Source organism: Nannobrachium achirus, assembly GCF_963921795.1.
Source record: "Nannobrachium achirus genome assembly, chromosome: 17".
NCBI classification, from domain to species: Eukaryota; Metazoa; Chordata; class Actinopteri; order Myctophiformes; family Myctophidae; genus Nannobrachium; species Nannobrachium achirus.
The window spans coordinates 34,658,636-34,718,635 of record NC_137824.1 but is presented as its reverse complement, the minus strand read 5'-3'; the positions used below and the strand labels follow the sequence as shown (position 1 = coordinate 34,718,635).

At 43.9% G+C, this 60,000-nt stretch overlaps 2 protein-coding genes across 2 annotated transcripts; one reads left to right on the top strand and one right to left on the bottom strand.

Moving 5' to 3' along the window:
- Positions 1–21,231: 21,231 nt before the first annotated feature.
- On the bottom strand, positions 21,232–25,120 carry hmgn6 (high mobility group nucleosome binding domain 6). Its single transcript, XM_080745883.1, has 6 exons — positions 24,986–25,120; positions 23,975–24,001; positions 23,769–23,798; positions 22,681–22,728; positions 22,462–22,581; positions 21,232–22,238 (listed from the first exon to the last, which is right to left on the bottom strand). The coding sequence occupies exons 1-6, from the start codon at positions 24,998–25,000 to the stop codon at positions 22,191–22,193; spliced, it is 288 nt and encodes a 95-aa protein (XP_080602009.1). The 5' UTR covers positions 25,001–25,120; the 3' UTR covers positions 21,232–22,190.
- A 2,183-nt stretch (positions 25,121–27,303) lies between these two features.
- sh3bgrl (SH3 domain binding glutamate-rich protein like) lies at positions 27,304–51,763 on the top strand. Its single transcript, XM_080745787.1, has 4 exons — positions 27,304–27,574; positions 45,805–45,990; positions 48,650–48,730; positions 50,391–51,763. The coding sequence occupies exons 1-4, from the start codon at positions 27,530–27,532 to the stop codon at positions 50,424–50,426; spliced, it is 348 nt and encodes a 115-aa protein (XP_080601913.1). The 5' UTR covers positions 27,304–27,529; the 3' UTR covers positions 50,427–51,763.
- The last annotated feature ends 8,237 nt before the right edge of the window (positions 51,764–60,000 follow it).

Sequence of the window (60,000 nt, the reverse complement as noted above, 5' to 3'; positions counted from 1 at the left end):
CGTCTGCACGCGCACAGATTGACAAACGTCAACATTTAGCGACTGAGACAAACGCAGAAACAGCCTCAGGGCAGCGGACAGAAGTGATGAGTGAAAATGACGCAGAGCATGTTTCGGAGACAGAAGAAATTGACAGGGACGAGAAGCTGGCCACAGACGATAGCGGCTCCGCCACATCCTTATCTATCTCTCCCATCACGCTGTGTGAGCTGGAGGCACAGAGCTCGCTGCAGTCAGACGACACAGAACACACGCCTGAGGCCCCGGAGACAATGACACCCCCAGAAGCCCAGCATCTGACACCGCAGTTGGACGTCACACAAGACACGCATAACACCCCGGAGACAGGCCCCGAAACACAGCATATGACACCCACACGGTCCAATCTAAGTGTGGATAAAAAGGCATCCTCTCTCATGACTGCCAAAGTTGCCAATAGACTTTCTCAGATGGTCGTTCTTAAACATTCCTCTCCCAAACCACCCAGGAGGATGTGTAGAAAGGGCCCTGTGGCTCCTCTGAACCCCAATCCAGTCTCTGAGTTTGACCCTGTGGTTGCGGCTACTAGTCCAGATCCGACACCAGAACCAAGTCCTGAGCTGGAGACGGCCTCTGATCCAGAGGTGAGCATCCTGTCTACTGCTAGCACAACTTCCATCACGTACTCCGCTATTAGCACTATGTCAGTTTGCACCGCCAAAATAAACCCTGGTCCTTTACCTGGCTCAAACCAGACCCTAAACCAAAACCCTACCTCAGTCCCCGATCTGAGCCCTGATCCCAGCCCCGTCGCTTCCACAGAGCCCGGCCCTGTACCAGCACAGGACCCGCCAGCCTTTCAGCCAAGCACAGAGGTGCTATCAGAGGCTGACCCCACTCAGGGCCTGACAGAGATTGTACCTACACAACTGGCTTGTGATGAAGAATGTCATTTAGAGTCTTCCCCTGCTGCCTCTGCCCCAGGTGAACCCGCCTCCCAGCTTGAACTACCGGAGCCTTCCGATTCACCGGCTACGCCAGCGCCACAGGACAACGCGTGTCACACGGACGACCGCGATCACACTCGCTCTTCCGAGGGAGAGCTCAGCGATGAGGAGGAGGAGGAAGAGGAGGGGGAGGAGGAGGAGGAGGTCAGAGGCCAGAGTGTGACAGAGGCGGCCCCCCTCTCTGCGCGGCAGGAGAGCCACAGGTCCACGCCGCCGCTCCACTCCGTGACCCCGCCCATCCCCGGCCTCTCCCCCCATCCCCCCTGCTTCACCCCGTCCTCCCCGAGCCTCAGCCCTCCCCAGTGCCTGACGCCCCCGTCGCGCTGCCTCACCCCTCCCGTGCTGAGTGTCAGCCCCCCGCCCAGCTTCAGCTCGCCCCTCCTCAGCTTCAGCCCCACGTCGTCCTGCCTCAGCTCCCCCCCCTACCTGACCCCCCCCATGCTCAGCCCCCCTCCCTCCTGCCTCAGCCCCCCTCTCCTCTGCCTCACCCCGCCCGTGGGGACGGAGGAGGACCTCGTGCCTCAGGCGTCTTCTGAAACGTCTTCTGAAACGGGGCCTTTGATGCGGGATGCCGAGGGCGAGGGACGGGCCACGCCGTCTTCCTCTCTGTCGGCGGTCTCCCTCTGTCCGTCACGAGCGGACGCGGAGAAACCAGATGTCGTCTCCTTGTTGCCTCAGGTCCCCGAGGCCGTCCCCTTTACTCCCACGGCTTCAAGCCCCACTGCGCCCGCTACGCCTCGCTCTCAGCTATCAGAGACAAATGACTCATCCCCTAACGCGGCACCAGCGGTGCCAATTTCCGTGCCTGAGATCAAAGAGGCTGCCAAGGCCCCCGCGAACACGCCCGAACAGAAGAATCCCCTCCGGGGTCCCCGCTCCGTCCCGGCGGTCGAGGTCCTGGCCGAGAGCATGTACGGCGACTTCGAGGCGGCGATGGACCACCTGCGCTACCGCCTGATCGCCACGCGGAACCCTGAGGAGATCCGTGGCGGCGGCCTGCTGAAGTACAGCAACCTGCTGGTGCGGGACTACCGGCCTGCCAGCGAGACGCAGATCAAGACGCTGGAGCGCTACATGTGCTCGCGCTTCTTCATCGACTTCCCCGACGTGCACGAGCAGCAGCGCAAGATCCTGTCCTACCTGAAGAACCACTTCATCGGCGAGGAGCGGAGCAAGTACCAGTACCTGATGACGCTGCGCCGCGTGGTGGACGACAGCACCGTGTGCCTGATGGGCCACGAGCGGCGGCAGACGCTCAACATGATCACAGTGCTGGCGCTGCGGGTGCTGGGCGAGCAGAACATCATCCCCAACACGGACCACGTCACCTGCTTCTACCAGCCCGCGCCCTACCTGGCCGAGCACACTGCCCCCTACCTGGCCGAGCCCAGCTACTGCAGCTACTACGTGCCCCAGGGCGGGTCGACGCTGCTCTACCAGCCTTACCCCTTACACCTGCACACGCAGACCGGGCTGGTCTGAAAACGCGCAACGGGACGGACGTCATTACACACACACACACACACACACACACACACACACACACACTCACACACATGCACACAAGCATACATATACGTAAAAAACACAATGAGCACGGGGAAGGTGGTGCTTGTCATTGAGAAAGAACTGGCAAAATGGAAGCCTAATCCATGGATAAACTGATGGCTTGTGTGGGAGGAAAAGCATTGGGTTTTTTTACTATCCACTCTCCAGCTGATCTGTAGGGGGGGGGGGGGTTCTGACGAGATTATATGTAATTATCTTGGCTTTGTGGGGAAATAATCATTTTCCTCATATTGTTCAAACTGCAGGAAATGCTACATGCATTGTATGAGTCACCGCCCTCTGGTCTCCCTGGGATACCAGCTGTGGTGATGACATTCAAGCAAAAACACACACACACACACACACACACACACACACACACACACACGCACACACGCACACACACACACACACACACACACACACACACACACACACACACACACACACACACACATTTTGCACACTTTCAGGTCCTTGCATTCCTGTCCACCATGTCCTATGTTCTTACTGTGTTCTGTTGTGTTGCCCAGTGGGTTTGTTCAGAGTGTGGACCTTGCCTGTGGTTGATATTGTGCATGGATCAATTAGGACTGTTCTCTCACTGCCCAATAACACCGTGTGTGAGTCCTATATGCTTCTGGAACAGTTCAATGTAACTTTGTAAACTCTTTTTTTTTTCTGGAGGGATGTTTTCTGAAGTCTTACCAGTGTGTGTAGTACCTTTGTCAACGCACACGCACGCACACATCACGCGCACACACACAGACACATACACACGCACACGCACACACACACGCACACGCACGCGCACACGCACACACACACGCACACACACACACAGAGGCTTACACATATGCATACAGAGAGAGTGATTGCATGGTTAACTTCATATATCTAACTATATATATCATATCCCCGACTACCCGAGACAGAAAAAAAGCAAAGGCTTTTCATATCTTAGTAACAGATGAGAAGAAATTTGATCTATTTTTGCAGACAATTTCAAAGACATTACTCACTATAGTACACAGCCTGGCAGGAACCTGCAGGAAAAAAAACAAGAAAAAGCCAATAACATTGCCTTTGTAATAGACTGTACAGCCTCTTACTGTACATACAGTACGTTGTGTACAGATACATTAATGGTATCGTTTTCAGGTAAACTTGTGTGAGAATGTAGTGCTGGAGTCTGTTCTCTCTTGTGGAGTCCTTTCTGTAAAACCAATGTGACGTACTGTATGACGTACCAGCTATAGTGTTATTGCGTTTCTTGACTGTATGCTAAAGTTTACCAAGGTGGAGGTGGTCGGCTGTCGGGTCGTCTCCAGGGCTGTCGCGATTAAGACATTTTACGTGACGATTAATTGTCATGCAAACAGTTGCGGTGAACGATTTAATCGTGGTTATTGTCGTTGAACACTGGAGTATTCTGTTTGGCTTTTTAGACTTTGAAGTTGCTCAGGGCAGATATGACAAATAACCGAAACATACAAAGAAATTACATGACATATTCAACGATGTAATACTTAAAAATAAACATTAATAGTACGAGCCACAATCTCACAATGCGCGGCAATGCGATTATGACGATTATGCCAAAATAGTTGCGGTTGTCAAAAATAATTGCGATCAGGCGATTATGTAATAATTGTGACAGGCCTAGTCGTCTCCGTGTGAAAGGAAAATGTTGCGTCAAAGAGCGACAACAGAGTTATGCTGCCAGGCACACTGGGTGCATCGACGGAAAACACACACAATGCGGCCGTGCGGTGCATGATGGATACGACATAGCGATGCGGGGTATCGTACATTACAGGGCCGCCATGACAGTTACAGTAAATCCAAACCAAGCGCTGCCTAATGGCACTAGTGGTGGACGGTACCTTTACTTGAGTAGGCCTATTGTACTTTTAGATTTTTTTTTGGTTTCAAGCCGATAACTTTCACTCTTTAACTTTTGACTCCATAGGAAGGGACAAAAGGTACAAACAGATTATCATGAATTAACGACTCGACCACTCAAGTGCAGTGAAAATATCTTACGTACAAGGTTAAAGCCGTAGAGCTGCATATTTTAAAAAACTATTAAAAAAAAGAAATTCTTGTATGTGATTTGTACTTTTGAATACTTGAGTATATACTTTGTCCACCATGGAGCGGCACATACTCTTAACTCTGCCCTCAGTGTGGGGGTCTTGTTGTGCGTATAGATGCCTTGTCGCAGCATTTGTGCGTCTGTACCTCTATGCATGATTAATATTCCGCCGTACGACGAAGTATAAATCAGGCTTAATTAACAACAGAGAGAGCGCACCACTGGTGGTGACTCATCCCGACATGATTCAGCAGATCCGGCAGCCAGAATCCAGTTGGGGATGAACAAACAGAGCTTACATGTCCACTTTTAAAAGGAGTTTTGTTTTTCCGAATTCACGTTGGAAAGGAGGACGCCGTCTTGGCGACTTGTGACCAAAGACGGTTCATGGTTAGGGATAATCCAAGTGCCTCAATGTTAGACATGGTTAGGCATGTCTTTATATATCACTGCACTGTGGGGTGTTATTACGGGGTGGGGTGGTGGGGTGGTGGGGTGGGGGGTAGAGGAGGGGACCGTGTTCAGTTGTTGACCCCTGTTTATTGCTGCCTGTTTTGATGTCTTAATTAATGTAATGTCTTTTGTTGTAGTTTGTTCATGTACATTTTTTTTTATAATAAAGAGGAAACTCAACAAACGAGCAGATGAGAGGAGTGTGGCATTCTTCCATATAGGGAATCCAGACCCCTTTGCTGTAAAAGGACAGACACATACCAGTCTCAACCAACCCCCCCTCCCACACAGGGGCGTCACAAGGGGGGAGTGGGACTGAGTTACTATAAGGACCAAGCTGGAGGGGATCGTTATTTTATATTTCAGCTATTGAAAAATAGCAGATATACATGCGCGAGCTTGTAGATCTGCTATTTTTGAAAAGTCGTGAAAATGTGTGCAAATCTTTGAATATTGAATGTATTTTTTAAGCGAACATTTGTAACTCAAATTTTGCTTCTGGGGGGTCACTGGAACTAAATATCTTGAGATTGGGGTCTGTGGCCAAATACATATCATTTTGGGGGTCCTTCACATGAAAACGTTTGAGCACCACTGACATAGAAACATAGGTTTTTCAAAAAAACCTCGAGCTTGTATATCTGCTATTTTTCAATAGTTAAAGCACAAATGCGTAATAATGCACACCAGTCTCCCCCACCCCTCCCCTCTCCTCCCATGGCAGCGGAGCGAGGAGAGGAGAGGAACCCGGGGCTGTGAAACGGCTGCATGAGTGCGGCCCTCTTATCATGAATCACCTGCCCTTCACACATGCATCTGGGCCCGAGTGACGCATGCATCTACGCAAAACGGCGGGGCCACGAACAACGTGTGAACTTGTGTGTGTGGAGAGAGAAACACAGGGCGAGCGCGTGAGGTGCGAGACACGAGAGATGGACAGAGAGCGAGAGACATGGCGAGAGGGGGGTGGGGTGGGGGGGGGGGGATGGGGGGGGGGGGGCAGAGAGACAGAAAGACAGACTAGAGAGACAAAGAGAGAGCAAAATTCGTATGTGTCTCCTTCTCCGGTCTCCACGTCACAACGTAGAAATGTGCATGTGTGAACATGCATACATGTGCGTGCCGTGCACGTGTGTGTTTCTCGCACACGTGCACGGGAGACAGGGGGAGCATGATGGGAGAAGAGGTGTGCGTGTGTGTGTGTGTGTGTGTGTGTGTGTGTGTGTGTGTGTGTGTGTGTGTGTGTGTGTGTGTGTGTGTGTGCTTACGTATACGATGGCATCAGCATGGAGGAGGAGGATGTGACTGCGTGTGTGCTTGCGTGTCTCTGGGAGAGGAAGAGAGAGAGAGAGAGAGAGAGAGAGATAGAGAGAGAGAGAGAAAGAGAGAGTGATCTAATAGGGCATGTATCAGCATCTGACAGACCCCCGTGCTGCTGCTGCGGTCCACTCCCTGGTTGCCATAGCGACGCGGCAGTGCATGACAGTAGACAGGGGAAAGACCCACACGACCAACGAGGGGGCGGGAGGACGAACGGGGAGGGAGAGACGGATCGAGAGAGAGAGAGAGAGAGAGAGAGAGAGAGAGAGAGAGAGAGAGAGAGAGAGAGAGAGAGAGAGAGAGAGAAGGAGAAGATATATGGGAGGTGAGGGGGGGGGGGGGGGTTGTCAGTAGCCACAGTCACAGGGCACTTATCTGGCTGTCATGACGACAGCAGTGATGTCAGAGCAAAAGATAGGAGTCAGGACACATAAACACACACGTATGAACACAGGCACACACACACACACACCCACACATCCACACACACACACACACACTCACACACACGCACATGCACACACGTCATCATAGTCAATTTCCTTGAACCCCAGCATGCCTATTCTTGGGGGGGAGGGGGGGGACAATCACCAGAAATAGTAGATATACAATCTCACAACACGTTGCAACCAGTGATGTATTGGTCCGTCTTTTTTTACCTGGATCACGCCTCTCACGTGCAGTCACTTTGTGAGCCAAGTACCCTGGGCTGGCTAAAGAACTGTGGCTACTTACTTAGCATACTTACTTACTTACTTACTTACTTACAGTATATAAATGGGGCATCTTGGCAACAGACAGTACTGCTACAGTATCCTACTTCTTATAAAAGTTGTCAAAGACGTTTACTTTTCTTGCAGTCGCGTTGCGCAAGAACATGTCAACGCATGTCATGATGATGCGCCGTGATCTTGTAGATATGTTTTTTTGGGGGGCCGGGAAAAAGCTAATAGTTAAACTCACCCAGCCAAAACATTTTCAAACTCAGAGATATCAAAAGAATATCCCACATAATTTTCTCTCTCTTTCAGTTAATTTCATTAGATCCTTTCTAATGAAATGAAATTCATTTCAGTATCTTCAATACAGTGTTTCTACTCTTTATTCCTCTTTTTGCTTTTGTCTGACAGAGATCGATGACATAACAGTAACTAGAGTTCTCAAAAGGCTTGAAAATGAAGGCCCGGCCCTAACTAGGCCATAACTGGGCCGACCCGAGTCCCGGCCCAACTAATTAGCATACTTTTTAGGCCCTACCCAGCCCGAAAACATCGGTCGGTCGGTTGGGTTTGGGAAGAATTTGAGAACTCTAACAGTAACACCACTTTGGGGTACACCAAACGTTCATACCAGAAAATATTTTTCAAACACTTTCACAGCTCTACAAGCTCACAGCACACTACAATGTAATGCATTGTGAATGTTTAGATTTTCTATTTTCACTCTGTGACACCATCATGCAACAAAGTATGATAGGGCTTAAAGTGTTAGTTCACCTATTTTTTACATAAAGCTGTGTGAAACACTTGCCATTAAAACAGTGGTTAAAAATGTATTAATTGATTACCAGAGTCCCGTGGCAAGAGTTCTGGTCAGTTTCTAATGAATATTAAGTAGTTCCAATGGGGTGGGGGCCATTTGGCGTGGCCCAATCATTGAATATTGGTTAGTCCACAAAACTAGCATTATTTGTATTGTTGGCCTATTTCTACCATATAGAGCGAGGTTTCGTTCTGATCAGCTGACTGCAAAGCACCTTTTTTGAGGAAATATGTTGCAGCGGTGTAGTGATACTGGACACAAAAAATAGTACCATGTGACAGAGGGGTCAAAGTTTTGTGGATTCATCTATTTTTAATGATTGGGCCATGAGCCCCTGCCAAATCACGGGAACTGCTTTATATTCATCTAAAACTGACCAGAACTCTGACCACGGGACTCTGGTAATGAATTAATACATTTGTAACCACTATTTTAATGGCAAGTATTTCACACAGCTTTATGTCAAAAATAGGTGAACTAACACTTTAAATGGTTAAAAGCAGACAGAGTAACAGACAGACACACAGACACAAACGCACGCCACACACACACACACACACACACACACACACACGCACGCGCACGCACACGCACACGCACACGCACACACACACACACACACACGCACACGCACACACACATGCACACGCACACGCACACATACATGCACATGCACACACAAACACACGCACACAAACGCCCACAAACACACACAAACACGCACACACATGCACAGTGGCGTCAGTTCAGCAAAATCTAAGGTATGGAAACATGATTGGTGTCATGTTGCCATACCATTTTGTGAAGATAGTGGGGGATACAAGTGTACTAAGTGTAAATATAATACCTTGTGAAAGCCATCATTTTGTTCTAATTTGCATTTTAGTTAGTTTAAAGTAATTTAATAACAGAATAATCAACGCATTCACATTCGTGAATTTATTTTAAGAAGAGTACTACATTTATCATTTTCCCCCCTGAAGCCAAGGTATGTCAGCTGCCCATGCCATACCCAATTGACGACTCTGCACACGCACACCCACACGCACGGGCACACACACAGGCACGAACAATATCTCCTGACCAGAGATAACAAGAATACTGCATCGCCGCAGGAAGGAGCTAGTTCGCTGTGGCAGTGACCGTTTAGCCAGCACTGATTGGTCGTCAACAGTGGTATATCTGCCCTATGGCCTGGCGCTGATAATAGCTGCATCCCTCTCTGTCCTCTCATCACCCCTCGCCCCCATGGCAACTAAAGGCTGGCTGAACCACCAAAGTTATTATCACCCTCATAAATCCCATAATCTCTCTCAATCCCAAAGTAACCTCCAACTGGGAGGATGTGCGAGGGACACAGACAACATCGGAAAAAAATAATCTGCCCAAAAAATAAACTCAAAATCCAGCTCGTGTGTGTGTGTGTGTGTGTGTGTGTGTGTGTGTGTGTGTGTGTGTGTGTGTGTGTGTGTGTGTGTGTGTGTGTGTGTGTGTGTGTTTTGTCCCTGCCAAACCTTGACATTTTCCAACATTCAAATATGAAAAGGAAATTACATATTTTAGTAGTAGTACATTTTTTGATGGAAACAAAAGGCTTTTTGTTAAAAGGTTAGATCACTATTTTCCGATAGTAATCTTGTAGAATAGAGTGTTTGTTCTGTAACAGGCGTCTCCCGGTCTCTCCCTCCAGCTCTTTGATCAGTTGGCTTGCACATTTTCAGCCAATCAAGAGAGCGTACCCATTTATCAGCTTCAATTTCATAGTGTTCCAGTTCTAATTTATATGTGTTCTACTTCCAACTTCACTTAAAGTTGAGGTGCCATGATCCCCCCTCCTAAAACATGATGATCAGGTATTATGATTATACTAGGCGGAAGATTTCTTCCAAAAAAGTGAACAGAAAGAGTTAATGATGTTTTTATGTGGCCACACTCACCTGTTCATTAGGTAAGCCTGGTTGTCAGGTGGGTGACCCAGCTCAGGTTAGCCACACCCTCAGTGTTGGGTGTGTGGTAAAGGGAGAGGGGATGATTATATGATGTCATTAACTCTGTGTTTTTCGATCAGGCCTTTTGACTCAGAGGCTTTCAGCATTCAGGAAGAAACCAAAAATAGACAGGGAAGGCAAATTTGTACAATATAACCACCACACCCAGTGGTCTATTATAATGTTAATTCCATAGACACAAAACAGAAAAAGTACAAAACTATGGCACCACCTCTTTAGACCGTAACATATAGATGAAACAAACAATCTGTATGTTACAGGTCCATTTGCTTCCGTTTGTACACTCAGAGTTATGGTGGTCCGTGGTCTATTGCAGGGGTTCTCAAAATGGGGTCTGGGGACACAAATCTTGTATGGGGTCCTTATGAAGCCACGGTTTGGGGACCACTGATTTATCCATCCATCCATCTTCAACCGCTTATCTGGAGTTGGGTCACGGGGGCAGCAGTACCAGCAGAGAGCTCCAAACTTCCCTCTCCTCAGCAACATTAGCAAATTCTTCCTGTGGGATCCCGAGGTGTTCCCAGGCCAGTGTGGAGATGCAGGGCCCTATTTTCGTCCATGCCTTATTTTTTAATACTTCAAGGGAGAAGCCAGCCACCCGTCTCATTTCGGCCACTCTCTATCCGCGACCTTATTCTTTCGGTCATGACCCACACTGACCATAGGTGAGAGTAGGAACTAAGATTGCTCGGTAGACCGAGAGCTTGTTTTCATCACAACAGTGCGGTACAGCAAATGTAATACAGCTCCTGCCGCTCAGATTCTCCTGACAAAGGGTGAGAATTTGCAACCTGTTGCTCCAACTACTGCATGAATCCAGATAATGATGACTGTCAGCCCTCAGCTGTTCTTCATCCATCCTTGTTTCAGCCAAAAAAAAGGCTGAACATGTCACATTGTTACACATTGTGAGCTTGTATATCAGCTGCTTTTCCAAAATGTTCGCCTATGACATGACCAGAATGGGTACGCTAAGGTTCGTGTGGTTAAATTTTTAGGATATCTTTCGTATTTGTAACACTCTTACAGGCTGACGATTCTATTTCAGTAGTTCTCAAAATGGGTTCCATGGCCCCTGAGGGTTCCTTTAGGTGTTTCCAAATGGACCCTTACAGGTCGTTAACTCAGAGTGTGTGCAAACGTAACCAAACAGACCCTTGCGGGTTCATTTGGTTACATTTGTAGGCACTCAGAGTTATGGGGGTCCTTGAAATTGAAAGCTTTGAGAATCACTGTTCCATATTTCTTGGGTCCTTAATGAGCCTCACTCAGTCTTTCATGTAGAAGTGGATTCATTATGTAAGTGCTTTATTGCACAGCAGCACCCAGCCTCGCCTGCATGGTGGCTCTATGTCTCTGACTGCTGTGAGTGTGTGACTCAGCCCAAAGAAAGAAAAAAAAACCTTTATGAGAACTCAGCCAAGAAAAACATTTTTACCCCCCAAAAAACAGAGAAAAGGATTCAGCAATTAGCGAGGCCACGACTGCCACCCACCCATTCACCCACCCATTCACTCACCCACCCACCCACACACACACACTCACCACACACACTCGTGCGCACACATAAATGTGTGTACGCACGCTTTTTTGCATTTGCATATAAGGTGCGTAGCATTGTTCCGATGTGTCATCGGACTTTTTTCATATCGCGTCATATAAGAACTGTGTTCCAAACATAAACGCAGTTTGACTCATATGGATATGAAGAATCAACTGATGGTGAGAAAAGGCTAAAGTTACTGTTGCCGAATTAGTTACATTTTCACCAGAAACAGACTGTATCAAATATAAGTGAATGACCATCATAAACGATACAAAGACACCTCCCCGACAATATCACGGAGACAGTTTGTTTATTTTTGGACGACAATGCTTATATGAGACAATTTTAAGATGACCCAGTGTTATTCTCCATATAGAAATGACTTTGAACCGTGAGTGAGTGACGTCATGACTTCGTTACTCTATCCACAACTTTCCAACATCCCATCGTGCATGGCGCCGAGTGTGATCTACAAGCTCACAACGGTTGCATCTGCGTAGCGACGTGAGCTTGTATGTCTGCTGTTAACCGAAAGTGTGGTGCAAAAGATTCTCCAGTAAATTCCCGCGGAAAGAGGTAAATAGAGTGTAGCAATTGTAGTCCTACAGCGGCCATGTTTTGGGTCAAACACAGGTGTTTCAATTGTTTGATTGGCATATAACTAGTGTTCTACTCCAATCAGAACACCTGTGTTTGACCCAAAACATGGCCGCTGTAGGACTACAATTGCTACACTCGATCCACCTGTTTCCGCAAGAATTTACTGTAGAATTATCTGTGGGACACATCCGGTTAACAGCAGACATACAAGCTCGCGTTGTGTCGCAGTTGCAACCGCTGTGAGCTTGTAGATCACACTCAGCTGCGACACCGGAAATGCCAGACACCTTTTGCGCAATGCACGATGGGACGTTGGAAACTCGGTGGATAGAGACCATTCTCAAGTAGTTATGCACCAGCTGAGGTGCACGGTAATCAATAGATTAGAACAGGTGTGCTGCCTCAACTTTCCAGATCTACAGACCCAAATCTGTCCATTTTGTGTGCATCTATCGGACTAAGTGAGTATTCAGAGTTGTGTTACTAATGGTCAGCAGAGCTGTGCTTTATGTTAAAGTCAAGTCATGAGTCATGTTGTGTTGAGGCTAATTGTTTGGTTAATGGAAAGCAGACCATGTGCTACTGTATTTATTTCTGTCATAAGTTTGTGTTATGTATGTTTCCTTCCATTTTGTTTTATACTACTAGTGTACATTTTCTGTAGTTAGATAAGAGCAGTTAACAGGGCACAGGATGTTATTTGATGCCTATTAGTGCATGTATTATGTTCATTATGGTATGGTACTGACACAATCCACCGCGAATGCCAACAAAACAAAAGTATTAAGTATCGACAGTTAACACAGAGGACAAAACCATTGCCACTGCCGATAGGACAGTGCTCGAGGCGGTTAAGTATTTAAAATATCTCTGGGCCTGGACTGCTTCAATGGAACAGGACCTGAAGGTCCATAGAGCACTTGCCTGGAAAGCCTTGCGTGGTATGAGGATAGTGTGGAAATCAGACATGGGTGAAGACCCCAAGACACAATGGTGTCAGTAGGCCTACTGCTGTATGGAGCTGAGATATGGACCCTCACAGCACGACAGGAAAGGGCCCTGGATGGAGTATACACAAGAATACAAATGGCAGGTGTCAAATGGTCAGACCACATCAGAAATATGGTCCTCTGCGGGGACCTTCCATGGGTCACAGACAAAGTCACACAACACACAACTATAACTGTCATGTGCCTAACTACTGTGCTGCTGCATACCCTAAGTAAAAGTTTAAACTAAAGGAAGCATCCAAGTGTTTTGTGTGTCCACACCAAGGCCACACAAAACTGTTCCTATTTTACAGGATAGTTTCTTAAAAGGCAAGGTGTTCTAATCCCAGAGCGCAATGGGAGAACCTGGACTAGTACTGCTGAGCTACGACTGCTTATTTGGGTTGCATGTCTCCATTTCGACATGTCTCCATTCCGACACTAAACCTATACCTAACCCTAACCCTAAACCTAACCTCTATGGAAGTGTTGCCACTCCGACAATAAGAAGTCAATGTCGGAGTGGCGACATGTCGGAATGGAGAGGTCCCCCCGCTTATTTGTACCTGTACTTTTAACTTGTGAATAAATTTCGCTGAGCAACCTTTTCTTGTAATTGAGTAATATTTGAGCATATACTTTAACTCAAGTACTGGGGGTTGGTTGAGTACTTTGTCATGATCATTGCCTGGAGATCTTCATCAGGACTGTGCTATTTAGGCAGCACAGCCGAGGCTTAAATCGTCGGGTGGAAACCTTGTATGTCCAAAACCGTTTTTTCACACTTGTGTCTTGTGTGTTGCTTTACTTTACAAGAAAACTTACAAATGTGTAACTTGGAGATACAAGGTTTCTGCCTGACAGTATGTAGCGGTTCCATTATCATTTCTATTCATCGCAGCACAATTAAAAATCTGATTCAATGAATCAGATTTTGTCCGGGCAAAAGAGGACGTATGGTCACCCATTCATACCATTGTGAAAGATTATGTTTCATAAATAAAGAGACGTCTGTCTGTCTGCTGTCTGTCTGTCTGTCTCACTGCTGGTGAGTCTCTGTTTGTCTCCTAGGTAGAGCCTATTCATAACATCACAACAGCTAAAGCCCTGTTCAGTGAGACATGGGTCATCATGACCTTGGATTTTATTTTATCTTTTTCCGGAAGTTCCTCTCTGGTCTGCCTGCGCATACATGGATGAAATTAATGGTTGACATCAGCGGTCAGGTCAACCCAAAAACGCACTGCAGCATGTCTGGTGTGCGTGCGTGCAGCGTGCGTGCGTGCGTGCGAGAGAGATGAAAAGTGTTTATGTGATCCAAAGATGTGCTGCTGTTGGCAGTGGAGCGTGTATCAGCAGGGAGCTGGGAGAGGACTGTGTGCGTGCGTGCGTGCGCGCGTGCGTGCGTGCGTGCGTGCGCGCATGTGTGTTTGTCTACACTGATTGACGTCACAAACACCCACTCATTTCCATCCCTCGTCTGTGTGATGGAGACAATTATAGCTCCACCTCCTCCCTCCATTCATCCCTCCATTCATCCCTCCCTTCTCCTCTCTCCTCCCCTCCACCCCAACCTCCCATCACTTTCTCCTCCTTTCCTACCCCGCCCCCCTGCAGAGCGTAGTGGAGCAGATAAACAGGAGAGTGGAGGACAAAGAGCAGACCGCTGCAGGCAGCCTCCTGACATCTGCTGTCATCAAGCCCATCCGAGGTCATGTCAGGTGCAGCGCTATTATTGCATGACCATTCACAGGGGCGTCACTAGGGGTAGGAAAGTGGGACTGAGTTACCAGGGCCCAAGGTGGTGGAGGGGCCTTAATTATTTTATACTTTAGCTATTGAAAAATAGCAGATATACAAGCTCACAGGTGCCGCGCTGCGAGCTTGTAGATCTGCTATTTTTGAAAAGTCGTGAAAATGTGTGCAAATCTTTGAATATATGTATTTTTTAAGCGAACATTTGTAACTCAAATTTTGCTTCTGGGTGGGTCCCTGGAACTCAATATTTTGAGATGGGGTTCCGTGCCAAATTCATACCATTTTGGGGGTCCTTTACATGAAAAGGTTTGAGCTCTACTGACATAGAAACACAGTTTTTTTTTTTTTACTCAGAAGGATTTGAAATATTCAAAGATTTTCACGATTTTTCAAAAATAGCAGATCTACAAGCTCGCAGCGCGGCACTCGGTGCCGCGCTGTGAGCTTGTATATCTGCTATTTTTCAATAGTTAAAGCACAGGGGCCCGCAGTGAATCCTTGTACCCAGGGCCCAGAATTTGGTGCAACACCCCTGACCATTCATACCAAACATTGTGCGTATCTGCATCAGGGTTGTTTCAATATACAAAACAATTGCCTGGAATATTAGTTTAAGGGACAACTTTGTTTTTTAACGAGGGTTAATATTTTACATTGTAATAAGAGAAAAGAAAAGACAAGTATTCAAATGTTTTAATGTACTGCTTTCTATCGTTTTAGCTATTTTAAAGATTTTGATTTCAGTTGTTGAGGGCATGCATACAAGTGTCTCAATATGTATTTTGAGACAAATAAGCCCATTCTCAAGATAAACCACAATCTTTCATGGGCAGATGTGACTTGGGGGGCTAGTGTTACTGTAAGAAATCAACAGCTTATTGTGTCTAAAAAGACATTTAGCCACTTGCACACGTCCCCACCCAATCAAAATTGATAAAATCGCTAAAACAATAGAAAGCAGTAAATGAAAACATTTTAACATTCATCTTTTATTTTCTCTAATTACAATCTAAAAAATATGAACCATTGTTGTCCTTTAAGCCATTTAGTTATACCTTTTTATACGTTTAATATACCTTTCAATCCGGGAGACACCTCTGTGTCTCATAGTTGTTGCCATAGGCTATGTAGCAACATGATTTATTTGAAATTCTTTGAAATAAGAATTTGAAGGTTTTCAGAAATGTTTTTACAAGGCGTTTTTAGAATCGGCCTCAGGTCTAAATGTGTTTTAAAAAGGATGAAACAAGACAGTGTTTATGGCGTGGCTTTCATGTAGCCAGTCACATGCTGATCAGTCATAGTCGGTGGCATAGCTCAGGGGTAGAGAAACCGACAATAGAGCACGAAGAGTTACCGAAAGGTTCCCAGTTCGAATTCCGGGTTCCCCCTGAGTTAATGTCGAAGAGTCCTTGAGCAAGACTCTGAACCCCTAGTTGCTCCTGGTGAGCAGGAGTGTGCCTTGCATGGTTTCCTCTGCCATCGGTGTATGAATGTGTGAGTGAATGTAAAGTGCCTTGGATAAAAGTGCTATATAAATGCATCATTAGCCATTTATAGCCTATGAGGTATCTGTGACGTACTGTATGACTTTGAATTTGCCCACGGTTTCAGCACAATCTGAGGCTCTGGGCCCCATTGATTTCCATTATAAAATGAAAGTTAAATAGTTCAAAAAGTATAAAACATTAGGCCTATGTAAAATATTACACCCAGTGTGAAGTGAGCTGTGCTTTTTGTGAGGTCATTTTATTAAGCGTCCCGCCAAGCTTGGCCAGTGAGCCAAGTGTTGGACATACTGTAGGTATAGATACAAACAGACAAAGCCAGATGAAGGCGCGGTTGGCACCACTAAAAAGTGCATGGTAGCCTTATGGCTTACAGTGTGCAGTGATTGGCATTTCTGGACACCAAGATGGACAGACCATCTTATAGATGGCTATAGCCTCCTACACGGACAGAGAGATATTTATATAGTCTATGATTTAGAGTATCAAATGAATCTTTGAAACACAGATGTATTGGAAATAAAATACCTACTCACCCACACTGGCCCGTCCCCACATGACCAGAGTTATGAGGGCAGTTGGGGGGGGGAGGGGTCATGCGTGGGATGACAAAATACATATCCAAAACAGGAAAGCAGACATCAGAACGTTTCTGAAGATCAGAGTGAAGCCTGGCCATGCAGGCTTTTGTGCAGTGGTGCAGTTCTGATTCTTGTCGCCATCGGATTAGTCACACTTGACTAGATATTATGAAACTGAGGGTTTAAGATGTAGTTTATGCATCCCTGTTTTGGGAATTTCATATATTCCTCATTATTTATTGTATTTTCTTTCCTCTACCCCCCCCCCCCCCCCCCCAAGCTTCATGTGATGCTTAATGAACTGAAAGCACCACTCACTTCACACAGGGTGTGATTTTTTAAAACCTTGTTAAACACAAAAAGAAGCTCTACAAGCACACAATGCATCGCGTCAACAAGCTTTTCCGCACGTCGGCGCTTGTAGATCGACTATTTTCATTATAGTGCTTAAAGTAGGCTAACCTAGTTAAGGGCCCTTGAATTCAGACAGACACGCAGACAATTAAGCAGAAAGAGGGGCAGACAGTCTGTCAGTCTGTCTGACGGACAAGGCAAATGACCAGACAGGCTCAGGGGTGTCACACGGGGGGGAAAGTGGGCTCTACAAGCTCTGGGCACTACAAGCTCACAGTGTGGCACAGAGTGCCGCGCTGCGAGCTTGTAGATATACTATTTTTGAAAAGTTGTGAAAATGTGTGAAAATCTTTGAATATACAGGTACATGTATTTTTTAAGCGAACATTTTGCTTCTGGGGGGTCCCTGGAACTAGATATTTTGATATGGGGGTCTGTGGCCAATTACATATCATTTTGGGGGTCCTTCACAACATGAAAAAGTTTGAGCACCACTGACCCAAAAAAAATCTAGATTTTTCAAAAATAGCACATCTACAAGCTTGCAGCGCGGCACTCGGTGCCGCGCTGTGAGCTTGTATATCTGCTATTTTTCAATAGTTAAAGCACAAAATAATGGGTAACAATGCGTTCCAAGTCTAAATGGGTTAAACCCACCTCCCCCAATGAAGAATATTCATGGGGGGCCCGGGCCCCGCAGTGAATCCTTGTACCCAGGGCCCAGAATTTGGTGCGATGCCCCTGGACAGGCTAAACAAGGAGATGGAGGCACATTTACTAAGATTAGAGTAATGAGCTGTTTGATGTCTGAGAGGAGAAGCCATGGAGGAGGAAACGGTAGTCTATCAAAGCAGTTCAGAGACAGAGAAGCAAGGATGAATGAAGGGACGGATCGATGGAGGCGAAGAAACAGAAGAAATGGAGACATGAAAGAGATATAAGACCACCCTGTCAGAGATGATCAACTTAGTCTCTGATCATCCATGATGTCCTCGCATCACTTCAAGTTCACCAGCATCAATATTGTAGCTACACACACACTGACAGGCTGTTTGTGGTTATAGCCTATAACCCTTTTTCTTTGTTCCCTTTTCTTTCTTTTTTTTAACAAGAAAAACATCATATTAAACATTTTGACTAGACACTGTTGACACAGGATTAAAGGAGATGGGAGAAAATAACATGAGGGGATTTGGAGGAGGGTGACAGGCAACAACATGGTGTGTGTGTGTGTGTGTGTGTGTGTGTGTGTGTGTGTGTGTGTGTGTGTGTGTGTGTGTGTGCAGTGTGCGTATGCGTGTGTGCGTGCGCGTGTGTGTGGGAGGGGAGGGCAGGGAAGACTAACAAAACATATTTTAAAGTAGCTATTGGTTCTCAAAGTGGGGTCCTGGGGCCCTATACAGGGGTCCTTGAGGGAGTTCCAGGGGGACCCCCAGCTAAATGATAGTTTAATAGGAACCAATTAAATGGACCCTAATATGGATCTGTAACTCTGAGTGTACAAATCGATCCTAACGGGTCCATATGGTTCCATTAGAAATACCATTAAATGGGGGTCCGTAGTCAAACTGGGCGTCCTTGAAATTAAAATAATAAAGTGTCGACTTGGGGGTCCTTGACATGACATGAAAAGGTTTGAGAACCAACGAACAGAACAAAAGATGTGTGTGTGTGTGTGTGTGTGTGTGTGTGTGTGTGTGAGAGAGAGAGAGAGAGAGAGAGAGAGAGAGAGAGAGAGAGAGAGAGAGAGAGAGAGAGAGAGAGAGAGAGAGAGATGAACACAGCCTCAGAGGACAGTCTGCTGGCCGCAGCAGCAAATGTAAGACGTTGCTGACATCTAGTGGCGTTACAGAGTATTGACGTGCCCCCCAACGCAAGACAACATCAACAAAATGGAGCCCGTGGCTCGGCCATGACAATGCAGGTCAGATTATGAGGATGAAACGCTGCACAAAAGTCCAGACTTTATCCAGACGAATATTCAAATAATCAGCAAACAACGTCATACACGTCATATTGTTTGCAGGCCAGTTTCCATTTAGGAGCACAGATAATTTACATCATAGTGCAACTAACTAATAATAAATAGCCTATTGGCCTTTAAATAGATTGCTTCCTGTTTTTACACACACACACACACACACACACACACACACACACACACACACACACACACACACAGCTGATGGAGGCTAGTGCACAAACACAAAGCTCTTGGGAGGTAATGGCCTATTCAAAGGGTGCTTTTTTATTATCATGTACAGTAGCACTTTACAGTAGGCCTATCGTATCGCACATTGATGCATTCAAGTGTCTATCTACTTGTACACACTACCTACACACATCACATTAATTACGCACCAATGGGCTCACACACTAGTGTCGCCTATATACCAGCTGTGTATCACTGCACAAAACCTCTGTCTGGTGGTGATATGTCTGAACATTATGTCACCTCCTTGTCACTCTGTGAGTCTGTGTAAAATATGGGTCATGTCCCTCACACTTCATTTCCTGCATAGTCTAAGCGTGTGTGTGTGTGTGTGTGTGTGTGTGTGTGTGTGTGTGTGTGTGTGTGGGAGGGTGCACGTTAGTTACTGTGCAGAGATTCTGACAAGATGTGAGTCCTATTTCAGACTGTTTCCGGATGTTGCAGAGTCACCTCACAGGCTCAGGGCCCTCGAAGAGAGGCCACGCCATTACAAGCCATGCCTTCAGACACACAGACTGAAATAACGCCCAAATACTCTCCCCTCTCTTGTTCTGTAATGGAAACATGACTCAAACAGCAAAATCCTCAGTGAATGTACCCTTTTTACACTGGGCCTGGGACCAGTTGTCAGAAGACACCGTGATGTTCTTCAAATAAGTGTAGGATGGAAGGAGGGAAGAGAGACACAATGGTTTAAGAGCAGTGGGTAACAGCAATGAGGTACATTTACTTGAGCACTGCACCAAAGTAAAACATGTTTGCATCTGTACTTTACTTGAGTATTGGTTTGTTATAGTTATTATGACTTTCACGCCACTACATTTCAAAGTCAAAATTTCTACTTATGACTCCACTACATTTCTAGGAAGGGAAAACACACATTGAATCGAATTAACCACTCAAGCCTTGTTTCAAATATAGAGAAAATAGCCAACCTACAAGCTCACAATAACTTTTAATACTTGAACTTTTTTTTTTTTTTTTTTAACTCAAGTGCAAATTTGACAGAGCATCTTTCACTTCTAGTCAAGTAATATTTGTATACTTTGACAGTACTGGAGTTTTAGTACTTTGCCCATCACAGGTTCAGAGCAGGAAAAGCTCTAGATTCAACCCACAACTACATCAACAGTGTCTGTCTGAGTAGATGGCGCCTTTGAACGAGACGCCAACTCCTCACTGTGCATAAATATAAAATGTGTATGCATGACAACAAAAAAGATCAAAGATAACTGCGTTCGACTGCCTTTTACCCCAATATGAAGGTTTACAAACAGCCGACTCAGAATGCAAGATGTTTGGAGGTTCTATTGGACTCCTAGACAGGACTTGTCTTTATCTTGGGAGCAAATATCTCAAAGTCAATATTAGATGGATCTAATTGAATCAGTGATGACAGAACAGCTATTCACACTTGGGTCTTGAACCCATCCCCCCTATGAAGAAATTCAATGGCAAAGGTGATGTTTAACACGTTTTAACTAGTTGTGTTTAACTACTCACAGGGGGATTATTACAAACGTCTTAAAGCTGAACACTGCAAAGACCTTTGTTCTTGGTGAAGCATAAAGACTGACTAAGTGCTAGGTTGGTCTAACCTGATGTCAAGACTGCGTTGTGTTAAGACAAGTTCTGTTGAAAAACTCACACAGGTAAGTAATAGAAAAAACAAGTCAACATCTGGCATAGCATGCTTGTAAAGAAAAAACGACTGGAGACGGCACTTTCGAGGAAAATTCCCAGGACTTATTTTTATTAAGAGAATTATAGAACATAAGAGTGGGAGCAGACACCTGCATTTGTCAGAGAAGAAGGATCCAAATTCACCGTTTTCTTTATAAGAAAAAAAAAGTGTGTTTTTAGAAAAGCTGACGGCGACAGCAACGGGATGGAGAACGGGAGCTATGTCACACGCAGGGTCGTCTAGGAGACAGGTCAGAGGGTCGCCCTCACTGTTCCCGGAATGTTTCACATGTTCGTCTTCCTCTTTCTTATGGACAACGCTCTTTTTTTTTCAACACGCTTTTTTTTTGTTGCTTTTCTGTTTGTTTTTTCTTCCTACTCTTTTTTAAAACACGATTCAATGATAAAAACAGGAACATGAGACAGAAGCAGGGAACTCACTGCACATTTAGAGGTCTAGAAGAATCACCCATATAGCATGGTAGAACCGTTAATAAAACGTGAATAAAAGGTTGAGCCGTAGCAAGAGCAGGGTGGGGGACGGGCGGGGGGAAATGGGGAGGAGAGGGTCTAATCGGCGAAGGATATAGGGGTGTTAAAAGGGGGGTGGGGGGGAGAGAAAACACAGGAATACACAACTCACAACATAGCCAATCCGGCAGGGACGCACTTTCTACACCAAACAAGCCTTCAACAATCATGAAATGCCATTTAAAAAAGATTTTAGTGTGTTCATCTTGCTTGCAGACACTTGATATGACCACTGCAAATCTGCAAGGCGCTCCATATTTCAGCTTTTGCTTTTTTGTGCTAAAAATCTGTACGGATACTTATAAAATCATTGATAAAAATATTCCTCTGTTAACAATACGCCTTGGAGGGAAACCATGTGAGAGACTTGAGGGGAAGGGGACAGGGGGGAGTGGGGGCTGGCTGGCTTGGGGGGGGACTGGGGGGTCGGAGAGAGGAAGAGGAGGAAGACGAAGGTTCGGCAGTGTTGCTACTCAGACTTGGCCTCCTCTTTCGCCTCCTCCGGAGCAGCCTCCTCCTGCGGGGTGAAGAGGAGAGGACAAGGTCACGAAAGAAACAGAAGCAACTCCGGTTTGTGTAACCTGTCCAACTTGTCATCAAACTCATTTCTGTACAGAAGTTAGAAAATCAGTGTATATGTACATATAGATCATATATAAAAGCATGTTATATCTATGTGCCGTTTTATGTGCTCAGGATTTGCCAGCGTGGGTGTGTGTGTGTGTGTGTGTTGCATTCACCTCATTGGTCTTGGCCTCCCCGTTCTCAGAGTGGTTCTCCTCGTTGGCCTCTGCCTCGGCGTTCTCCTTCGCCTTCTTGGTTTTCTTGTCTTCTTTCTTGTCGTTCACTACCTTCTCTTTCTGCAAGGAAAAGGGCCAGAGAGAGGGGTCTGTCAGAGGAGAGTTCCAGTGCCCCGGACAGGGACTGGAACCCGGGACCTGCTGCGTACGCAGTCTTACCTTTGCTGCCTTCTTAACCTTTGGTTCCGCCTTGGCTGCCACGGGTTTCTGTGTAAACAAAAGAAGAAAATGGAGATTTTAAGCATGTTTTTATTTATCTATTCATATACCCTTTCAAAGCCTACATAGTTTGTAGTTGTATCCTTTGTTTTGCACCGATATACAGTAATATGAACAAGTACAATAATGTCTACATGTCTAATAACAAATTTTACTATATATGAACTTTATTGGTATGCTTTATTTTGCATATATATGTAAATACAGTAATATAAACAAGTGCAATAATGTCTATATATCTAATAACTCATCTCCATATATATTCATTTTATTGGTTCCATAGTTTGTATCTTTTGTATAAAACTGTATAAACTGCTAATAGATTCATGTGTAAATATATATAATATTTGCTACTGTACATTGGAATGCACTGACCTCACCTCAAGACAAATTCCTAATCAGGGGAAACTTATTCTGGGAATAAGTTTATAGAGATATCACAGACAGCTACAGGGCGACAATAATGTATCTCTAATCTTAGTTTAATGATCTTAGCTCCTTACAAATGGATATTTTGAATCTCTTCATTTTGCCACCAATCTGGTATTAAATATGAATATATAAACGTGCTATAATTGTGTATTTATTAATGACCGGTCCAGCAGATCTTAGTTGCTCTGATTTCATGTAAAATTGATGTTTATTGTGTTACAATGCATTTTTTTAGTTTTAAAAGACATTATATGCTCTTGTAATGTTATGTTCTATTATTTAGCATAACCTAGAGCTATTATTTGAGTTTTAAAGTAATAGCAATCAATTTTGAGGTCTAATATGTGAAACTAAGACGTTTTATACATTTTGATTAGTGTAAATGACATATTACCTTACAATTTCTTTGAAAATGGCAAAAACTAGTTCTTTACTTGTTTTAATGCATCAAAAAGCTGTTTAATCCTTTAATCATTGATAATATGTCTTTTAATTTACTTTAGAGCCTTTTTACTAGTCTATACGTGGTTACTGGTTGTATTTAATCATGTAAATAAGTAAAATGTTGCATTGTGTCCCTGAGACGTGGTCCTTACCGCTGATAACCGAGCTGATCTCCTCTGGGGCTGAAAAGGGAAAAAATACATTTCATTTGGGCTTTGATTCACACACAACTACACACTGAACACTTCACATGCAAATGTGACTCATTATCTTAAATGAGTGGAAAATCTCATTGATATTTGTTAAAAGTTGATTATAGCGGATGTATTGGGTGTAGTGTGGCACGGTGGTCTCCTACCTCCTCCTTGGCCTCTCCATCTCCTCCCTGTTGATAGAAAACACAAATGTGACAAATTTAGACAAAATTCACTAAAATGTTGCATCACTAATGCTTTCCCTGTCCGTTAAAACGACAGGAAACCCTTGCTTAACGCTTTGGCCGTGTTTTATGAGCGGCCGAGAGGCGGCGAAGAAAACTTTCTCTTTTCATGTGAAAACTCTAATTTATTTTCAATAGGTGTAGTTTTAAATGTGTGGAGGCATGCAATAGTGGACTATTGCACAATTTCAGAAATAGACTTTGAGGTATTAACTCTAAGAAGCCATGGACCCCTACACTGAGGCCCCGGGCCCTGCACTTCTCTTTCCCCCCCTCTGTTCTTTCTCTCATTCAATTCATGGAGCTCAGATTTGAAAGCTGGCGCGGGAGCTTTATTATAAGGGGGAGGGACCAACCGGGAGACTCTAGGGCTCCTCCAAGCGGCAGCGGGACGCCATCGCAGCCATTTGGGACTACGAACAAAGAAAGAAAATATATAATTTTATCGAAATGCGACGGCGAATGTCCACTTTTAACATCAAAATGCAAACTAGGGGCACTAGTGCATTTTCTGGCGACACTTTCGGGCGGTTTTAGGGGCCGATGTGCGATAAGTCGAGCGTTTGCTCTCGGCAAGTCGGCGAGGAAAAGGTAACGGTAGACAAGAGCTGCAAAGCATGGCTGCTGCTTGTGCTTTAACTGCATGGAGACCAGAAGACTTCTGACTCCCCCAAAGGACAGCGGCTCGCAAGGAGAAAAACACGATTTATAAGGCGCACACGATCGGGAAAATAACCACTCAAACACACAAAAAATACAGATTATATCTAGAACAAAGGCAAAAATCCCCGACGACGGAGACGGTTCATAATTCAGGTTATAATTAAGTAATGCCTCGGAACAGGGGGGATGTCTTCTTCATAATATTTTTTGCATTGCATTCATAGTCGAGATTCCGATCTAAAGTAAATTTTCGTCAGAATTACGTACCTTTCTCTTGGGCATGTTGGATCTGGGGGGTTTTGTTTCGCACAAACACAAAGTTAAAAAAAAGGTGTTATTTTCTTGTGTTGGACGCGGGGGTTTTTCAGTGCATGTGAAGACGCTGGGTGTCTTGTGCTGGGGCAGTGTAGTAAACACACAGAGAAACACAGCAGACACCACACTGGTTGAATGGGGGGAGGGGTGCGGCCAAACCGCCCGATTGACGGCTCCCCGGGCCAATGGCGTGGCGCCATTCGGAGCCTGCTGCAGAACGCTTGGGAGTTCTTTTTTGTTTTTTCTCCCCCCCTGGCCCGAAACCAGCCGAAGAGAGCCGATCCGGGGAAACAGCCGATCTGCAAGCTCACCGCGCGTCGCCGCCGCGGTGCGCGGTGAGCTTGCAGATCGGCCGTTTTCTTTCGGGCGCGCGACGCCGCCGTACGACCGGAGCACAAATCTAGGCTTTTTGGAGGAGCCGGTTTTTTTTAGGGGGACTACCTCTTTCCCGGGTGTTTTGACCAGATGGGCGTGGTTTTGAGGTTAGGTTTTGGGCATAACTTCTTTTAGGGTTAAGGTTAAGGCTAGGCATAGTGTTTGTGAGCTTAGGGTTAGGTTTAAGCGTAGTTTTACTGAGGTTAAGGTTAGGGCTACGGTTAGGTTTAGGCATATAACCACGCCCACCTGGTCGAAACACCAGGGAAGAGGGCGTCCTGAGTTTTTAGCGCTGAATGCCCCCCTTGCAGAGACGAGCTACAAGAGAAGGAAACCCCATAAAGAAAGAAAGAATTAAAGTATTGCATATTTTGAAGGCCTCCTTAGATGCTATTTGAGCCCCATGTTACGCTATTTATGTGTGTTTGTATACATATACGCGCGTCCCTCTTTATATTTACAAGCCAGAACTCACAGTCACAGGCTGAGCTCGGTCGGTGCATTTCTTGCAGCCGACCTTGCTTTAGTTTTGTACCAACGACTTCGTGTCGTGCACAAAGGACCGCACGACGAGACGCCAAAAATGACGACGAATTTTTCACTCGCTGTTGTGAGTCCAATATGGCGCCCAGTTCCTCTACCGACACGTTTTTTTGTTTGTCAGTCGAGTCGGCTTTCCCTAAATTCATTTGAAGAAAAGGCTGAGGGTGACGGCTGCGCCACGCGCCCGTAGGTGGCAGTGTTGGCCCACAGAGGCCGTCGAGTAAAATGTGTTATACAGGGTTATACCCTTATTATAACTCTATGGTTGTACCTCCCAGTGGTGGAAAAAGTACTCATATAAGTATGAATACTGCAATGTAGAAGTACTCTGTTACAAGTAAAGGTAATAATTCAAAATGTTCTTGCGTTAAAGTACAAAAATAGAAAGTATTCATTATGCAGAATGTCCACACAATGTCTACACATTGTTTGAAAATAGCAGATCTACAAGCTCACAATGCATTGCATTGCATCGCATTTTGAGCTATTAGATGGGCTATTTTCAAATGGCCAAAATGTAAGTGGTAACTGAAGTGGTTAATGCATTCTTTTAAATATAATAATACAAATCTACAAACTAACTAATAGGCCTATAAAGTTTTCAAATAAATGCAGTGGAGTAAAAGTACAATATTTGGATCCGAGATAGTGTAGTGTAGTGGAGTAGAAGTAGGCCCTACAAGTAGGCCTATTGAAAATTGGGAAATACTCAAGTGAGTACAAATATCTCAAAATCATACTTATTCACAGTAGTTGAGTAAATGCTCTTAGCTACTTTACACCACCACTAGGGGGGTGTCGCGTTGGCCGAAAATAATAGAGCTACAAGCTGAGAACACCGCTTGATCTACAGCTTGCTAAGCTTGTATATCAGTTGTCTTTTGGCAAGCGACAGTCACCCTCGTAGACTGGACAATAAAGGAGCCCAACCTACTGGCAGCAGGGGCGCACAAAGAGCACACAACTGTTGGAAATCACAGCGGGGCCCTTCTTCCCCTCTGTCGCCTCAATCATTGTACAAACTGTAAAACTGTACATTGTGCGGAAGAGCAAGTTCATGAACACACCACAGCCATGCATATGATATGCATTTATCCTATGTCTAGTTACTACTAATACTTATAATAGACAATGGCTAGCTAGCTATAACATGAAGCTCTGAAAAGGGATTATTTTCTGCTGCCATTATTATTTTATGATATAATAATATAGCCTATATATTACAAATAATTACAATACTGGCTGTGAGTCTGTGACAGAGAAAGCAAGTGAGAGAGAGAGAGAGAGAGAGAGAGAGAGAGAGAGAGAGAGAGAGAGAGAGAGGCGGGGAAGGAGTTGAGGGGGATGGATGAGGAATGCGAGGTCCGTTCATCCAGTGCTGAGAACAGAACAGAAGAGAACAGACATCAGATCCGCGCTCCGCTGCCCAGCCACAACAGACAGACGGGATCAGGGTTAGGGAAGTTTCCCTTCGCCAGTCGACTCGCCGGGGGAGTGTAATTCACATTACTGTTGCTGTTCTTATTGTTGTTATCACAGCCCCAGTGGACCTGCAAGCGTTGACGTCGGGGATCGAACATGGTGATCAAAGTGTACATAGCAACGTCCTCTGGCTCCACTTCGGTAAGGAACAAAAAAACGAAGAATCTCGTAAATGTCTACATGTTATTGTTGTTATTATAAGATGTGGTGTTGTATTAGTAGACCTGCGATGCAAAGTATGCTAACTGTAGTCTGTAATGATTTGAAGTTTTCCATTTCGCTGAGTGATGGACACATCAGATGGTCCTCTGACTCAGTGTGGTGGTCTGCCTTTTGTAACACTTACAGACAGGGAGTGGTGGTCCCCCCCTCCTCTCTCTCTCTCTCTCTCTCTCTCTCTCTCTCTCTCTCTCTCTCTCTCTCGCTCTCTCTCTCTCTCTCTCTCTCTCTCTTTCTCTTTCTGCCCATCTTTGCTCTTAAAATGTGAAAGGGAGGAAAAAATAGACTTCCTCTCAGTCGCAAGGAGGAAGTCAGTTCTGTTCTGTGGTATACAGCTAGTTGACAGTTACTCTGAAGGAACTCTAAATAAGGCAGTAACGTGTTTTCTCTGTTCCTTCGCACTTTGGTCTGTCTGTGAGTTTCCTGGTGTGACAGTTTAGTCATTTTCACCCCAATCCCGCCCAGGCGCCCAGTGACAGCCAGGAGGACACTCAGGACAGACAGAGAGAGAGAGAGAGAGAGAGAGTGAGAGTAAGAGTGAGATAACCAAATATCCTCCTGTAGCCAGATGTCCATCATCCATCAGGCTAGAGTGGACAGCAGTGAACATCATGCAGCTGAATGTGGAAAACTGTCTGCAACCAATGTTTACATCTGTTGAACAAAGGAAGTGCAGAGAGGGAGAGAAACAGAGAGAGAGAGAGAGAGAGAGAGAGTAGGTGAAAGCCAGATGTAGACCCTTGTGATAGAGAGAAAGAAAGAGAAGCAGAGAGAGAGGGTAGGTGAAAGTCAGACATACTGTATGCCTAGAGCCTGATGATATGACCTAAAATGTTTATGGGACAGGAAGAGAGAGAGAGAGAGAGAGGCAGAGAGGCAGAGAGAGTAGGTGAAAGTCAGATCAGATGCATTCTCTCGAGACAGAGTCTGAAAGCTTATGCTTCTTCAAAGGAAGAGGGACAAACCGAGTGGGCGTTCCCTTTGGATCAGATGGATCAGCCTGGTTATATGACCTAATATAAACTCTTATGGATCAAAGATCGATAGGCTTATTTGATATGTCTCCCAGCTGGCCGTCCACCATTCAACAACTTTGTCTTTATTTACTGAACTCAAACTTCTGAATAACACAGAATTCCTGTCCATAAGGGGAATTAACAGAGAGATACAGAGGATATGACTAGTGAATTAGTTCCCTTACTCATACTGTCAAAAGATACAATTAAAATAAGAATTGTGATTTCAGTTTTCACCATATTGTTAACTGAACTCCCTCTCTCTCTTTCTCTTCGACCCGTTGTGCTTTCAGAGATGCTGTTCTGCATATTATAGCAAGTGGTTATTAGTGTGGTTGCCATTGGGAACACACTATTGTATTTGGTCAGAGAATTCTTTCCCAGCAAAGTGAACCAGTGTTGGCTGCACAACAGAAAAGTGAAGCTATTGGCCATGCTTCACTTGACATCAAAATATATAATATATAAGTGGTAAGACGGAATCCATTTCCCAGGGGATTCCTCGTGACTCGCGTCATGGCAACCACACTTTCTAGTGTGGTTGCCTGAAGGGCAATACACTATTAGTTTATGGAGTAACATTTAGCCAATGAGAAACCAGCATTCTTGTGACGTCACCATTGTGCAGCTTCCTCATTGGCTAAAAGCAGTTTTGGCTGCTTCCTCATTGGCTAAATGTTACTCCATAAACTCGGTGACGTATGCCCACATGCAAAAACGCCAACTACACTCGTAATTTCCCAGAATTGCACCTTTCTAGCTTGAGTTACTGTTTCCTTTCTATCAGCTTGAACCAGTATGGCCATTCTCCTCTGACCTCTGGCATCAACGAGGCATTTTTGCCCACAGAACTGCTGCTCACTGGAATTCTTTTTCTTTTTCAGACCATTGTCTGTAAACCCCAGAGGTGGTTGTGTGTGTAAGTCCCAGTAGATCACCAGTTTCTGAAATACTCAGACCAGCCCGTTTGGCATCACCAAACATGCCACATTCAGAGTCCCTTAAATCAGCTTTCTTCCTCATTCTTAACCATGTCTACAGGCCTAAAGGAATTGTGTTACCATTATGATTGGCTGACTAGAAGTGTGCGTTGGAGAGGTGTGTCTAATGAAGTGGCCGGTGGGAGTGTATTTGATTGTAGTTTCAAACATTTTTATTTTGCAAACCCCCATATTGATTTTCACCTCCCAATGGAATTATTCTATCCTCTGAAGCCAGGACCCTGATAATAAAATATGATTTGTTTTCATTTAAATTCCCTATACGCTGCTCCCTTATTGGCTGTGGCCACTGTGGCTGGCTCTGCACTTGGACCACACAGAGATGTCTACACATCTCTTCGCCAAAAGGCTCTCAACGTGAGCTTGTAGATCTACTTTTTTTCGTTCCCCCCAGAATACTGGATGTGGTTTAAAAGTCTTGCATTTGTTGTTAAACCTTGCACACACGCAGAACGTTGGTAATGGCATACATATTACACACACACACCCCACTCCTGTGTGTGTGTCTTACTCAGTGCTCACTCAGCTGTACCACTACCACAGCCCCACAGACCCTGGCCTGAGCTGCAGATTTCTCTGGTTCCACCCAGAAAGGAGAGGAATGGCAGTGATGCAATCCTCCAGACCTTCACACATTAATGCAGTCGCGGTCAGGAGCAGTCTCTCTCAGACCTGTTGATGCAATTGCATAATGGCAAAGTCGGCACACACATGTTTCCAATTGTAAGAATGCGATAAGGCATATCATTTCGATACGTTTAGAATCATTATTCTACATTATATCCTTGCTGTATGCTCTAGAAAGCCGCTGCAGTGCCGTTACCTTTTTAAATAAGGCCTTCCATAGCCCCTTGCTTGTTCCTCTCAGTCTGGGCGGTTGCCAAACTGTACATTCACCAACATTATGAGCGGGGTCCACTGCAGTGCAGACAGACTCTTAATAAAGATAATAAATATATATAGACTTTGTATGTTTGGCCCCAGATACATAGATACATAATCTAGATACAAGTCAGTACAGTAATGAGAACAATTGAGAATACAAAAAATCAGTTGTGGTCGATAACAAATTAGTAGTTTTACAGCAGCTCATATGAGCAATGCTATTAAAACTGCAATCTGGAATTTGTTTGAATGAATAATAGATTATTTAAATCTGAGTACCGGTATATGTTAATACAGTAAAACTAGCACATCTGCAGTGGTTGGAGGTGGTCTCCCGTCCCTACTCTTCCTTTGATAAATGTAGACGCTGGTGTCGGGTAAAGACACCTATTGGCTGGCAAGTAGTACTGCCTGAAGCCCATATATGTGCAATACATCCCCTGGCCAAGAGGGATTTTGTCTTGGCTATTTCATGTCTCACACAACTACTTGTGTGAGAGCAGTTTGGTGCCTGCCTGGCATGGTGTCCTCCACCGTTGGTGTCTGGATGCGTCTGAATGGGTGAAAGAATAATGCACTTTGTAAAGCACTTTTGATAAAGACGTTATATAAATGCACCTTTTACCACTTGATGAAAACTAGCATTCTGTAGACATCAGTTCACACACGGGAGAGGAGGACTTCGCATGGGTCAGCATGATCAAACTAAGACTGTATCCAGTTGGACAGAGTTGAGAAACTTTATTGACCTTACTCTAACTGACATTTGCAGAGGCTGAGCGGCAGCCTCATGAGACAGGACGGACCGCTTAACCACTTCAAACCCCAGTATCCGTATTCTGCGTCGTGAGCTTGTCGAATTTCAGCGAAAATATTAAACGTAGAGCAAAAAAACAGAGAAGGTACTACTATAAAGCTCTGAGGGACTCCTCTCAACAGCGAGCTCTGCCCTAAATAACATCTAGGCTCATTTCCCTACTTATATTGATTTACTGTCCATTGGGTCTATTAGGCAGCCCTAGCTTATAAGCCTATTGCTTTTACGCGATTTGTTGTTGTTAAAAGTGTTTTTTTCTTTTATCAATCTCTTATTAGTTGTTATTACACCTGCACACGAGCCACCACATTCTGCTAAACAGATGTTATGCTGTTGTGTGTTTTGCCAAGTCCCGGAAAAGACTCACCGTGATTGGCCAGTACAGTAACTTTGATGGGCAGTTGTGCCAAATGCTCACCACAAAACATGATTTATGAGACTGTGGCAGCTTGTGTGGGACAACCAAGGCATGGATGTGTTTGTAATAACAACTAGTAACACATTCATGAAAAGAATAATCACTTTTGAACAAATAGTGTAAAAGCGATAGGCTTATAGGCTCCACTCTAAGCTATGAGGGCTGCTGGGTTATGCTGGGTAAACTGGACAACAGGGGCATTTCTGCCTAATAGACCCCATGGACAGTAATGTGGGATCAATATAAGTAGGACAATGAGCCTAGATGTTATTTAGGGCGGTGTTGTCCTTTAAGGGAACAGAACATCATGTCAGTGCTGTGTGCAGGAGCAGTAATGCTCATCAATTTGTTTGTAGCAGTGAGTGGCTCTCTGTCTTCCTGGTAAACCATGCATGCATGCATGCATGCATGCACAACATGCCTTATTCACTTTAACTCTAGTGTCCCTATTCTGGACATCAGTTATCAGAGGAGAACATTATACCTATACCACACACACATGTACATGCACATGCACATGATGTATGCACTCACACATGCACAGGCAGACCCACACCACACTTGGCACAAACACAATCGCACACAAAGTAAGGTGTATGCATGCAGCATGCTGTCATTATTATACACACAACACACACCAATTAAGCCACGTAAGAGACCATATACCTTTACCTTTGTCGGCAGGACTGTGGTCAAGGAAGAGAGCTAGGAAAACAATCAGAGGCAGGCCGCAGGCCACACACACATGCACTCACACGCTCATGCCCTCACGCACACACGTTACAGTACTGCATAATTCCTATGTCTGTCAGATAAGAATTATGCAGGCGTGCCACCTCCCTGACAAGTAAACAAAAGTGCGGCTGTTTACACAGCATGTCAATTCATCACATTTAATCCACTCCGAGACAGGCTAATCTCTTCTCTCTACGCTGACTCCAACTCACCAGAGACACGTTAGTGGGTGATTGCCACACAGCCTCCCGTATCCGGGATTCAGATATCAATTACGATGACATCTATTTGGGGGAAAAGTCAAGCTGAAGATGTCTTCATTTATACCCCATCGCATGCCAGTGTCGATGGATAAAAAACTAAGGACAGATTTCCAAGGCAAGCTTCCAGGGAGCAGCTGTCTTCATTTCAATTACATTTTATTAAAGTGCCAAATCACAACAAGTTGTCTCGAGACACTTTAGATATAAAGCAGAGATCCGACATTGTCCCATCCTGTCGTTTTTGTGACAGAGGAATCTGAGGTTTCCCGACGCCTCCTGGCCTCCTTTCTAAGTGTCCTTAAGCAAGACACTGACCCCTAACTGCTTTCAATGAGCAGGCTGGCATCTTGCATGGTTTCCTCTGCGAACGGTGTATGACTTGCGTGTGTGAATCAGTGAATGCATATTGTGAAGCACTTTGGAGAAAGGTGCCATATAAATTCACTGTTTAGTTTACCATTTTAACCGTAGGTGTCGAAGTTGTACTATGGAGTATGAATTAGGCTTTATTCCAGCTCTCCACATGTCTAGTTAGTCTCATTGACAGTGCTGTGTGAAAGGCAGATAGTATAGCTGATAACCTCCTGAGCTGTCATACGGTAGCTCCACAAACATAGGCTTTAATCGAATCAGCGCTTATAAAACGGCGAGATCGGGTTTCACTGTCCAGCTGTGTCTGTTTGCTAATTTAATCGCTCCGGTGTGTAGCTTATGCTGGTCAACCTCACAACCGTAGGCTAGATGAAAAGAGGAGTTCTGAATAAGTATTTCCTCACGCCCCCATCCCCCCCTGACCGAGGGAATGATTCCAGGGGGAGGGAGGGAGGGAGGGAGAGTTGAAGTTCGGCCAAGGAATGCGAGATATTAAAAACATGACCAGGCAAACCAGTCAGCGGTACTGTCCCAGCGGTGCTCCAGACGGTTCCACAAGAAGTTCTTTGACCGAGAGCACAATGGAACCATTGTTTGGTGCCAGAGAGCACACTTTAGCTTTTTGTTAGAATGCCTATTATTTAAAAAGCAAAGAAGTTGTATCAGACATGGGAGAACATTACTCCCATTTTCCCATTTGACTAAGGGCAACAAACATCTGAAAAACCACATTTTCAGAGCATAAGGTCTACAGGACATAACTCTTCAACTTAAAACAACAAAGCAACATTGAAGAGTTCAAATGTACAGTAGTAATAATAGAGCAATTCAGTTGTTGCTTGCTGAGCACAGAGTGGGGTTGAACACCCTAAGGGTGAGGTCGCGCACATGGGCGCGTGCACAAGGACGCATGCACGCATCCGCCTAGGTGACAGCAGACTGCTGGCGCTTTGGCCTGAGATCAACTTTGACCAAAAGAAATGCACAGACCTGGTTGGTTGTTTAAGTTGGACAAAATGTGGCCATATTTTGCCAAATATGGAGATTACTGACGTCTGACATCATAGATGTCTGACGTCATAGACCACATGAGACTGCTGTCTATGGAGCGTGACATGAGGCGTGACTCACGCACGCACGGGCACACAGACAGACACACACACAGGAGCTGCAGGTTTTCATAGTAAATGCGACCTACGGTCGCAATCGTAAACAATCACAGGTTGTATCTGTACAACAGCACAGCCACTGTGCAGATCAAACCTGTGTCTTTAATTCATTAATGAATCAAGTATATGCTTTTTACCCCTTTTTCTCCCCAATTTAGTGATGATGCCAATTCATTAATCCCCACACACCCATTTCTGTGAGTTGTTTATCACTGCTGTTGTATCCTACTGGCTCACCTGCCAGTGAAAGCCCCCACCGGGAGCATGTGTACAACCTCCATCCTACCCTGCAACACTCCCTGCTGACAGCTGCCGCCCCAGCCTGTAGGCGTAGGATTTGATTTGTTTTTTCATAACATTTTTGTAAATCTATTTCAAAAAGGAAAATAGCAGATCGACAACCTCACAAGACGATTCAACACTTTGTGAGTTTGTAAATTGGATATTTTCTCTCTTTGTAGTGCAATAAAGTATACAGGGCTTAAGTGATTATCAATTCAAAACCCTGTATCTTGTATTTGTGTACTCCTGTGCAAGTTAGTCATAAATATGTTTAATGTTTAAAAACATATAAGGCCTTGACTTCTCTTTAAATCTCTAAACCTTGCAGAGTGTTATACCAGTGAAGTGTACAGTTGAGTGCTAATGTGCTGTAGTAGAGTGAGCCACAGTGCTTGTGTCACCTGAAGAAATTGTGTCATTATGACTCCCTGGAGATGCTTCTAGAGTTACAGCTGATTCTGTGGCTAGGGTTAGGTCATGCATCCCTCCCCCATACAGAAACTAAAATACATGTCTTATGTTTGGAAATACAGTATACAGGGAAGCCACCAGGGAGGAAATGTGTATATGGGAGAAATAAGGAGCAGAAATGACATTTGACTACTAGTGACACTCCACACTGTGTATGTATGCCATCCCCAAGCTAAATTCCCTTTCTTCTTTTTTGTTCTACTTATTTATTTTAAGATATAGTTTTGGGCATTTTTAAGCATTCATTTGATAAATGTGGCAAAAGAGCAGGGGGCTGACATGCAGCAAATGTTTCCTCGGTGAGCGCATCATCCATGGAGCACATAATAGGTTATCATCTGAACCAAAATGAGCGCTCCCTCCACGATCCCTCTGTGCGTTCAGGCAATCAAAGCAATTGGAGGCGGGTTTTGAGGATGATTGGCTTGGGAATGGCAACTCAGGCACAATGATGTTACCTTAAACTTTAACAACATGAACCCTAGCATCCATATGTGTCCGAACACAGCTGAGGGCTAGTCATTGAATTTTTTTTCATTTTCATTTTTTCATCATAGCTACAAAATGATATATTGGTTGTAAAGATTGACCCAACAGTTTTGTAGATATGGCTTATAGAGTTATGCCATGCAGAAATACTAGATCTGAGAAATTCAGCCTTTTAGATGAAATGTAACCTGCAAAATGTGAGGTTTCTCTTCACATTAATTTAAAAAAGTCTTAATTACATGCAGAGTTAAGCTCTGGCGTTTAAGTGAAATGTAGCCTGATATTTATGTAATGCTTTTGTGGCTTTATCACATTTTAGAAAAAAAAAAAGTAATTTCAGGGCTGGTCTAAAGCTGTGCTTTCCGAAATGACTGCCCCTCTGCTATGCTGGATCACATATTCTGGGGCGAACATTCTGTCAAAATTATTAGGTTACCTGGAACTTGAGTGACTTAACTTAAGGCTTAAAAGCACCCAAGTTCTTGATTGACCTTTGTTGCAGCACACATTAACTCATACAGTGCCATCCGGCCACAAGGGGTGCTAGAGTGCCAGAAATTTCTCCATTGACCTTCTTTATAGCTTTCGTCGACCCTCTCCCAACTGCCTTGTGTTTTCACTCCAGTCAAGGCTATGGGTGTCGAGAGGAGGAAGCTAGCTGACACGTAGCCAAAATGCTAACCCCTTTAGAAGCCCGATCTAAAGCTATTTCAGCCGCAAAAAACTTTCTCTTTGGGTCTGGGGACACAATCCGGAGAAAATCCTGTCTAAAGATTTGATTTATTATTGGAGTGGGCGGCGCGATTTGGCCGTTAGCGCGAATACGGCCCGTGGATGGCCGAGTCTAAGTCCCGGCCAAGGATGGACGTCTAGACCGGGGCTTCATTGAGGCCTCCGATAAAATAATTCATTTTATTAAATATCCCGGACATGTTCGGGATAGGCACCCTGGAATACGTCGCGCCGCCTACAATGAACATTGGGTGAACATTGGGGGGGTCTAAACTTTATTTTAAACCATTTTCAATGGAATAAATCGTCGGAGCATCTAGCGTCTCTCGTTGGTGAGCGCTGGGCGAGCCGGGACCACCCACGTTGCTCCAAGCAGCTCGGGGTAAGTAAAATAGCAAATAAAAAATTGTTTTTGATCCTGAATATCCCGAACATGTTCGGGATAGGCACTTAAAGGGTTAAGTGAAGGGTGTTAAGGCTGTAGCTGGTGATGCAATACTTATGATGTAATACTAACTGATGTAAAGACCATATGTGTTGGCAAAAGGGCCTTTCTGTGTGGAGTTTGCATGTTCTCCCCCGTGTCTCCTAGGGTAGGTACCCTCACAAAAAACATTCAGTAATCCTGGTCTCTATACTGCCTCCCCCTGGCCAGCCGGGGCGCCTGATGGAGGGGAAAGGAACTGGTTGGAATAAAGTGTTCCTTCCACACGCTACGTCCAACCGGGGAAACTCCCCCCCTGTCGGGTGTAAAGAAGCAACTTGGACTACTCATGCATTGAAGGAAGCATGAGGTCAGTCAGTCCGTTGTCTCCCCAGGTTGGCAAAGGGAGGGTAGCGCGGCTAGCGCCCAGGATTACATTAGATAATTGACACCGTGTGAAAAATGGGTTACAAAATCGTGGGATAAAAATTGTAAAAGACTGTGTGTGTTTCTGTTACTGCTGTGCGAGTCCCACATAATGTCTGCTGTAATAGACACCAAATAAGCCTTAAGCTAATAAAACCAACCATGTGGCTCTAAACCCTAACCCTAAACTGTTAGCCTACTACTACTATTAAAAACAGAGAGAACAAGAGAAAGGGGAAAAGCTACATCAAAGGGCAAAACAGCATTAAATACAAATATAAAAGTGATCACAATCACATTAAAGCCATGTCTTGTTAAAATAATTTTAGAGTGACAATGAACCTCTGCTTCTTTGCTTATTCGGCGTAGTAATATAGTGTCAAACTTATTCAATAAGACTTTTATCTTATGCTCAACTCATGAAGAAACTAATATAATTGAGGGCTCTGTTGTTAGCATTAATATGACTCTACTAACTGCAGATTCAATAGACAACAGAGTGAATTGACTCCCAACCCTGAATATACAGGATTGATGTAATCAATGTGGTATTGACGTGAGCCTGTGTTACATGTTCAGTCTATCAATCAATACCTGCTAATTCGGTACTCTTGACCTCGTTTTCATTGGATTGGTCTGGACCAACTGACCCCGGGCCAGGCCAGCCAGTCAGCCACACAGCTCAGATGAAAATGAGGCTTATTAACCTGCCATAGATAAGAGAGATCTGCTCCCACGGATTACGTCTGGGGAAAAGTACATTCAATGTATGGGCTGGGCAGAGAAATCCAGCGCTTACAAAACCTTGCCCACTGCTTTGAAACCCAATCCTGACCATTCTAAAGTCTTTCCATTGGTTCTATGATGCTGTCATCTTTTAAATGAACAAATTGATTCCACCCAGTTTTAGCCCATTCATTGAATTTAGATTTCACCAGACAATATCAGTAGGCAGAGTTCTCTGGCTACGTGAGACCAGTGGTGGAAAAAGTAATCAAATGTAAAAGTATCAATACTGCAATACAGAAATACTGTTACAAGTAAAAGTCAGTGATTCAAAATGTACTTGAGTAAAAGTACACAATTATTGGCATCAAAATGTACTTAAAATACCAAAAGTAAAAAGCACTGATTATGCAGAATGTCCCATTTCAAGTTTTCAAATGCATAAAACTCTTTTGGAAAATAGCAGATCTACAAGCTCACAATATTGAGATGTAGTATAGAATTAAAAGTATTGGAAATACTCCAGTAAAGTAAAAGTACCTCAAAATTGTACTTAAGTAAATGCACCTAGTTACTTCACACCATTGTGTGAGACTAGTATTATCCAGTATCCTCCCACATACACAAACCCTGATTAGCCACTCCCCTAATGACATCATTCTATACAGAACTCGCTGTAACCTCTCCTTGATGTATTGTTAAAAATAATGCAGTAATGCACTTACAGATCATTCCAGATCTTGTTTTGTGTAGTAGCAGCTGCAGCATCATGCTATGGTGATGTCGTGTTGTTCATGCATGGTAACGTCACAACTCACAATGTATTCAAACTGTGTCTGGAGCTTAGCCACACAGATGATAACACATGTAAATCAGCAGCTACCAGTAATAGGCACCCTTAGTCAAATAGTACACATCAGAGTTTGAAATGGAAGGCATCCAAGGCAACCCATCTTTCTTTTCTTTTCCCCAGTCAAAAAACGGAACTAAAAGCTAAAATAATACACGCTCACAATGCATTAATTGATTTGCATGCAATTTGTTTGGCGCTTGTAGAGCTGTATGTATGGTTTAAGTGGTTAATATACCGGTATAAGCACATCCCCACTTTCAATTTGTTTGTTTACAGTAACTACAGGCAGCTGCTAGCGAGAGAAGCCCAAAGGAGCATCAACGAAAAACTATGGTCACCTTATTTAAATGAATCTCTAAACATGTACATAATGTACATGTTTAGCTTAACGACTGTATGACTCACCATATACTTGACATTACTGCCGACCATTTTCCAAAGCATACCATGGTTTGTTTGGGCTTTTAAATATAGTTGAGATAGGTAAATCAACACAAAATGTTATTGCGCCTTCTCCAAGATCAACCAATAGGGGTCAGCAGTGACAGGGACTACATGGGAGCAAATGTTAATTTTTGTACTATATATGGCCAAAGCTGTGAGTAGACAATGACGTGTTTATACTGGCATGGTCCTTTAACGTTGACAACTGCTCATCATAGCGTATGCAAACAGAGTCTGGAGTGGAACAGGTCAGCTCTGATAAAACATTCTTATCTACAGGTGTCATAAATGTTAGACCCATGGCCAAACTGTATATAAACAGCTGTCAGTGCTTGTTAGGACGAAGCAGGTTTGGGTTTGACACATAGATACAGGACAAAAAAGTATGAGGAGTCACATGGAAATATGTGACACTCAACTGAGTGTATGGATCTCCTGAGTCCTGTGATTGATGACCCGCTGCATTGATAGAAGTGAAAATGTGTTAATTTATACATTTGTAATGAGAATATAACCAAATGAATTACGGGTCCAATTGGCTACATCATGTATTATCAGAGTTACTGTGTAACTGCTGACCTAGATACAGTAGATAGATAGAGCTTTATTGATCCCGAGGGTAATTCAGGTGTCATAGCAGCAGTGCAGCAGGCATGAAACACAGATACAGTATTCACATTCACACTGAAAGATAAAGGCTACCATTCCTTTTCAATGGACGCCAGGCTGGCTACACGAAGATAGAGAGTTACATCCAACGCGTGTAGCTGATGCAAAGACGTTTTCAACTTAAACGCTGCGTTCACGCTGGCAGATACAAATGATAAAAAAAGATTCCTGCGTATTTGTAGCTTTGTATCTTTGTAGCTGAAGTTGAAAAAAGCTCAACCTTTTTGTAGTTTATAGCTTTTGTAGCATGCTACAAACGTCACATGTATCTTTGCATGTCCATGTCACTGGCTTCCTTTGAAAATGGACTTTATCTTTGTAGTTGCTAGTGTAACGCAGCATTATGAAGAGTAGAGAGATACACATTAACTCATTAAAAGCCTCAGACATTAACGGATTATAATATCCAGAGTGCCTCCCACCCCCCCCCATTCACGGCCGTTCTCTTATTTTGTCTTATTTTGAAGGCCACCGGAAGTACTTCCGGTCTGGCGTCATCGGATCCTTCGACTGAACCGATCATTGTTTATGTGGAGCCATGCTGGATCGGCTCGTAGCGTTTATACATGTGTTTTATAAGCGAGCATCTGCCTCCATCTTCGCTTCTAAAGTGTAGTTTTGAGATAATGGACATTAAAGATGAGGCGGCCCGTCCACCTCAATGTTATGGGATGACTATTGTGTGCTCGTGGAGCCGTGATGATGACAAATCAGCGCGGATTTCGTCTCCGGAGCGTCGGCCATTGTACTAGGTATTTTTACTCGCCGTTACAGTAATATATTACTTTTCCCGCGACATCGCGTGGATGGCACTATAGATACTCTATTACTTTTCCCGCGACATCGCGGGGTTGGCTTTTAATGAGTTAAGTAGTACGGTAACAATAATGAAAACACCTCTAAATAAAATAGAAGGTTTAAATTCTGTCCTGGCCATCTGCACCTGCTGCAGAACCTGGAGCCTGACCCCTGCTATACCACTGCATGCCTGTTACTCGTCCGTCTGTCTGTCTGTCTGTCTGTCTGTCTGTCTGTCTGTCTGTCTGTCTGTCTCTCAATCTGTCATTCTCTCCCCTCCTCCCTCTCTCTCTCTCTCTCTTTCTCTATCATCTCTTTCTCCATAGACATAGTGTAGATAAACAGAGGGGGGGGGGGGGGGGGGGTGAGACAAAAGCAGATTGTTTATTACCACACCCAGGACCAAGGATGGACGATAATGGACCGGGGCTGTTTCCAAAGCCCACTAAACTCCTCCTTAACGCAGCGGGCCACATGGCAAGACGCTACAGCAGACTGGAGAAGGGAATTCTCGCTGTGCAATTAGAGTCGGCCAGTTGGGAAACAGGCCAAGTACTCCCTTCAAATTAATTTCGCTTGGCGACGGTACAATGCGAGCTTGTGGCGAGGGGTGTCGGGGGGGGAGCCACGAGGCAAACGAAAGTGGACACTTTCCTTACCTCTGGCTGCTTGTAATGTCAGGCATTCAGGGACTGGGTCTCGTTTCCACTGCAGCGCATATTTTACTGTACCTGCAAGTGAGTCTGGGAATGCCTGATAAAAGGGCAAAAATGTGGCGTACATTTATTTACGTCCAAGGAAAGAGAGACGGAGGGAGGGAGGGGGGAAGAAGGAGAGCAGGGACAAGCAGAGAATGTTAGAGAGGCAGGGGCTGAAATTTCTAAAAGGGCATTTTGGTGAAAACATGCTTGATTTCTACACAGAGAGGGCAATTCTTTCAACACAAGACGCTGCATTCAAGTTCAGGAGAATTTGGACAAGGCAATTCTCTTGAATGCTGCCTTTAGGTATGGCATGAAAAAGGGGGCATTTGCATTAATTTCACCATAGTAAAACCTGCATTCATGGTCTGGAGAGGGCAACCTTTTAAAGAGGGATAAAGGGGCAGGGGCTCAAGCCCGCTTTGATGTCTATGTGTGCACGTGCCTGAAGGAGAGAGAGAGAGAGAGAGAGTGAGGAAGAGATGAGAGGAAGGAGGAATTCAGTGCCACTCACACAGCAGGCCTAAGCAGATTATTCCATAGAAAGTGGTGCGCCGCACAGAGCAGGTGGAGAGAGCCGTATCAGGACTTTGTCCCCGGCGGTTCACCGATCATGTGATGTGATGATTCAAAGTGATGAACCGAAGACCATCTGAAGCACAACACTAATGCTCAGTGCCATGCCTTCCCACTGTCTCACCAGACAGCTGTCTGTCTGTCTGTCTGTCTGTCTGCCTGTCTGTCTGTCTGTCTGTCTGTCTGTCTGCTTGCTTGCCAGTTTGCCTGTCTGCCTTATTGTCTGCCTTATTGAATTGGTATTTATATTTATAAATCTGTGTGTGTGTGTGTGTGTGTGTGTGTGTGTGTGTGTGTGTGTGTGTGTGTGTGTGCGCGCGGGCACGTGCACGTGTGTGTGTGTGTGTGTGTGTGTGTGTGCTTGTGCGTGTGCGTGCGCGTGTTGAGAGGTTCTATACAGCAGACCTTATTAGGAGTGTGTTTGACCGGTTAGCTATTCTGCAGTCCCAGCAGAGATCTGACTTCCGCATGGCCTTGTAGGGCCATCCTCCTCTCTCACACACACGCACGCACGCACGCACGCACACACATACACACACACACACACACACACGCGCACACACCTCCGGCATAACTGGAGCAGAAGCGCTGCCATTGTGTTTCCGTACAGCACAGCTTGTGTTGTGTGTTTGTTTGCAGCGTGAACTTTGTTCTGAGGTCGTATATCTGGGCTGTTCAGTGACATAATAACCAACACATGACACAATAGCACACATTATGCATGGATTATCATCATGTATGTATCATACGTACATGATGGTAATCCACTGTGGAAGTCTGCAGCCTGCCACTGGACCCTTTACTGATGTATGTATCATACGTACATGATGGTAATCCACTGTGGAAGTCTGCAGCCTGCCACTGGACCCTTTACTGTATGAGGTCTTCAACAGGGGGTCCGGGACCCCTAGGGAGTCCTCAGAGTCACTACAGGGGGTCCTCCAAATCTTTGTGTGATGTAAACCTCTTTTCTCCTTTTTTATACTGTATTAACCACTTGAACCCTAGTGTCCATATTCGGAGAACTTTAGACAAAAATAGCAGATCTACAAGCTCACGACGCCTCGTAGCGCGGAGCTTGTAGATCGGCTATTTTTGGCAAAGAGGTTTTGTAGAGGGGGAAAAAGAGTAGACCAAGTAAAGAGTGAAAGCAAGGTCAACTTGACGGTTCATGTGGTTAAATATCTGAAAACACAAATTGACATGAATCCAAAATACAATGATGATTGTGCTGTCAAACGATGAAACTATATGGAATCTATGAAAAGGCAGTGGGGGACCCTGCTTCATCTCTCTCTCAACTAAGGGGTCCTTGGCCTGAAAACGTTGAAGACCCCTGTCCTAGAGTGTGTATAGCATGCTACAAAAGCTTATAGTACAAAGATTATAGACTTTTTGGTTGTTTCTATTTCTATGCATTTGATGTATTTTATGGAAGTCACTCCTTATTAAGAGTATCTGCTAAATGCCTAAATTGTAAATTGTGTGTCTCAGACTATGTGTGCCGTTCTTAGTGTGTCTGTTTCTTACAGTTTGAGTCATTCTTGGTATGTCTGTGCTCTTGATAGTGTGCTTGTGCTGTTCCTGGTGTGCCTGTGCTTCTCATAATTTAGGTATCATTGCTGCCGGGCAGAAACCTCGTTTCAAATATATTTTTACTTTTTCGGTAAATGAATGCCCTACTTTATCATGCTACAGTGTCACACAAAAGTAGCAAAATAATTGCTGATCTATGAGCAACAGCAATTTGAGCAATTTCTGAAAGATGTTTGGAGTGAAAGTGAAAGTGGATCTGTCTGGGTCTTAACCAATAAACTAGGCATATTAACAAGTGCTCATGACTAAATATTAACTAAATTGGATCTATTGGAACATAGTCTCTTATTTTTACATTTGCTGATAAGTAACATTTTGGTTTCCCCCCTGGCCGCGGCGATGTAAAACTATTTAGATAGGTCATAAGTGCCCTACTTCCGTGTTCACAGACAACTTTGCTCTGGATACAGAGACCTGCATAGATAGCGTACAGAGCTCTCCTTCTTGTTCCACATCAGGCAGGGTGATTTTATAGGGCGTTGTATACATCTGCAGCATGCTTTAATATTTATTGACCATGTCCTCTTGTTGCGCATCAGGCAGGGTGATTGTATAGGATGTATATACGTCTGTCTGTCTGTCTGTCTGTCTGTCTGTCTGTCTGTCTGTCTGTCTGTCTGTCTGTCTGTCTGTCTGTCTGTCTGTCTGTCTGTGTGTGTGTGTGTGTGTGTGTGTGTGTGTGTGTGTGTGTGTGTGTGTGTGTGTGTGTGTGTGTGTGTGTGTGTGTGCACACGTGCGCGTGGGTAGAAAGGAAGTCGACACACTCAGTTCCTCTCTTAATCTCACGTCTAGTTCCTCCTCCTATATGTGCTTCTGTCTTGCATCTATAGGGTTTTGAGACTAGCCATTCTTTTCATAATGGATCAGAAGTTTGAGTATTAATTTAATCTTTATACGGTAATTAACATCATAGTAAAATAAGTTTATAAAGTGCAAAATGACGGCATCACAAGTGATCTGAACGCAAATGGGCATCAGTCAAAAACACATTAACATTTTATAAGCATTAAATATTCCATGCTAGAAATATTTACAAAATCTTCCGTTGACCGATTCATTGATATTTATGAATCGTCTCTCATCCCAACAATGCATTTCCTCATGACCAGATGGTCTCTTAGTAACAGACTACCAGTGGTGTGACGTCCGTCTGCTGTCTGGAGGGTGGAGAGGAGAGGAGAGGAGAGGAGAGGAGAGGAGAGGAGAGGAGAGGAGAGGAGAGGAGAGGAGAGGAGAGGAGAGGAGGTGGGGAGGAGAGGAGAGGAGAGGAGAGGAGACAGAGGGGATGAGAGATGATAGCCTTTCTTTTTTTTTTTTATTATTCTTTTTTTTTCTCCCCCTTCCCACAAAAAACTATGGAGCTTGCACTTACACAAATGAATTTCACCTGTTAACCAGTGATAAAGATCATTGTGATTCTGAGGGGAGGAGAAGCTTCTTCCTTGTTTCATCAGTGAAAACAACTTTCAGGACAAAGACATTCCCTGAAATATAATGCTGAGTCATCAATGTCATTCATCTGATACCGTTTTGTCTTATTGCGACCATCAGGTCGCAAGTTACTATGAAAAGCTCCACCGGCTGTCTGTCTGTCCATCTGTCTGTCCGTCACATCAAGTCACACATTTGTCCCTACTCTTATCTCTGCCACCGTTGGCCCTATCGATGCCAAACTGATTTCTCACATGGCCCTCTTCTAGCGCCACCATCAGGTCGAATTTTGCAAAACACATTTTTGGACACTGCTCCTACAGATGTTGGCCTAAAATCACACAAAGCGGTACACAGTATCTCTAAAGTCATGTCATCAACATGGATCTGTCCCATTTCCCATATTCCCTCCTGATTGGCTACGATTGCCTTCTAAAGTTTGTGTATGTGACGTGACGGTCGCTTATCTCCCGATTAGGGAGTCTTACTGGTATTAGCTTGTTTTGTATCTGAATGGTTTTGCACTGTTTATTAAAGCTTTTTATATCATTTATAGTTTATTTATGTAAGACAACAAAAATGACTTGAATGAACTTTTGAGCATCAAGAGGGTTTTGATTGATTGATTGATTGAAGACTTTATTAGAAGTTTGCATAGGAAAAGGTACAGTTTCATAACAGTACAGTTCACTGGTACAAGGTCAACTAAAAGGAGATTCAAAGAAAGCCTTACGGCTTATTTACTTAGGAAACCTTTTTTTTTTTACTCGTATAACATTGAATGACTTAAATTGAATTGAATCATGTGACAAAGTTTAACGGACTCCTCCCACTGTCCACCAACTCCTGCCCACACAGATTAAGAAGCAGCAGCAGGATCTGATGGGCTTCCTGACGGTCAATAAGATAGAGTTTGAGGAGTGCGACATCGCGGCCAACGAGGACAACAGGAAGTGGATGCGGGAGAACGTTCCGGAGGAGTGGCGGCCGGCCACCGGGAACGTGCTGCCCCCGCAGATCTTCAACGAGAGCAAGTACTGTGGGGTGAGAGGGCCGCACACACACACACGTGTGTGCGCGCGCACACACACACACACACACACACACACACACACACACACACACACACACACACACACACACACACACACACACACACACACACACACACACACACACACACACACACACACACACACACACACACACACACACACCGTCCTAGATTTGAGCACACACACATAGTCCTAGATATGAACACACACACAGAGTCCTAGATATGAGCTAGAACACACACACACACACACACACACACACACACACACACACACACACACACACACACACACACACACACACACACACACACACACACACACAGTCACACACAATTCAATTTCAATTCAAAGGGCTTTATTGGCATGAGAAAACATACGTTTACATTGCCAAAGCAGAAGTGTACACAATACAATACAATCAGAACAGAATATGTACAGGTGAAAACAGTTTTCATGCATCAAGGTTACGTGCAGGCAGAGCAGGGATATATACAATGGTTTTTAAGGTGGTTGGGTTCCATTTGATATCCTTCTCTTATCACAGCAGCTCACAAATCTTGCTGCTGTGTTTGCACATTGTTTTACTTCACCCAGCAGGTATGGGAGTTTTTCATCATTGGTCATAATTTTCAAACTCTCCTTGGCTGGTTATGATCTGTGGGAAGTATGTGTCTCTGATGTCTTGGTACAGCGGACAGGTGGTTAGAAAGTGTAGCTCAGTTTCCACTTAATTTTGTGTGCAGTGGGTGCAAAGTCTGTTTTCTCTAGAGGAAACACACACACACACACACACACACACACACACACACACACACACACACACACACACACACACACACACACACACACACACACACAGTCACTTACATTGTTATAACAGAGTTGTGCTGTATGCCTCTGTTCTGAGGTCGGATAATGAAACAAACTAAAAAGCACGCACATCATCCACTCTCTACAGTTTAGGTGCGGGCAGAGGTCAGTCTGCACACTGGATCACGGTTTACACACCACTTGGACAAGACCAGCTGTGAAGATTAAACACTTATTGATGAAGAGCCGGTGAGGCTCGAAACGTCCCATCCAAATAGAAATCTCTTTGAGAAAGCTCTCAAACTTTGGTGTTTTGTGTCAAGGAATCCACCTCCCCCCATCCCAAAGTGAAGATTTGTGTTTAAAAAATTAAAAATTATTCAAAAATGTTTTCAAACACTTTCACGATTTTTTTCAAAAATGTTCAATAACGCGCTGCAAGCATGGTACATTTGCTATTTTTGAGAACCACTCTTCTAAACCAATGTTCTAAATCCTAAGGGTTTTCCTGTTTTGAATCCAGTGTGTGTGCAGCATACTTTATTGTTTTGGTTTTAGGTTGAATAATGAAGCCATTAATTGCAGTGTGTCTGAATCCATCCAGCCTTCCTAACCCAGCTAATAGACGCTACACATCCGGCAGGCCTGGAGGATGTGCTGGATTGAATGTCACACACACACACAAAATAAATAGTGTGCTCAGATACTTAAAGAATCATGACACAGAGGGACATGTTTGTGTAAGACAAATACAGAAAAAGAGACACAGAGAGAACAAGAGAGAGATTATATATATATTAAATAGATTTACTCTGGCATCCCTATGTTGTGCATATCATTATGGGCAAACATTTTCTAAAGCTTTCAAAAAAATATCAAAAACGTTTCTACATGCTCACAACGCAGAGCTTGTAGATAAGCTATTTTTGAATTGCCAACGTATGAACTAGACCGGTGTTTCTCAAACTTTAAAATGTCAATGTATCCCCTTAACTCTGACAGTATACAAGTGAACAGGTCCATTTGGTTGCACTTGTATACTGTTAGAGTTACAGACTTGTATGGGTCAATCCTGACCCCTATAAAGGAACCCTAGTCCGTAAAATCCACTTTGAGAATCATTGAACTAGACCAGGGGTTCCCAAACTTTTTTGTCTCAGGGCACCCCATAAATATTCTTTTTTTAATCCGAGGCACCCCTACATTGTAATTTTCACTCCCAGCACCTTATATTTATAGCATATCGTCGTTGTCGGGTCACTCGGGTGGAAACCTTGTATGTCCAAAAACGTTCGTTTTGTATTTATCATCTATAAAATGTACTAAACTAGTGAAAACAGCAGACCTACAAGCACACAACAACCCTACAAAATAATATTTTTTCAAGTGTCCAAATAAATTCCAAATATTATCAAATAATCTCGCGGCACCCCTGGACTGCTGTCACGGCACCCCAGGGTGCCCCGTCACCCACTTTGAAAACCCCTGAACTAGACTATTATAACGGTCAAAGATGACAACAGAATTATAGCGATAGCGGCACATTCGTCCAGCAAGTAAACAGACAGAACCTGCATGGTCGTCACATTCTCTGTTCTGCTCTCACGGCCCTCCTTGAACAAACACTACGCACCCGCTGACTTCCAACAATAGAGCTGGTCATAGACCTAGCTATGAGCCGCCCCTGGGCTCTGACCTGATCTGACATCTGTTTCACATTAGCGTTCCCAGAGCTCAGGAGTTCAGGGATCCCTGAAGTAAACTGATCCCAGATCGATGGTGCCAGGCTCTGCTCGGAGGCCCTTCTTAAGTTCTCGGTCTCTTTTCTGTTCCAGAACTACGAGGCGTTCTTCGATGCCAGAGAGGACAATGCCGTTTATGCCTTCCTGGGTATGACTGCTCCTCCAGGCTCCAAGGTATCTGTCTATAAATGCACACAATCGCTCTGTGTGTGTGTGTGTGTGTGTGTGTGTGTGTGTGTGTGTGTGTGTGTGTGTGTGTGTGTGTGTGTGTGTGTGTGTGTGTGTGTGTGTGTCTGATCGATCGACTCCATACTTGGCATCTGTATCACTGAGGACCCAAGTAAGGGATGTGCCAATGGAAAGTCGTCAGATCAGCTGTTGTCCAGAAATATATATATATATATATATATATATATATATATATATATATATATATGTCATCGATATGACGTTATATTCCTGACATCATAGACTGTCCTCCATTTACTATGATAATGGTTACTGCATTAAGTCATTTCAAACAGGTTTTGCAAGTGGGCCCTGATCCAGAAAAACCTGCTGATCTATCCAGCTCTCTCCATCATTCAATTCAATTCAATTCAAAGGGCTTTATTTGCATGAGAAAACATTCGTCAACATTGCCAAATCAAAAGTGGAACAATACAATCAAAACTAAATAATGAATGTACAATCGAAAAGGAATAGAAATGATGTGCAGATTGTGTACACAGAGCTGTGAAATTGTAACCGAGGGAAATCTAACTTACAAAACCATAAGAATTGAGCATTTGCTGCCAGAAATAGTTAGCTTATATATCCACACAGGAAATAGCTTGGGATAAGCTTCTGCAAGGTTGGGCAGCTTGTACAGAGTTGTGTCTGCTCGCAGATATTCAGGTTTTCTGGGGTTAAGACGGGTTTGGAGTATGTTTATGTTGTCACATGTATTGATGTACATGTTGACGTTAATCTAACGTTGGCTTGCAATGTGCCGGTGAACTTAAATGTGTGTGATTGGATAATTCTGCTATAACCCATAGCCCAGAGGGACAGTAGCGGGGTGTGTGAGTGTGGATGGGTGTGAGTGTGGATGGGTGGATGAGTAGGTGGGTGTGGGATATGAACCCTGGTTTGTGTCAGGCAAGGCAGGTAGGGTTGGATAAGCTTAAAGCAGTATAAAGTTAAGGTAAGGTAAGCCTCTCAGCAAACATACAGTACATGAGAAAGAGAGCTATGAAAACATTCCTGCAGAATACTTCCTGCCTCGCTGGATTATTAGGTATACTGTTTATTATCATAGTAACCATATGGGAGACATGACTTGTACTGTAAGGGTTGTATCACAACATTCACAGGTTAAAGAGCAGAGAGGCAGCGAGCGGAGGGTTTTTGGGAGAAGTATATTCCTTTACTTACACTCTTGTCAGTTTAAATGAAATTGTGTATATATTCATGTTTCATGTGGTATTACATTTCTGCATATTGCCCAGCCCTACGGCCAGATTGAACACATGTTTTTAAAACACATGCACGGCACGCACGCGGGCACACTAAACATGACATAATCCCTACACCCAGGCAGGCCTCCTCTACGTTTCCTGTCTGCTGCCACCTGTCTGCAGTGAGAGGAACTGCAGGGAGGTCTGGCTGTTGCCATAGAAACACAGGGGCTTTTCCTGTGTCACATTGTGGTGGAAGAATAAACCAATGCCCTCCATTTTAACACCCATCTCTGTCTGTCTGTCTGTCTGTCTGTCTCTCTCTCTGTCTCTCTGTTTCTCTCTCTCTGTCCCTGTCTCTATCTCTCTCTCTTGCTCCATCTGTCTCTCTCCAGGAGGCTGAGGCTCTAGCGAAGAGGGAACAGCAGTAGTTCTAGACCACCGACCAGGAGGACTTAGACCAGGACCAGAACCCAGACCAGGACCCAGACAGACCTGGACTAGACCCTTAAAAAAAAGAAGAAGAAGAAAAAAAGAGAAAATAAATAAGCAGCTCTCTCAGCTTCTATCCAGGCGGTGTTAAACCCCACATTTGTAAATGACTGTGTTGTCCAGCTGTGCCTTGTGAGAGGAGGTACTACAGCAGAGCATGATGGGTAAAGAAAGAGGAGGTGCTCTGTTTCCTTCCGCTAACCTCAGCCCACTTAACGCCTATTGGCCTAACACCGCAACTCAATCACAGCTTTGGGGTGAATATTAATAAAGATCCTTAACATACTAAGATAGGCCATTCCACGCCTAGCCACGAGTACGAAATGGTACACAAAATGTACTCCCCAACCCCCCCCCCCTCCCCCCCATTAATCCAAGTCATCTGTTAATTTCCTTACGCTGTGAGATGAGTGTCGATGACTGCCAGCAATTCTATGGAAGACATGTTTCCGCAAACGAAGCCACAATGTTACCCGCCGATAACGCCCTCCAGGTTCTGTTTACATCAGAAAGCCTATTTTGTCATTTAGTTGGTCATTTAGACACAGACTGCCAACTTTTAAGGGAACAGAGTATTTTGATGGTTCAGAACCAAAAAAGACTCATAACATGGATTCACCGACACTGGAGAAACGTGTGAGTGAATTCATGTTATCAGTCTGGTTAATGCCAGGCTATAGAATTGTAACAATCATGAAGGTATTGTTAAGTATGTTTTGTAATCTGTTGTACTCGTCTGGGCGGAAACATGTCTACGATGGTTGTGAGTGTCCCACGGTCCAAATCTTCAACGCCTCCTGGAGGAGGGTTTCCCAGAGTTGCCTGAGGTTCTTATTGCCTTCGTTTCGTCTTAATGCTGTGTGTTCATTGCAGAACTGTTTTCTGTGAGTCATGTTAAATGAGAATACAGGACTAAGGCCTGTCTGTAAACGGTAGCAGGGGAGTGGGATGCATTATATAAATTGATATATATTTTTTGTATCGTTTTAGGGAAGTGAGAGGGAACAAGTTTGTTTTTCTGTAGGCTTTCTGTTTCACTTTGTGTGTTGGTACTAAAAATCAACCTCAAACCTTGCATCTGCTCATATTTCTTCTCGACAAAAATACATGAAAAAGTTCTTTAGGTTAAGCAGATCAGATTCTAATGACTTTCCCCCATTCTTAATTATAACTGTTTAATCACAGTACCTTGATGCCACGAAGTGAATGTGCCCCATCCTGTTTCTCAATGAAAAGTGTTATTTTGTATGTATAATAAAAAGATTGTGTTTACTGACTCATATTTGTACTGGTTAGTATTACATAGGCCTACTGTAGTTATTGCACAATGACGCACATGTCAGGTGTTTCTGGCCTATACATGAAAATAAGCCATTTATATTCTTTCTCTCTCTCTCTCTCTCTCTCTTTATTACCTTCTAACACTTTTGTTTCTGTGTCCCTCTGTTAAGCATCTGGGAGAATACTTCAGAACATTCATTAAAAACAATTACTTTATGGTATACATGCCAGCTAGTGCAATTGTGTTGGTGATAAATGCACAAGCAAGACCAATACAGATAGGCTACATTGTAGATCTGCTGTTTTCACTACTTTTGTGCAACGGCCTTGTATGATGAAGCTGGGGGCTTTACTTTGCGAAAGTACGTACACATTTGAAACTTGGAGATACAAGGTTTCCACCCGACAACGACGATATATTGGTCATGATTTAACAAAACAGTTAAACATACAGAATATAGTCAACGAGATAACTTTCGGCCGATACGGTACGGGATGAAGCCGAAGCCTATTATGCCCACCTTATTAATATTTAAATCAATTGTCACAATAGAAGAAAGTCTTACATATCAGAACAAACAGACGGAAATAATAATATGGCTTTGCATCAATTACAAATAAACAAACAAAAAAAGAATTACTGAATTTACTAATTGTAATATAATATGTATGTATTGTACTTTTTCATACTTGTTTCATATGTATAATGATAATTAATTATTAATATAACTATATAACAGTAATAATAATAGTATACAATAACTACCATATAAGATGATATCACTGTTAATGTGTATAGAATTGGCATAAAGACAAAGTTTTTATATGGAGTTGCTCAATTCAGGTTCATTGTCCAGTTTGTTCCATAGGTTTACCCCAGTTGCAGATATACGTGTCTCTTTGGTGTTTGTCCTTGTGTTGTTAAAAATAGCAGTTCCCCTGAGGTCATACCTGCTTTCTCTGGCTTATTAAACAGCTCCTGCATGCAGATTGGAAGCGACTTATTGTGTGCCTTGAACACTATCACATGGGTGTTAAGGTTGACTAAATCTTCAGGTTTCAATTGTGTGGTTTTTAATGAACAATAGGTTTGTTGGTGCATAAATAGCCAGCAGGTTGAACATTCTTAATGTTTTCTTTTGTAAAATAAAAATGGGATGGATTATTGTTTTGTATGCGTTTCCCCAGACTTCAACACAGTACAGTGTCTGGAGTGAATTTCTATTAATGATGTCTTTCATTTTATATAAGATTGCAATGATAATTCCTCTGAATTTAATGTGATTTCCTTGCTCAGTTACCTTGTATAGACTTCTGGGGGACTCCAGTAAGGGAGGAATGTAGGGTTTAAGTGTATAAATATATTGAACTGCATCTAAGTCCTTTAATGGGGCAAGTCTTGCCAGTGTGAGGCCTTCTGTAAATAACATCCAATGAAATGTCAAAGACCTTTCAATATGGTACCAGGTACCACATCAGTTACTGGTGTTGAATTCGAGACCACATAAAGCAAGGTATGATATTTGTCATTGCATGTAGTCCTACGGACTGGGGGCACCTGTCAGTGGAGTGTGTTGGCAGGTGGAGTAGGACGGAGGCCCCAAGTCCTCCCGGTAGGGGCTCCTCACTGGCAGGTAAGCCAGTAGCACAACAGTGCCAACCCACATCACAACACATAATGTCATGTTCTCACCCAGGGATGGAAAAGTAGGACCCCAAGCGTAGAAAAAACTCAAAAGAAACAAGGAAGTTGGAAAACTGTAAAGCCTTTATTGCTAGATTACAAACAAAGGTACTCATAAACATAAACTCAGAAGTTCTACAACTTGGCAACAATACAATATCCCGAGCAGGGAATCAGAACACAAAATGAGGACTGAGGATAAGGATCCAGATTCCTATCTTAATAAAACACTCTCCTTTTATACTCAGACGTCTCATCAACTTGATGAACCAGTCTCTCAACGAAGTCAACAGAGGAGGGGAGCGAGGAACTGAAGGGGGATGACACACTGGACAGGGGCATTCACAATAGGGCAAAACTAGGGCACACAGGACAGGACAGGACAGGACAGGACAGGGCTTAAGACACTGGAAGGGCACACAGGGCAGGGGCAGAGGCCATGGTTGTTGTGACACATAGATGTGTGCATGGGGAGGAACTATTTGGCATAATGACTAAACTGGGGAGAAAGGCCTATCACCAGTCCACTCAGTATGTTAACCTTAAAGCGGTGGTTCCCAAATAGGCGATCTACAAGCTGATTGTAGCCTATACCTTAGTGACTGAAAAAGCTAAATATTAAAGGGTCAAACATTCTATGTGTAAAGGAACTAGACGCCTCAGGGTGGCATGGGCATTAAACGTATGTTAATTAGTATCCTTATTGGCTCTCAGGTAGAGCGGGAGGTATTGTGTGTGTTCTCCCTCCATGCGTTCAGTTGTCTTCCGGATCCCAAAGTGTATGGACGTTTGAGTGAGCCTTCCTCCGTTTGTGCCAGGGACCGCGGACTGACAGCCACAATTAAGTGCATTACAGTAGTGAGTTATGAAGAAAGAGGGTACCTACTTCACGTTGTTATTGCCAGTTGAAAGTGCATTGTAATCCTGACATTGTGTGACAAGTAAACAGAGTTCTGGGAAGTCCTTGTTGTGGCATCCTTGACCCACCGTGCCTCCACCATAAACACTACAGAAAGTAAGTCCACAAAGTCCACAACAATATTTTATGCCCATACATGGAGATCCCTACCTGAACCTGCCACACAGATATGGGCCATGCCTTAGCCATCTGGCCAGTGATATATATCGATGACATCAGGGATCTTCATATATGGGCATAAAAGGGATACCCATATATGGACTTTTACATAGGTGATGTCACCTGTGATGTCACAGTGGCAAGGGAATCAACCCATAGACTGTAAAAATGTGTACTGACTGACTGACTGACTGACTGACTGACTGACTGACTGACACAGTATGGATATCCAGGGTTTGATCTTTGATGAGATGATGTCACGTGATGTCACGTGACATCACTTCCTGTACAGAAGGACGGACAAGCTGCAGCATTTCTCATGGTATACTGCGACCTTCGGTCGCAACTAGTAAGAAGCCTCAGGGCGACATGCGACCTCAATTCTTGGCTATCTCGCCAGTGATGTATATCGGACCAGTTACCCAGTTGAGATTGGCAGAACATGCCCATATATGGCCATTACCAAATATGGGCATTCCCAGATATGCCCATTCTGTTAAGAGTGGTTCCCCTGACATCACAGTGACATCAGAGCATGATGTCAGAGTGATGTCACAGTGACAAGGGAACCAATAGACATTAAAAATGTATACTGACTGCAGCAAGCAGAAAGACAGACAGACAGACAGACGGAGACAAGATGCAACATTTCTCATGGTATACTGTGACCTTTGGTAAAGCATATAAGCCACTGTTTCCCAAACAAGACCCATTTTTGGGTTGTGGCCCAATTTTCATGCGTCAGAAATTCCATAAATGTAAAGAAAAATTGTACCTACATGCCATGCATATATCTCCTTGTATGGGCCGTTCTGTCAGCTGTGGCGATGTCGGTCTCTGCGTACTTTCTATGACATATGTGACCACACCCACCAGTTCATTGGTATGCGACTATGCGTGGTTGTCATGGTGGGTGGTGACCCAGCTGAAGTTAGCCACACCCATGTATGTTGGGTGAATGGTAATTGGGGGAGGGGTTGATTCTGTGATGTAATAAGTATCTGTGTTTTTTGACCGGCACGTTTGACCCCACAAGGTGGCAGCCTACAGCTAAAACCCAAATAGAAAGGCAATACATAATTGCTCATATCAACCACACCAGGGGTTCTAATGAAGTACTGTCAACCTCCTAGACACATGAAAACTAGAAAAAGTACAAAACTATGGCACCGCCTCTTTAAGTCTCGTGTGAAGTTAGTCTCGTGCTCAATGCTCATAGGCCTACATCTCTTACGGACATAGGGACCTACAGATATAGGAGTGGTTACTGGTTAGCAGCACGGCTCAAAAATTGAGAAGTAGGGAAAATAGCCAATCTACAAACTCATCAGATCTGCTATTTCCACTAGTTTGGGTCACAAGGAGTCATCAAATTTCTCTTTTGGGCCTCGTGCTAAAATGTTTGGGAACCACTAAGCTGATGTTTTTTATGTATACATTACTCACGTAATTACTGATAATTACTCATAATTTATAAATCTGAGAATGAACCAAAACCAAAACAACAATCTTATATTGATAGTAAATCTCTTTAAATTGCAGTAGCCAACCTTTGAGAAATGAGCCCGTGGAAAAATCCAGAATCCTCAATTGCAGGTGAGACAGAGACGACTGTCGTCAAAATGTGGTCTTCTTGAAACTGGACTCAAGACCATGCAGTCTTGAGTAGCCTAGCCTACTACATCCCTAAATGTTGTGGTACTGTATATTGAAAGCAGCACATCTGGAAAATAGAAATGCAGGCAGAGCAGAGGCCATGAAAACTGGAGAGGCCTACACAGAGTACAGGATGATAATGGCATATGCTCTCAGTATTTCAACTTTGACTTGATTCTTTTACAAATTGTTGCTGTCTTTAACTAGGATAACCATAATCTGTTGTTTTTGTATGCAAGTTTAATAGAACTCTCCATTTTATGACTGTTTTATGAATATCCCTATTGGGCACATCATTATATAGGTGAGATAAAAAAAACATTGTAAATTGTATTCTTTATTATTTTTCCAATGATTCGCATTGTGAAACATTGTGAGCTTGTGGATTGGCTATTTTCACAGCGCAACACGTCATGCAACAAAGTATAAATCAGGCTTAATTGGTTAAAGGATGAGCTTAGTTGTTACGTCCAGGTTTGGGTTCTGTGGGGTTTCTGTGTTCTTGTGGACTGCAAGGGCTTTTTTGGGGAATTCCTTTTTGGTTTTGTTTTGACTGTACTTGTAGCGTTCTACATTTTTGTCCAATCAAATATTCAATCAATCAAAAAAATAATAATAATATAAAAAAAAAACATGCCCTTACCAGTGCCCTTGAACAAGGTACTGACCTTAGAGGTGGAGTTGGACCCCTGGGCCCTGGTTGCAGTTAGGATAGGTGAAATCGAAACAGCAACCAAAGGATAAATACCTGGATGTTTCTTAACTGTGTTTCAATCCTTTACATACATTATGTACAGTATCTACGCAAGTGTCTGATTCCCTTCACACCAGTTCACGCTTCTCCTTTCCATGACCGTGGCATTCCTTTTCTGTTAATAGGGGAAGTATTGCACATATGCGTGCGCCGGAGTGTGCCGACGGAGTATGTGTCAACATTACTGTGCAGAAGTGAAAGAGACCAATAAGAGTTTTATAACTACTCACCCAAGCCCACTTTAGCGTTTGCATTTGAGACGAACACAACCAACAAACTCAGACGGAGCGACACAATAAGAAGACAATCAGATAGACAGTGCCATGCTAGGAGAGGGCTTTCTGAGACTGCTGCCATACAAGGAGGAGAGAACGTTGACCTCTGCCACAAATCGACAAAGTACAAAGAATCGCCCCAGAGATACTACGACTGAAGGAGCTCTACCAAACTCAGTCAATGACGCACTTTCAGTTGAAGCAGGTAAAAAGTGATGGTCCAATTATCACCAATATATTGTTGTTTCAAAGACATTTAACATCTCATTTTGAACTCATGATGCACTAGTTTCTGTTGACATGAATGTAAATCACAAGATGATTTTTCACCTTGTTAGATGAAGTACAATAGCAATGTCAACACAGTGGTAATCAAATAGGCGGAGGGCAAAATAGACTTACCGGTAGTTAAATATTGAGTTTTCAGCTTTTCATCATCAGGCCCTGCATGATAAGGAGGGTGTAGGCCCCACACGGAGCCTGGGGACTGGGATTAGTGTCTTAAGGTTGTCATTGTCTCTATCCCAGGCTGTCCACCGATCCTGAACTGGCACCCTCACATGTCCAGTGGCTTCAACACTTCTTGCAGCCTCCTGGCGCAATACCCGGACCTCCGCCTGGGGCAGGAGACAAGCGATCGTCTGGGCGACTCCGGTGCACCTCTGAGAAGCACTTACAGCACGTACTGCAACATTCCTGGCGCCGCACAACACCACGCACCAGAGGCGGCCCACGGAACCCACATGTCTGACCAGGGTTACCTGGTGATGGGAACCAGCCTCACCAACGACAGCATGGATGTGCCTGGGTCGAGGTTGGAGCCCATGTCTAACTCTCTGCTAAACGGACTGTTGGACAAGCAGCTGGGTGAGGTCTACCTGCAACATCTGACTGACAGCTTAGCCCGATGCAACTACCAGCCGGGGGACAGTCTCCTGCAAGGCCTGGTCCCCCCGCCTCAGAGAAACAACGCTGCCCAGGGACTGGAATCCCTAGGGTTTGGAGGAGAGGGGTCGGTGGCAGACCATGGCAAGACGATCGGTTATCTGATTACCCAGAATGGACCTCCATGTTCTTCAAACTTCAGCTCCCCTGTGCTACGGATCTCAGAGGCCCAAAACTATCAAACGCACTGACACACACATGTCCACACTTAGCTCACACTGTAACCTTTTAACAAGAAACGTTTTGTCTTAACCAAAAAAATATTACATATCCTACCACTTGAACCCTGAAATGGAGTGAAACCTGTGTTGGCTGTACTTGGTTTGCATATCCTTCTATCACATCTCTTTGCCAGAAATAGCCAATCTACAAGCTCAGAAGGTGTTGGGGTTTAAGTGGTTAGATGCAGCACAAAACAACTGTAATTACATGATTATAAACTTCGCCTTTCTGTTCATAGTTTCTCAAAAGTGTTCTTAAATCATCTGGTTTGCCAAATATAACAGCAATCTACTGTATTTGTTTATTGGCTTGTTGAAATGTTACTTACCGGTACACTGAATTGAACTGCTATCATATGCCATCTCCTGGTAAATTCGAGTATTACATCATGGTCAATGTAGGCTACTCACATGCAGTGTGGGTGTGGGTCACTGAAGTTAAGTTCCTGCACTATGTAACGTTTCTCTTCTACCACGGATTTGAACCCACTTTCAAGTGCTGACATTTTTACTATTGACCAAATAGAACCTGCCAGCTTGCTCAAGGCATAAATTGAATCTCGAAAAATGGATGGAGCCCGCACACCAGATAAGGTACAAAAAGACTTTCTTTATTTGGACAACGTTTCGATCTATTCAGATCTTCATCAGGTCATTTATAAATTGAATCTCGGACATGATCTACATATGTCTCAATAGCAGAGCAGGGATACAAAATAAAACCACCTCAATTGTATATATTGTATTAACATACTACAGATTGGAGAAAATTACATAGTATTTCATTAAGAATATTGCATAGTACCGCTTTAAGTTTTTAACCCATTTAGGCCTAACCTATAGAATAGGGCTAAATCAGAAATTAGCCTACAAAACAAATATGTTGCTACATACTGTACATGTACTGTAAGCCCCTCCCAAACAGCAAAATGTGTTCCCGGCCTGAATGGTATTACACTTTAAAGAGAATGACATTTTGTCTCTTGAACTAAAATGAATCAGTAAAAGATTGACCCAAATGATGAAGCAGTCAAAAAGAAGAAGAAAAAGAGAGAGAGAAAAAAATATATACATTATTGTTCTTTTTTTTCTTTTCTTTGTTTTTGGCTTGTTACCTATATGTATATTAGAGTTGACAGTCATTGAAATGTATATTGATATAATGTAAATGTATATTAATAAAATATGATGTTTGGAGACTCCCTGTATAATGCAACTTATCCAGGTGAATAGATTTTCAATTTATTCCATGTTTCTTTCTTCTTCTTTGTTGATAAATGCCAATTTCTTGATAATGGTTGGAGAAACATACACTTGGAATAGCCTTAAACTGATTAATCGATCTTGGTTTTTAGAATTATTTTGTAAAATCTGTTTGTATGTAATGATTAAACTATACAGTTCATAAAACAGGTCTGGTCGATTGATTTTTGTGTGTGGATATTCTACTGTTAGACAGATGATTCTTGGTTATGATCCTACCATTTTTATGCAGTTGATATTACCTTGTGTTGTCCTTGCACTGTAAATCGCTCTGGATTAAGAGCGCCTGCTAAATGCCTAAATTGTAAGTTGGTCACTTCAAACTAACTTTAGTGGGCCTACTGGGTGTGGAGAGA

Bases quoted from the DNA above. Each gene is read 5' to 3' on its own strand.
- sh3bgrl (XM_080745787.1), top strand. From the start codon at position 27,530: ATGGTGATCAAAGTGTACATAGCAACGTCCTCTGGCTCCACTTCG. The intron at 27,575-45,804 runs GTAAGGAACAAA...CTGCCCACACAG, and splicing joins CGTCCTCTGGCTCCACTTCG to ATTAAGAAGCAGCAGCAGGA. The intron at 45,991-48,649 runs GTGAGAGGGCCG...TTTCTGTTCCAG, and splicing joins ACGAGAGCAAGTACTGTGGG to AACTACGAGGCGTTCTTCGA.
- hmgn6 (XM_080745883.1), bottom strand. The intron at 22,729-23,768 runs GTAAGGACCACG...TTGTTTACACAG, and splicing joins GATCAGCTCGGTTATCAGCG to AAACCCGTGGCAGCCAAGGC. The intron at 22,582-22,680 runs GTAAGACTGCGT...TTTTCCTTGCAG, and splicing joins AGGTTAAGAAGGCAGCAAAG to AAAGAGAAGGTAGTGAACGA.